Source organism: Arctopsyche grandis, chromosome 2, assembly GCF_051622035.1.
Source record: "Arctopsyche grandis isolate Sample6627 chromosome 2, ASM5162203v2, whole genome shotgun sequence".
In the NCBI taxonomy this organism is placed as follows: domain Eukaryota; kingdom Metazoa; phylum Arthropoda; class Insecta; order Trichoptera; family Hydropsychidae; genus Arctopsyche; species Arctopsyche grandis.
The window spans coordinates 35080322-35141781 of NC_135356.1; the positions used below are offsets into that span (position 1 = coordinate 35080322).

A 61460-nucleotide genomic window follows, 5' to 3' on the forward strand; every position below is an offset into this window, starting at 1 on the left:
TATAAGAGCCGTCTATTGTGTTAAAGTTTTATAACTTGGTTGAAAATATTACTAAATGTATACTTTACCAAATTCAATAGATGGCAGTAGTCAAAAAAAATAAATATAGGTTGTAAAATTCAAAAAAATATTACAACCTATATTTATAGTCGAAAACGCGATAGCAAAATCCGCAAAAAAACAGCCGCGTACAGGGCATGTGCGCTAAATTTGGTGACGCGGGCAAAGGGTTAAACTCGCCTGAAAGATCCAACTCAATTTTAATAATTACCATTTTAATCATTGCATCTGTGCACATCGAAAGGTTACCCGTCATCTGATGTGCAATCTATCATTCGAGAAGACGAGAATTGCATTTAAAGCAGCCGTCCGCTAATCTGTCGTTCAATTTGTCTGGCGATTTTAGAGCGGATGCACCGCATCCATTTTATATTCCTCTTTTATTAGTAGAAAAATAAGGTTCACACCCGAAAAGAACCCCCTTGGCTACCACTGCACTAAACCGTCCATTTAGAGGTTTCACTTCAACGTTTTCACATACATTTCATAGCATACTAAGCAGTAAGCACTGTATTTTTTGATCACACTTAACTCGCACATTATTTAAACGCGCTCGTATGTACATCTGTATGTATGTATGTTCATATTTGTATTCGTATGTGCGTACATATTTCGTCGCTTAGCCCGTTCTTTAACCATGACATTGACGAAAATAGAAGCCTCTCATTACAAATTATACACATGTATTATTCGTAGCGGTGGGGATAGAGAAGAATGAAGGGGAGACTCACAGTAGTAGAATAATGAACGTACTATGATCGAATGGTGTTGAAAAAATGGCGTGCACAATGGTCACAATGCCGACACTTTTTCAAACGTCGGCATTTAAAAGGTTGAAGTGTAATTATTGCCTTTTTTCTAGCTGTTTTTGTTCCTATACTTATTCTTACTCGAGAAATGGACATTCCTCTCACGTGTAATTTATGCATGTACATATGTACATTATGTGTGATCATTCCGATGAAATTTTGGCAAATCTTCGGTTGTTTTGGCAAATAAAAGTATTTATTTTCAAATATGAAAGCTTTTTAGCTTTTAGTTTCAAAACTAGCTAAACGCATATACGTATGATGAAGAAGAACACGGAAACGTATATATATATATATATATATATATATATATATATATATATATATATATATATATATATATATATATATATATATATATATATATATATATATGTATATATATATATATATATATATATATATATATATATATATATATATATATATATATATATATATGTACGTCTTTTCTGTTAAAAGCCCGCCACGCTGAAAATTTCCAACTGGAATTATTTAGAAATCCAATGGAAAGCAGGTATAAAAATTGTAGCTAATTCAAACAAACCCTAGATAACTACCAACGAGGATTTCCAGTTTTGTAAAGGTGTGTTTAGACTCTCTAATATATCTTGCAACAATATAAAATAAACTATAGAAGTCTATTAGTGAATGTATTTTTCCAAAACTAGTTCCATCTTCTTCATTGTTGTTAAAATGTAATGCTCACAATCTAAATGCTAAAATACTCAGCAGTTAGGGATTACCATCGAGAAATTATGCTATGATTAGAAAATCCTTTGCCCACGGCAACTTTCGCGTTATTTTTTATCGAATTTATAAATTGCATTTTCGGCCATAATATATTGTAAGATTAATATATTAAGTGACCAAATGTGTCAATTGAAACTGGAAGTCATGCCATTTTCACTGCTGGCACTTTACGCATGACGTCTATAGTGGTCATTCACGGTTTAAGAAATTGTTTCATTAACTTACTTGACATATCTAAGCAATATTGTATTGTTTTTCTGTAACTTGCAGATCACGGTAAAATCACAACACAGCAGTTCACGTAAACGGCAACTTCTATTCATACTATACAGCAGCGCACGTTTCGGCACGTTCAGGCTTGTTTTGGCCGAATGTAATGCAAAATCAGCTCACATATACATTGCAGAGCGCGACGATACAGCGCAATACTGCTTGCGTCGTATCGTCGATTCAATATTCTCACAATATAACGTTTCTGAAGATATTCACACTCTCGCTACTATGACGTTACATCGTTACGTTACGGCAAAGATAATTGGTTTAGCTTGATACGTTACGTTGACATGTACTGCTGTATAGTATGAATAGATTTTGTCGGCTTTTACTTGCTGTTACGTCTACGCCACGTAGGTTATGAATGCGTCCATATAAAATGTACCGAAGAATAATTTTCGTGCTGCTGGTTACGCCTAGTGCGAATAGAAGTAATATACCTTAAATTTTGTCTTCTTCAAGTACCTTCTACTTATCGCAATGTACACAGCTACATAGTTTAAAAATGAAATCTAAGAACTAAAGCTTTGATGTTCGAAACGAATATTTTCAATCAAGGATTAGGTCATGGCGATGATCGGTATCATTATCTTATATACGTGTGAATATTTGCTCGTAGATTGAATACCTCTGCTTTGTCGTAGTGTGTAACATATATAATATGTACACAGTGAAGTGAGGAAATTGAAGGAGTCGACGACTTGATCCATCAGCTGATGTTGTCTGTTTACAATTTGGACCACAGCCGCAGTTAGTTCAGTTCAATTAGGGTCGAATTGTTTTGACTGATCTTATGATTTGCACCAGTGCCGATCACGCAACCAATTGATCTTGCACGATCTCAATTGGACAACGCTCGGAATCCCAATTGCCAAAATACATACATACATACATACGCACATACACATACTCGAATTACGAATGCGAACTTATTAATGCGAGTGTGAATGGTTGGGTCGCATTGATGCTTATGTACATAAGTTGGTATGTACATAGTATGTAGGTATGTTGTCCACTCAACCGACAGATGGTGTTTGAATGCCCGGTGTGAAATACGTTTCTGTCAATGAAGAATGATTTCAACAAATACGAGTCTCACTCACCTTATCACGTGTCTCATATTTTGTATTTCATTTTTTCCACGTACTGAGAAAATTATTTTTAAAAGCTCTTACTTACTTTGACATGTGATACGCCGTGGGTTGGTCACTTCCGATCTTCAAATCGATGTGACATTTAATATACTTTAACATATATAAGATTTATTTTCTTAAAATATCTTTGGAAAGTGAGAACGATTATATATGATATATGTACATACAATATGTACATATGTAGATAACGCTCAACGAACATAAATTGATAAAAAAAACCTAAGCTTTGTATGATTCCATTCGCCAGTCCAGACTAGAGTCGAACTCGCGTCATCCAAATATCACTATATACATAATTATAATCGAATTCAACTAAGACGATTAATCTAACGTCAGATGCAATAATACGCTTTTATTTAAATTGACATTTATGTGCAAATATTCTATCGATTTGGCGATACTCGAGTCGATGTATCAAGAGCGTGTTTATTTAATGGTTTTACTAATTTCAAACAGAGTATTAGTCAAATTCAATTGGAAAATTCTGACAGACGATTTATCTTTCGTAAAGATCGCCATCTACCATATCTGGGTCGTATTTAGCCATTAGGACGAACAGTTTTTAGAAAAGATACGCAATGGACTAAATAATTATCGAAATAAGTTTTAATATAAAAATTCATGCACAAAGTTTAAGTATTCTCAATCGTTTGCTCCGTCTCCCATTATCTGTAGCTTCGGTTGAAATATTTTTAAAACAGCGAAAATGGGAATCATTGCATCGATGTAATGCGGCTTCCTCAGAATTTTCCATCTAACATACTTAATGTTTTAACAGCTTAAAATTTTTGAAAGCGAATAGTTTCATACGAATCTATTTGAAATAACTTTTAGCACTTACTAAACTAAAACCTACATATATGTAATTCGTATATAAACAAACTATGTAGTCTATTCATGAACAAATTAGTCAAATTAATTTGTTCATGAACAAACCAACTGAATATTTAGACTGTAGCATATACAAAACGGTGTGAAATAGAATCTACTAATTGTGTGTTGCCTCGTATGTAGGTTTATACAAACTCTGCGATGTGCGGAGAGAGCTTATAACAGATTAATTGTCCAATGTGTTAGAACTGTTGCATATTCGATCTCGAGTTGCTCTATGTATACATATTGTCCATACGTACATATGTAGTTGCTACATCATTTAAAATCCGCAAATACAGTGATTCTGAGAAGGAAATTTTTGAATGTTTGACACGTATTCACGTTGAGAATCTGTCTATATTTTCTCTCAATGCACGGAAATGAAAAAGTATATATTTAAACATAACATTAGGTTTCTTTGGAACCATCCGATAATATCGTCAAACCTGACAGGAGACCTTCGATTTGAGTTTAGTAATATCCGAACTTTACCAGCAGCTATAGGATTGATCAAAAATAAACCATTTTTGACATTCATCGCGATTTCCACGTATTTTTGTCGACTTTAAATTGATCTGAATAGTTCAATACATTTCAAAGATTTCCAGGAGACATCTCTCAATCAAATATAGCATTTATAATATTACTGTCATCGTACTGTGTGTATTTATTATATAAGTAAATGTAATGCGTATGTTATGTCTATGAAAACCATAAGCTGTTTGTTATTTATATAGATTTGTATCGATCAATAAATTATAGACAGTCAAACCATTTGACTATACGTATGTATATCAATTAAGGGCAAAAATTACATGTTTACCAGAATCAATTTTAAACGTTGAGCTTTTATTGTCTGTATAATAAAATTTTGATCGAGCACGACACGCAAATATATGTACATAAAATGTTCTTTATTAAAATTATGCAAATTATCGAGCAATCGGAGACAGTCACGATACAAAACGATTTGCAATAATTTCTGAAATACTAAATTAAAAAAAAAATGTCGTGCAAATATTAAATATTATTATACAGATACTAAAATCTATACAATTTTTTTATGATGAATTGTTCTTATAATCAATAGAACACATATGTATGTATAGTCGATCCGATGAAGCATGAGACGCTGTCGCATTCGTGTAAAATATTGTAACATTGAAAGGACGTAAAATATTTTCTTATTTAACTATATATTATTATTACAATGTAATTCAATGCAAGGTCTTTAATAATATTACTGTAAGTTTTGCTGACCATAACATGACGTTTTTAATTACTTTTACCGTTTAAGAAATATAAATTTCAATTAATTTAAAATATATAAATATTCCACAAATAAATTAATAATATCAACAGCTTGCTCATTTTGAATTAAAATTTTATTAATGTGAATATTTCAACATATAAAACACATACTCAAAACTAACAAAAAATAAATTAAAATTCTAGCGACCACTATACGCACGAACTATGTTATATTTCTTAACCAAAATTCGAAACTGAAACGAAATGTAAATGGCCATCGCGGGTCGAGTGTGGAATGAATGCGATAGCATATACATTTTAAATAAGTCTCATCGGTTCGACTATAATATCATCAATAACTGTGCGGGTGAGCCATTAGTAGCAAGTTAATTTATTTCAATTTTTATTTCTTAAATTAAAAATAAATATTTTGATTTTAATTTTCCTATTATATTATTATAAAACATGACACCAGAATAATTGAATAAATTTTCCACGTTACTTTTGGCACTCCCGATATATTTATTTTATTATTATATGTATGATATACGATATGCAGATACTATACGATAATAATGTACTGTTTTATAAGTCATGTATGTATGCACTTTATAAATATCGGGTGTGTAAAAAAGTTTAAAATTTTAATATTGTACGGACCCTTTTTACCCACTGTACATGTATGTTGTATGATAAAATTTGTGACATATCTTAAAATAGTATATATGTATGTATGTATATGTTACACATGTATTTATGAATTGGACTTTTTTTCAGATTACGAGTCAAATAAAAACTGGTCAGTCGACCAGTTCTACAACCCAGCAACGACAAGATGTACCAACAAAATCTTTTGAATCGGCACCATCGCTCGATGATGTCTGTGACGATATGTTCACAGATAACATCGGGCGGTTTTCAACGGCCGCCCTTACCGTTGAAGCCGATGTCAACCAAGTTGCCAAGAAGCAACTGGATATTCTTGAGTCAAACCGTAAGTAGTAGACTGCATACTATCGTAAACCGCGTACTACTCTTATTTAACCCCCTTAGAATCATGTCGCCAAACGATGTGAGCTGACTGATAAAGAATCCATACATAATTGATAAAGTTTAACTTAAATATTTTGTAGCCGTTCAATCACTTTTTATTCCAGTTTAAATAGTACCATGTACATATTAGTGCTTCCAATCCCCTTCCAAGGTTACTTCAGCACCGGGATTACGGTGCTGGGAATTGTCGATCCCGGGATCCCGGTGCAAGCACCGGGATTTCAAATGTATTAGACAAAAAGTTCAATTGCATGTTTTCATATTTCAAAAACGTTCAATGGGTTTTTGCAAACTTTCCCGATGTTTCACGCAAAAAATACTCCCATATTGGCGTACTAATTTTCAGAGTTTAGCTACATTCTTTAAATTTTCGGTTCGCATCCATAAATTTCTAAGATTAAATAAAATGGGTCTACGTGACAAGACATAATGTTAAATGACAGAAAACGCAAATATCGGAAGGCAAAGATCGAAAATCGAAAGATGCTTTTCCAAGATGCGCGAAAATCGAAAGATGCGCGAGCAGGATACAACAGGAACAAGAGGAACAGGCTTTTCCTCCCGTATTAATGTGCGCGCGCAGAATACGGGAGGAAAAGCATGTTCCTCTTGTTCCTGTTGTATCCTGCTCGCGCAAATTAAGTGAGTATGTACCGTTTACCATGCACCATTTTTTTTTGATCTTTCGACTTAAGATCTTTCGATTTTCGATCTTTGCCTTCCGATATTTGCGTTTTCTGTCATTTAACATTCTGTCTTGTCACGGAGACCGAAATAAAACACATCCGAAAATGTAATTAAATAAAGTAAAAAACATCGCTTTGATTCAATGATTCTTTTTTTTTTACAAATAGTTTGGACCGTCTAGTAATTATTCATCGAAACAATCCACCTAATATAAAAAAAAAACTCCATTTACATTTACTTTTGATTTGATGAGTGGTTTGGGATATAATTTAATTCAAAAATTTAAAAAAGAGGACACCTATAAAGGGAGGTACCATTTCCGGTCAACCTTAAAATTTGAAAAAAAATTACGGTGTGTCGATACAAATTTTAGTTCAAAAAATCCCCAAAATACACCGACACACAATAAACATACAAACACTCACACAGAAACACAGACACACACACATTTTTTCTAGATCACGAAAACGTGATCAATGATCGATTCTGAGTTCGAATCAATTAAAATATGCTTCTAATGTCATTGCGTTTGAACACAATATATGCGACACAATACAGACTGTTCATGCCATTTCGTGGAAACGGCAAGCCGGCGTCGAAACGGGTGGAAAATAAATGGACTATGACATTGCTCATCCCACCATTGTTCATTATATAATGTTGTTTTATGTTTTTTTCCATATTATTTTTGTAAAAATAATATTTTTAAAGAAATTTCTGCCAGCACCGTAATCCCGGTATTCAGACTAGTTTCAGCGCTGGGATTCACGGTACCAGAAAACACCGGGATCCCGGGATTGGAAGCCTTAGTATATATGTACATATATCCAGTGGTGTAGTCGGGCCTGGTCACCACCCTGGTACTTTGTTTGATATGTAAATTGTTTTATGAGTAAAATTAAAAAAATATTTTGGCTAATATTAATAACACTTGAGACGAGAAGAATAAGAACCGACTTAATCGAAGTCTTTAAAATATTAAATAATCATCATAATTGTCCAAACTCATTACGTTCAATGAAAACACTCATCTTAGAGGTCACACTCTCAGACTCAAAAAAAAACAACAACCGAATAAATTGATCAGAGATTCTTTTTTTTCAAACTTAAAAGACGTTTTTAAGAAATTTTTAGGCTTTTTATCTAAAAACACCCAACAATTCGAAAGAAAACATTAATTAAACTATTAAACATACGCACTTGATGATAGATAAAATAAGGGAACTCAGCTTAAATAAATAGTCATCTCTAAATTCACATGCTAAAAATTTCAAAAGTAAATTAATAATTCAAAAGTACTGAAATACATACGTACATTTCAATTACATTTTCCGGAAAACTTTTATCCATGGCGGGGGGTACTTGCACGGGGGATTAATGTCCAGGGGGTTTTAGGCCTGGGGTATGTGTCCGGGGGGCACTTTTCCAGGGGGTACATGTCCGGATACCTATTCATATATATCTACATAATGTATATATCGAGTTGATAAATAAAAACGCTTTACATAAGTGGTGTGTCGCCCTAATATAAAACGAATTTTCGTATTTTGCACGATTTCATTTGAGAGCTCTCTCCGAAATCCTTCTTCAGTTATTCAAATAGACTTTTTGCCTTTTGTTGGATAAACATTTAAACTGTATATTGGCATATTACGTCAACTTCTATACAATATCCACGTCAACAAGATCTTATCCGTGTTCTCGATATTTACATTTCTTTTAATATGGTGATATATGTATTCGATTTAAAAAGTTGTCCGCAAAGCGATATGCAACAAATCCACTCCCCAGTAAGCCTAATCTTGATTTTTTGACAATACATTTGACAATACATCTTATATCTATTTTAATAGCGACTGATCTACTGATCATTTTCTATTTGACAATTTTATTTAATTTGGTTAGTAATCATAGTATTATATTATTCTAATGTTAATCTACAACATAATAGGAAAAAGAGATCAAAAACCTATTTACAATCCTTATAAATGTTCATAATACATCTAATACATAATATTAATTAAAGACTCTCTAAAGTCGATGACCTAAAGCAGATTGTGTTTAGGTAATCTGTGTTTATACCTGAAGGGTATAGACATTTATGTAGTTGTAATCACCGAGACTCTTCACAAGTGTGTTAGTATGGTTATCAGTGATTCTGTCATAGAATCTACTGGTTAGTTTGTTAGTAATGTCTGTAACAAACGGAATATTATATATGGCATGCAGTTTTTTCAAGTTAGTATATATGGGTGTATTATAAATTATTTTTAGGGATTTATTTTGTATTACTTGGAGCTTGGAAAGATTAGTATTCGAGGCGTTATTCCATACAGGTGAAGCATAAGTTAATAATGGTAATATGAGCGCGCGATATAATTTTATTTTATTTTGAGTTGATAAAGAACTATGGCGATTAAATATTGGATATATTGAGGTTATACCCCGCATTTCGCTCCCTTGCATTTCGCTGCCTTGCATTTCCCTGCCTTAAGCCTAATCTTGAGAGACAGCTTAAGTATGCACTGCGAAGTATTATAAAAAATGGAGTTGAGTTCTTGGAAATGCGACCCATATTGATCAAACACAAAGTGGATTCCACGTACCTACATAAATATATGAATGGAAAATTGCTAGTAGCAAAATATCTTATAAATAAAGTCAAAGAAGAGCGAAGCGCATTTCTCGTTCCCATATATATTACATAGAAGGTGAAATAAAAGCTCCGCAGTGTTGACTCGGCGTATGTAATCTGCAAACGATGTTGGTTATGCTTTTAGATAAAGATGATTCTTTCAAATTAATAATGACTCGAAATATACATATATACATATGTGTCTCATTCCATCCCTACGGATCTCGCTTAGATCCTACATACATTACATTATGTGAAAGATATCGATCGATCTGAATAAAATGCAGTGACCTTTCTGAGGGTCGACTTATTCGAGTTGACGTGAAATCGGATTATGAATTTCAATTTGATCTTTGAAGTTGAAATCAGTTCTGGAATGGAAACTAAATTAGTGCTGCCTATATTAATTTGTTAATTAATGTTATATACATATACATATATATTCGGTCTCCGTGACGAGCCAGAATGTTAAATTACAGAAAACGCAAATATCGTAAGGCAAAGACCGAAAATCGAAAGATCTTAAGTCGAAAGATCAAAAAAAAAGGGTGCATGGTAAACGGTACATACTCACTTAATTTTAGCGAGCAGGATACAACAGGAACAAGAGGAACAGGCTTTTCCTCCCGTATTAATGTGCGCGCGCAGAATTTACGAAAAGAGCGTATATTATTAATTCAAATCCAATATTAGCTTAACGATAATGCTTTCAATTCCTTGATTCCTGTTTCAGTTCAGGATCCCAATTCATTTTACATTTCCTAATCTGGATCCCTTTTTCATTTCCGGTTCTGGATTCCTGTTTCAGTTCCGATTCCCAATTCACATTTCAGTTCCGTTTTTCTTTATACATATATAAAAAAAAACCATTTCTTTCATATGGCTTTCGTTAAATTTATTTTCGACTCAAATGAATTGAATAAAAAAACGAATGAATTTTTACTATTATATTAAATTAGCCATGTTCAAGCAATTTATATTAAAAATACCGAGTGAAGCCCCGTAAAACGAATGGTATAATCTAATATATGTATAATTGCGAAAGAGACTTTGTATGTATGTAACGTTTGTTGTGAGCTTCGAAAACAAATCTATAGATTACCTTTCATATAATAAACAATAAAATGTTTAAAAAGCAGACCGCTGTACGTAATTGTAGTATCCGGTTAAATGGGCAAATTTTAATTGGGTTATCAAGGGGGTTGCTTTTTTCAATGAATTCATCAAACGTTTGAATGTAAATAATTCAAAAGTACTGAAGCACATACGTACATTCCACTCACATTTTCCGGAAAATTCTCTATCGACCACCCCACCCCGTACGCAGTGACTTTGATCTTTGACGAGAATAATAATTATTAATAGGGCGCGTTTGGTTGGACAAAACGTAATACCAATATTTGTACTGCGATCAAGGGCAACACCTAATTTGAAATTTAACACCTGTAACAATCGTGAATAAGGTTTGTCCTTTCAGTTGGGTTATTTCCGTTGAGAATTCGGGACGGTCTCCAAGTGACGATAAATACACCCGAGTGTTTTCCCCAAATATATATATATTTTCAATATTAGGCTTAAACTATCTATGTATGTACATACATATATGTATACTACATACTAATCACGCACGGGTGTGAAAAAGAGAACTTTCTTTCGAAAACGCTGTTGCAAAGTGATATCACCGTGAAAGATTTTTCCGTGAGTTTTCCAACAAGTTTCCAATATACAAGTAATTGATTTCTCGTGCGACGCGTGAACGAAATATCACCTCACAACAATATTTAATATCGCACATATCGTTACTTTGACTTATATTGTCATGAATGCACTTTAGTTGAAGACGATATCTCTTTGGATCACGTCGACTTGTATCGCGCTGGATTAGTTCAGTTGAAAGAATTAAAAAAATATTTAAAAGAAATGAAAATGTGAGTGCATCTTGTATCATGGCTTCTTACAATTTAATTCATTTTCTTATTCCTTTCTACCTTTTATCTCCGTTTTTATGCGGAACAGATCCTAGATCGCTATAAGAGGATTATTTTTATCCCCGTTGATTACAACCGGTAGTCCAGGAAAGGAATACATGAATTAAAATAAAGTTATATCTATGTACATATATAAAATTGAATGTCTGTTTGTCTGTGTGTCTGTCTCGTATACACAGGCTCCTAAAGCACTCAACCGATTACGATAGAACTTTCAGGATTTGTTGTATGCATGTCCGGGAAGCTTACTGTGAAAAAAAAAAAGGGAAAAAACCTCTCAATAATAATATTCGTAATTACGATTTTACCGACGCAAAAGTTTGAAGCGCCATTGTGTAGTTAAGGAAACGTGTTCGTTGGTAACCACGTTACCAGTTGGTTTAGGATGACACGGCTTTGAAGAGACGTTAGTTAGACGAAGTTATTATGGCATTGCAACGCATGCCGGATTCAGCTAGTGTTATATATAAATATAATGTAATTAATAGTCAAAAGTTGAGTGCAGCCATTACACGCTCGCCGATCCAACCCGTTCACCCATTCGAAATGATGAATGAATGTGTGTGTGTGTGTCTTTGTGGATGTGCGTATGTGTGAAAATCTGACGCTGACGTCATCCGTTTCAACAAAAGTGCTCAATATCAAGAGCAAATGTCAAACCTTCAAGTCACCGCTTCCCCGCTTCCTTGCGTCTCCTCGACACGATCGGTCGTCATGCCACATCCCTATGCATAACGTATACTCCTGGCATTCTAAAATTTGCTATTTTGAAATCTCCATCATTGTTTATGCGTCGCTACATACCCACAAACATATGGACATACATATTATTGACTTTATTTTAAATCCACCACTAAATAAAGGTTCTTGATATAAATAAAAGTTGAAAAAACACGATATATATATAGTTGTATTGGACAATGAAATAGTTTAAATTCTCGGCTGAAAAATTATATTGGATTTACTAACGCCTTGAGTGCTGACGTCTTTTCTGTTGAAAGCCTGCCACGCTGAAAATTTCGCCAACATTTCCAAATATAATTATTTAGAAATCCATTAGAAAGCAGGTATAAAAATTGTAGCTAATCCAAACAAACCCTAGATAACTACCGCCGAGGATTTCGAGTTTTGTAAAGGTCTGTTTAGACTCTCTAATATATCATGCAACAATATAACATAAACAAAAACAGTCTATTAATGAATGTATCTCTCCAAAACTAGTTCCATCTTCTTCATTGTTGTTAAAATGTAATGCTCACAATCTAAATGCCAAGTCACAATCAAAAATAATCAGCAGTTAAGGATTTCCATCGGGAAATTCTGCTATGGTTATAAATTCAGAAACCAGTCTTTATAAAAATTGACACAGATTACATGACCCATGTTCAATGCATTTTTTTTTCAATGCTACCTTGAAAGGCTTAGCGGGTAGTATTCTTGTATACTTTGTATACATGGACTTGTTGGCAAAACGCCGATCGGCATTGGTCAGTACTCAAAGGGTTAACAGTTAGCTCCATTATAAGAGTTAAGTTTAAATTATTCATGATGTACTATATGTATGTATTTTAAAAGACTCCGACTCTATTTAAACGTACCAATCTGCTCATATGGAATATGAAAATACTGCATTAACCACTCAATTTAACATCGTGGAATTATCACCATTGTGTGGTTCATATATTTTATATAATACAATAAATATTATATATAACAATACAAAGTAGAATGCGTGTTAAAACTCAAGACGATTCTTTCCAGAGTGCCACTTTACAAGCACTTTACTTCGGGCCTTTGCCTTTTTATCACAAACACACACACATACATTACTCATAAATATTCTATTTATTTGCATATATTATTCATTTTCATATTTTTATTAATATTTCCACTCATCTCGGCTTTGAATCGTTGAATATAGACGATCGTTTAAAAAAAACCGGCTTTTCTTCTGTAAAACTTTCCGCCCGATCAGTCGATTTACACGTGTGCGTTTCGAAAAAAAATCCTACATACATAATCCGTATGAGGTATGATAAAAAAAAATACAGCGAATCTGCACATATTCAAAGATATAAACATTTTAACAAGTAATCTATAAATATAATATATGTACGTACGTAATATATACCCTTGACTAGACGAAGGCGTATATCGACGGTTCTTGCTCTTTTGGAAGCTGCTCTTAAAATATCTCGGGCAGTTCTGAGAACATACCCCAGGGATCTTGTTTGAAAGCTTTCAATGTAAAAGCTTTCAATATAAAAGCTTTCAATACATATACATTCAGTTATATGTATTATCTTTTATGTATGTAAGTCTCTTTTATTTACTAAAATAGAAAATTGCGTAACTAGACACAATTTGTTAGTCTGTACACTCTCCATAGGGGTCCTCCTACGCTTTTACTTCATCTACGTACATATGTATATACGAATAATGGATAACTGCCTGTTCGGTATGACGAGGAGAGATAGAAAGTGGAATATATAAGTGAGAAGTATGACATGATTGACATTGATATGAGATTGAAACGGCAATGGTAGCTGGAGTGCTAGAGTGGTTACCCAAGAGGATGTAAAGGAGATTAAGGTAGATGAAACTAGGAAAATGTGTGACAGTTGCTCAAAGCAGAGACGATTGGAAGCGTCTTCAAGAGATCTTCATCCAACAGTGGATGGTGAATGGCTGTAAATGGTGATGATGATGATTTACAAATAATCCTTGATCCATTCACAAAACTCCAGCAATACCAGTTAGCTGCCATTCGTGCGATATTTGACTCGCACGAATGCATATGCGTGACACGTCGTGATGCAGGATTAATTGAGTTGCATTTTTATAAAAAAAATCCCGAAAAACTTTCTTTATAAAAAAGTTATTCAATATATGGTGTTTGTAAAACCATTTTTAAACATTAAATATTGCAAGTTTTGGTAGAGAATCCGATATGACTCGCCCGTGAGACGCTGGCGTACAAACGGCTAAACCTGCCCTTTTACAGAGTCAAAAAATCACTGGATACGAAATTTTTCATACCGAACGATGCTATGTTGTATAATTAGGGTGACCATATGTCCCGTTTTGGCCGAGACAGTCACGTTTTTACGTGCTTTGCGTTCATCTCGCCGTTTTAATAAAATTGTTTGATTTATCCCATTTTGTCCTTGGTTTTCCAAATCAATTTTTTCCCAAAAACATATATTATTATATAAATAAACATTTGCATACTAAATTATATTCATTTTAAAGCAATATTTTAATACATACTTTGCAACATGATTCATTTTACATGTTTCAGGCAACAAATATTATTTTTATCATAATTATTTTCAAATAATTATAAAATACAATATTAGGTATGTCATAATTACTTTCAAATAATTGTAAAATACAATAATACAATTATCTTGTGTTATCTTCTTAAGTGGGCTGTACACCCGAAACCTTAATATTGTTGCCGTTCCTTTCTTCGATATACATATATATTGAGTGAATGTATATATTGAGTGAATGCGACAATATATATCAATATATACATTGAGTGAATGCGACAGTTGCGCTTCGACCAGATAAAACGTATCAAAATCGAGGTTTCGTATTCTCCTATTTTCTCCTCCAAAACTGGACCAATTTTTAAAAAAATTTCATCATCGGTATGAGAAAAATATTTTCTGTGCAACTATGTGCGTATTTTTTTTAAAATCAACCGTTAAATAAGCACGCTGGACTCTTTTCGTGGGTGTAAAAAAGAGGCGATTTTATTGATGTTTGGCGGCTCCTAGCTCCTATAAAAAATAACTAATCAAAAAAATAAAACAATAGATGCAACCCAATGGTAGATATCCATAGCATATTAAAAAATAATTTCTCTAGTACCATAATTGAGGAAGGGAGAAATCTAATACGTTTGTATGGACAAGGCACTGGTGTCCAGCCCTCTTAAATCTTAAATCTTTTAGGAAAATTCATTTTATTTGTTAATTTTACACGTTTCAGAAAAAGAATATAGTTCCTTGACAATATTATCATGGTTATTTGAGGGAAAATTATAAAATTTCTAGACGTCCAACACATTTTCTTATACAGGGGGGGGACAATTGTCACCCTATCAATAAGTCTTATGTACACTCGCCCTTACAGATCGCTCCAAAGCGACGAGTGTAGTAATACAGATACAATGCAATAATACAATTAATACAAGCATTTTTATACAATGCGAATTCATGTAAACATTCACAGTGACATCTATGGAGAAATTTTTGCAACATTTATTGGCGAACCTCAAGACGCTGAATAACTTGAGATTTTCAAGAGAGATTGGAAAGGAAATTCCAATATACAATGTAAATCAAAACATTAGCAAACTCTGAAAAGAAACGATCTACCTGGATCACAAACCAACGTCTTGCTACCAACAAGACTCAAATGGGAATCGATCCTGTGACCACTCTGCTCGAAAGCATTATATACTAACCACTAGTCTAACTAACCACTAATGTTGATATATACTTGAAACTTTCAACTTATTCAACTTATTAAAGACACGTTGTTTTTCGATGAAAACTTCACCCGATCGTTCGGAAAATTTTTAAGTTGATGTATATGAAGAGTTGCGTTTGTAGTATCCGATGCTTTTTTGGTGCATTCAGTGCATTCGTTTTACTTTTTAATGACTCCAAATGTCTATAAATAAATTAATAACACCACAAACGCGTCTTGCGTGAACTTTGCACCGACGATGTACATATGTATGTAGTAAAAATACTACATTCCACAAAAATCAAAAGTTGTTCTTTTTGCGTAATATTAAAATATACACATGTATACGAACGAACGCATTTGAACACTTTGAGTATTCATGAAGTAAATTTAACAGGATCGACGTGACCTTGCCGCGGTATAATTGGTCGAGAAAAAAAACCAATTTGGTTATTTTTTATTATTGGTTGTCAGGAAATTATCCATTGCTTCATCCTCTACTTCAGGTGCTCTCAAGTACCGGTCGAATGGGCGTAGCATCATTCATACACTCGTAGATGATTTCAAAATGTATGATTAAAGAGCATAGATTGAAGGTTTTAATGCGCGCTAAGTTCAAACTAATAGTCGCCGTGTGTATTCAAGCCATTGCATTTTTATTTGAAACTAGGAAAATTCATGTCGATCTTCTACGGAAAATTCTTCATATCGCATCCGTATTTTATTGGGTGTTGTGTCCGTTGAAATTTCAACGGGTGGTTTCGGAAACAAATTGATACATGATATAAAATAAAGATACAATACGAATAATAATAAGTAATCGGAATCGGAACTGACACAGAAATCAGGAATCAGGAAGCGGAACTGAAACAGGGATCGGAAAATCGGAATTTAAGCAGGAATCCGGAATCGGAACTGAAGCCGGGATCGCGAATCAGAATTGAAACAGGAATCGGAAGTGAAACAAGGATCGGTAATTGAAATTAATGCAAGAATTGGAATTCGGAACTAAAACAGGGATCGGGAATTGAAATTGGAACCGAAACCAGAATCGAAATTGAAATACATATCACACTCGCTCATACATACATATATAATTAATGCGCGATGTATTTATACGCATTTAATTTATGCACATAATAATAACAATAGGGGATGCTCAAACTGGTCAAAATGTATCGTCGTTGCTCTAATTGGTCAAAGGTTTTAGTCCACGTGGACAACTTCACGCTGATTGGCTGTCCGCCTTGTTCGCCTGTCTTTATTTTATTAAATATCTCTAGGTACAACATATGCTCCTGGAATTTTAAAATTTGCTTTTTTGAAATGTCCATACTTGTCCACGCATCCGCCACATACATAAATACATATTTTAATATAAATTTCCACTGCAAAACTTAATTGTATAATTCGGATTATACAAAACATTTTATTAACATTTGTTCAAGAATAGATTTAAAATGTAATCTATATTTATAAGTTTAATCAGTAAATAAATATCATAAACATATATTTAAAATTAAATATAAAATAAGCGCCTATCAATTAAAGTACTGCCGGTTTATTATAAAATCACGATGTAAAACTATTAATTATAATTACTGACCGTTTTACATATATATAATAGGAAGTTATACACATTTGTTGTCAAATTAACTTGTTTGTACATCATTTTAACCGGCAAAACTAATACAATTTAATTAATATTTATTCATGCTAGCACAGCGTGTACCGGCAACTGCATGAAAGCAGCAGTGCGAAAAGTATTATTTGATACATTTTGTATGGACACATTAATGTCTAACGTGGCGTAGATGTAACAGCAGTAGCCGACAAAATCTATTCATACTATACAACAGTACGTGTCACCGTATCGTATCGGCCAAAACCGGTTTTCTTTGGCCACTGTTGACATGACGTCATAGTGGTAAGTGCACGCGTACTAACGAATGTGTTCATGCGCATGAATCCTTTCGGAAACGTCATATTGTAAAAATATTGAAGAAATATTGCACCGTATCGTCGCGATCTGTGTAAGCCGATTTTTTCTTGGCCAAAACTTGTCCCAACGTGGCGAAACGTGTGCTGCTGTATAGCATGAATAGAATGTGATGTGCTGTAGCCGTAAACTGCTGGATAGTATGAATAGACCTTTATACATATGAAAAAATGCATTACTGGATAATAGAAGTTTTATTATAATACTTATTTCTACTTCTGAAATTAAATGCAAATAATAATGAAAAATAAACACCTCCTTTACGTTCCGATCATTATATTATAATAATATAAATAAAAAAAATCGCGATTGAACAAGACGAACGCAAAAAGTTTCAAGTGAAAACGATAATTATCGGTTGAACGGTTTTGATCGAATTTTTTACCGATTATGAAACATTTTAATTGAAAAATCCCCGGCTCTTTATTTTTATTTTGTACCTATTTATAAAAATCGATTTTTATACTACTTTGATGTTGCTCAGCTTCAAAATTATACAAATAAAATTAAAGCAGTACTTCATCGAAGGGATTATCATGTTTTCCGCTTCGTTATTGAGTGACGTAATTTTAAGAGAGTTAAGTCATTGGAAGATACATATTTATATATGAGTATATCTACTTGATGTGTAAATATATATTTAATATTTAAATTTGATTGAAATTAACGCTTTGTCACGAACAATCTTAAGAGAACTTACATACATATATTTTTTAATGATCGGCACATAATAAAAAAAAAACTATTTGATTTGTACTATATATATACATATATATGTATGTATGTTTGTGCGTGTAATTCGAAAATAATGATAATTTTTAAATAACGCGTAAACATAAAACCAGTTAGTTATAAATTCATTTTAATTTTCGTTAAGGTTGACCAGTTTCGCTCCTGTAAAATGACATGTTGTTATTGTGGTCATAATTATTGTATTAAATATGTATATGTATGTACATACGTATTCCGTAATGCAAAAACTTGTAAATATTTATCGCGCCAAATATCTGACGAAAGTCTTTCTGATCTTTTAACTTATTCATTTTCAGGAATTTTTAAAACTTGACATTTATTTACTATGAAAGTTTTTCCTTGTATTTGTAGTTTCGGAAAATGTACATAGATGTCTCCATACAAAAATATTTCACTATGAAAATTATTATTAAATTGAGACATCTGTATAAATGAATCAAAAGTTTTTTTTATATTAAATTATTATCAATAGACGTCTCTTTAATAAGATTATTCAAATAATTTACATACATACATAGTAGTGAAAATCATCAAGATGCTAATTTATTATTTTATGCAGTTTGAATTTATCTGTTTTCCTTTCCGTATTATTGCAATAATATGTATCGCATTAAATTAAAATCATCGAATTGATCACGTTCGTATAAACATGTCGGCTTTGATCTCGAAAAGCTCATCAAAAGCTCGTGTAAGCTCACATCAAAGTAGAGTTTCATCTAAAATTATATGAATTATATTCGTACTTCTGTCACTCTGAGTGATCTTGTAAACTTTCAAAATACTATGCATATGTATATTTTTTATCTTGTTTATGATGTTTTTTTATTTTTTTTGCAGCTCATTTAAATAGAGGTTATCACCAAACTTTCCCCACACTGGAAAGAGGACAAACATCAAGGAGGCGTTACCTTGAAAACACGCCAATAGAGGAACCATTCACCGGTTGGAAAACTATTCTAACCGAATCAATTCCAGAGGAAACTCTCTCTGTGATGGAAAAGGATGGATACAAAATATCAGACGATTCTGATGTGCAGGTAACTACACAATTACCAACCAACGATTTTTGAAAAGAAAATTAAAGTTTAATTCACTTGGAAAAGGTTTTTCCCGCCAGCCCAGTCAGTCATGTCTAGGGTTGCCAGATGGTATCCAAAAGGAGGACATGTCCTCCTTTTCCATGTTTTGTCCTCCCGTCCTCCCTTACCTACTGTACATAAGTCCTCCTTTTTGCTAAACATCGGGCGGGACTTATTTATGATGATTTAGTTTCATGCATTGAGTTCTTGAGCATCAGAGGTGTAGAGATTGACGATGTTAAGCTACACGATCAATTTTATAACTTGATTTCATTTCTTAAATCAAAATCAGATGAAGATGAAGCATATTATGATTTGAAGTTGCACGAGCAGTGGACAATCTACTTCAAAAGTGTTAAAAACATTGAATGTTTCTCAGAACTACTCAAGATCTGCGAGTTTTATTTTTGTATAAGCGCACATAACGCAAATGTGGAAAGAGTTTTTTCACTAATTAATACTCAGTGGAGCAAAGAGAGGAATAGACTAAGTGTGCAGTCAGTTAAATCTTTAATTCTTACTCAATACAACTTCAAAAACATGACATGTGAAGATTTTTAAAATTATTTGTTAAAAAACCAAGAACTTCTTTCCAAAATTGGCAGCTCAGCTAAATATGATTAAAATAGAGTAAAATAATATAAAAAGTTCGTTTAATTTCAGAATGCCCTCCTTTTTTACAGAAAATCCTCCTTTTCAGACCCATCTGCCCTCCTTTATCAAATTATCATCTGGCAACCCTAGTCATGTCGCATTCTGGTCCATCAACAACCATTTTTCATCTCCAAGTCTTACTCTTAAAGATAACAGTAGATTTTTAGATACAACTTTACATTTAACTAGCCTAACTAATCCTCGGTTGTATTTTAAACTGTTGTTGTGTGGTTTTCAGCTATCTACAGGTCCGTACATACCTGACATTCCTTCAAGCCCTGCAAGCAGGCGAGTTCAATTCGGAGAAGGCACGCCTTCTGGGTCTCCCAGGACGCCAAGACGATCTGCCCAAAAAGCGCCACCTTCTCCATCCAGACAAGCCAAGTTCGACGCCGAGGAAAAGTTCCCACCATCGCCCAAAGCCGTCAAATTCGGCAGAAAAACAATTAAAAAAACAGTTGAAAGTTTAAAAGTGCCTGACAGTGAACAAGAAGACGAGTCCGAACAGGACGATGACAAATTCGACGAAACGACCATGAAAGCACCTAAAACGTAAGTCAAAACTTTTTTTTCTTCAAATTATATACATATATATATACTACAGGGCCGTGCCTGCCAAATGCACAAATATGTGCAAAGCACACAGGCGGCCGAAAGAAATGAGAGTCGAAAAAATTATATTCCTTAAAAAATACGAAACAAGATATCGTACTTTTTAAAATGCATTTAGGTTGTCTTGTTGTATACTTGTGGATTGCTGTTGCAAGTTACAACTTGTAACACATCCGAACTACCTATAGGTGGTTCGGGAATTATATTATATAGTGAATAGCCCGATGAAACATCATCGCATGGGTATAAAATTATTATATACTCGTATAAACCTAAAAAAAAATCCGGAACCGGAACCGTTATTTTCGTAGACTCTCATAGATAGTTTTCAATTCTTTATTTGTAATAATTTTCAATTCTTATAGCTAACGTTAACAAAATGTTAATTAAAGTTAACAAAACTACACACAAACGGTCATTGACCTCGTAACGTTGAATATTATTATTACACATAACAAATTAAGTACATATTTATATGATGTGTATTTACAACACATATCCTGGGCGAGGATATGGCGTGTGGCGCGGGCCTGTGAGCACATCGCGTTTGGAATCAGAGGTCCGAGGCTCGATTCCCGGCGCCCGCCCGTAAATAAAATCATTTTTTTTCGAATATCGTCAAAATATAAATAATTTCAATTTAATTAAAAATATATATTTAATTGTTTTATATGAAAAGAAAAAAAATGGTTCAAAACCTCGCTAAATAAAATTATTATAATTACGTATTTTTATATGGCGAGAAGGAATATTTCAATTTATGTTTAAAAAAAGGCAAAATCAAGAAGCGGCTTTAGTGTCGTGGTTGAGGCCGTGAAACTCAATTAGACCTATATGAGGCTTTTTGAGATCGCAGGTTCGACTCGCAGCAAAGTCGTCTCCGACGAAAAATGAATTTATCGATTTTTATCGATTCATTCATTATGTTCGGCGAGCGTTAGGACACACACACACACCCACACACATTGATTACCGTCTTTATATATTTATATTATATTGTATATAATTCGGGGAAATAACAGTATAGCAGGTATAGCTTTGGTCCACATAGAGCTAGGTATTTTATATTCTATTATCTTTGCGACTACCAGATGTATTTCTTCAAGGATGTTGAGTGTTGGTTAGCCATCGAAAGAACAATGTCCTAGATGTGGGATTGGAGGTAAAAACACTATATTTTCATGAATCAACTTGAACACGTTCAGTTTCTCTTGTCGTCTGGTCCTGTTCAGAACTAAACTTTTTGGTTTTCTGTCTGTTTTTCTGTTTAATTTTTATTGTGATTAAAATTTTCAACACTACACACCAAACTTTCTCAGCAGTCGATTTTCATAAAATGTAGCCCTTATATTTATAAGAAACACATTTGTAGTTAACCCCCCCCCCCCTTCTAGCTACATTTATTATGTTCTTAAAAACATATTATATTGCATACAAATCATACATATCTTGCTGTTCGTGCCAAATTTATAATCGAATTTTGTATGAAAGACCAACAATTCTTAAACGAACTCTCATTCTCATTCATTTATACAGCCAAATATTTTGTTTATTTTTAATATTTTATTTTCACTTTAATATGTATGTATATATGTACATGTTCAAGGCAACAGTTTGTTAAAATACTCTTATTTTTTTTTCAAATCTTTCTCTAAGTGTCACGGTTCGTCCAGAGTTTTCAATTTCATTTAACTATTTCTATATTTGACATACGTAAATCGAATGGATAAAGAAGCAGTATAATGTAACGTTTTACAAAATAAAAATCGGCGTGACTACACATCAAAAAAGTAAAGCCGCAAATTCAGGTAAGAAACGGACTAAGAAAGAAAACACACAGCGGCGAACGGCACACCGAGTGCATGGCTCCTCGCTTTGGGTGGTCTCCTACATTTCTTCAAATATGGAATACACCGTTATCGATCACTGTCAAGCAAAAATAAATACAATCATACAATTTTTCCGAAAAAGGTCCGAAGGGTGATTTTGGGGCGGGCGTTCAATCAATCTGTGCATGGCACGGCTTATTTTTTTCACATGTTTCTAAAGTATCTAAAAAAAACCACGTGCCACATTCACCGATGTGTTTTTTCGCCCTTCGTTTTTTCCGATGTGTAAGTCGCAATCGCACTGAATCGTACGGCATGCACGTGCTCGTGGTTCCCAGCTGGGAAGGGCGTTTCTTCACGTCATTATTAATTCGTACGATCTCATTATTTCGACAAGTTTCTACATTTCTACATTTCTTTAAGTATGGAAATGTCAACTTTTGGAAAAGTCAACTTTTCTTCATTTCGAGAAATACTTCGCTTATTCAATATAATGTTTTGCGTTTTACAATATTGAAAAATACTGGTGGCCTATATCAAGGTTATTCTGTTTTTCCAAAATTTTGGACATATTTTATTTTATTTTATTTCATTGTTACAAATCAATATACACTCGCCATTACAGATTTGCTCCAATGCGACGGGTGTACGTTAACGAAATACAGAATACATAAACAATCAGAAATACAGTAATACATACATATACAATCAGAATATATAGCATATAACAATTAATCAGATATAATAATCATAGAGACATCTATGGATTATTTTTAGATTTTTTTTTTGTATACAATTTTTATACATATAATAAATACGAAATTATAGAGATGTCTATAGAGATATCTATAGATTTCAGATTACTATGTATAATTATTACAAATTATACACAGGCAGATTTTTGTGACAGCAGGATTAGATCTAATACCAATTTTCAGGAACCGTTTCAGCAATGATCAGATAAAATTGAAAAAAACTCTGATAGAGAAACGATCGATTTGGAGTCACAAAACCCCCAAATCTAACCAGCAGTGGCGAGGACTCGAACCTTTGACCTCAGTGGTGCTAAATATATACGCTACCACTAAGCCAAACTTCTGGATTAAACGAAGTGATGGCAATTTGTGAATTAAGTCAAACAGAAATAAAGTTTTTAGAACTGAAAATTGGACTGCCGCCGCTTTCAAATATAACGGCTCATATGTCAATATACAGATTTCTTATGCAAAATCGGGTAAGAAACGGGCTAATCGCACTGAATCGTACGGCATGCACGTGCTCGTGGTTTCCAGCTGGGAAGGGCGTTTTTTAGGCTCATCATTAATTCGTACGATTTAAGTTTCTCCTACATTTCTTCAAATATGCGAATCACCATTATCGGTCACTGTCAAACATACATATGTATATAGAATGAATTGAGAAGAAGTTTGAGAAGATCACGACGGCACGAAACTATTTAAAAAAAAAACACACATATCGCGTAGGATTCTGTGTGTCTGCACCTTTAGATTGGTGAGATAATTCTCGAAAAGGGGGAAAGGAAGAGGAGAACAACGAGCACCTTTCCAGCGTCCTACCCAAATTTCTTGAAATATTTCAGCGTCAAATAAAAAAAAATGTTTTTATATTCTATGAATGGAAATAGACATATAATGAACATATAAATAACTATACCGAAATTGTAGTCTGATTTTAAGAATATAATGAGGAATAAAAGTCCTTCGATAAAAATTGGAACCACTGAAAAAGTGTGTACGGAGCTTAATATAATACTACAGGCGGAGCTAAAAACAGATTCACAATATTATTTCATTTGTCGGAAAATGTATCATCACCAAAGTTTTCCCACGTTTATGTGAGCGCGTGCAAGTTCAAACTCCGACCGGTATTTTATTTTTACTTATGTCAAATTGGACTGACTGTCCTTGTGACGTGCATACAATTTTACATAATGGAATTTCGGACACGAACACGTGAACGAATATATGTGAACGAATTCTCATCTTCAACGTGGAACGAATTTAATATACATATGTATACACAGTCCAGAGATTCGAAAGATGTGTGTCGCACGACAATTTTCGTATGATTTGACCACTATATTTGAGATCAAAATAATAAAAAAAAATTTGATGATTTTATTTTTTATTTTTACTTAAAATCACTATCTTTAATATACTCAATAAATATCAAGAATATTAAAATAATTTAAAAGGTCAAAATAAAATAATGAAAAAACAATGAAATATTGTTTTAAAAAAAAATACTACTTCCGGTTTAGGAATTCTGACCAAAACGTTAGCAATTCTAAGTTAGTACATAAAGAATACAATTATAAATTTTCAGCTTAATACGTCTAGGGGTGTGGACAGTATCCAGGCGACAACATTTTTGACCTTTCTAAGAGATAAAAATCCCACTTCCGGTTTATTAAATTTTGTCATTTTTTTATTATCATCACATTGATAGAAGAATTATACTTGATTTTTTTCGTGAAGATCACACATGTATAAGGGGTCGAAAAAAATAGTGGAAGAAATATCGAACAAGAGTAAACTGCCACTTCCAGTTGAGGGATGCTTACCAAATTTTATAAATAACTTGGTATTACGTTTAAACTTCTAGATATGAAATTTCAGTTCAATAAATTTAAAGGTTTCTGAGAAAAACATAAAAAACCTCGATTCTCTAGAGTAAAAGTACTACCTCCGGTTCAGATAGAAATATTTAAAAAATATAAAGTTATAAAAATTATTATTTCTATTACATGTAAAAAAGATTTAATCCGATTAAGTTAGCGGCTTGGGAGATAATTGAATTCAAAAACTTAAAAAAAAGAGGACACCTATAAGGGGAGGTACCATTTCCGGTCAACTTAAAAATTTGAAAAAAATTTACCTCATGTCGATAAGAATTTCAGTAACCGATATTAAGTTTCGGTTCGATAGGACTAACGGTGTTCAAAAAATCCTCAAAATACACAGACACACACACACACATGTTTTCTAGATCATGGAAACGTGATCAGTAATCGATTCTGAAATCTCGAGTTCGAATTTTCGCATGATCACAAAACTTCATCCATTGTTACTACGTACATAGATAAGTAAAAATACACAAATGTCCTTTAGTGATACTGCGTACGTCACCTAAAGATCGTTCCATTTATGAAGCCCTACCCCCACTCCACGGGCAAGATGCGCAAAAGCAACTAACAGTATATTATTCTAGTGTGCGCATCTTTTACGAGGAGTAGGGGTGGGTCTTTCGTGTTCATTTAAAACCGCCCGTACAAAATTGAAAAATTGGCAAAGGCTGATAGGAAGCGATCGAACTGGAGTCACAAATATCCAAGTCTGACCAGCAATACCGATATACTCTTAATTACTTTCAATGGAAGTCAACTCATGGGATCGAACCCGGCGCCTCTCGGTGTTAGACAGAAGCTTAACGACCGAGCTATGCTATGTAGTTGCGCGCGCGGCTTTGTCGTGTCTCCGTAAAAGAGACACCAGACGAGGGAATTCATCGAGCGATAAGTCGCTGGACAAATTGCATGCTACGTACATAATTATCGTAGCAGGTAATTCTACGAGCGAACTATTAATTCACCGGCTTCTTTTTACAAATGTAATGCATATATAAAAAAAGGATGCTTCGTCGTTTCACATTTTTGTCCGAATGATAGCTATCCGGGACCTATACGTATTTTTATTTGTATAGAAGTAGACTACACGTGTAATATAGAGGCAAAGGGAAATTTACTAATGAAATATTCTAATAAATACGTATTTGAATACTGATCCTTATATGATCCATACATTATCAAGTGGTTAATTAATTCTGGTTTGATAGTGAAACACAGATCCATATGCATGCTGTGGGGGTTTCCAACTACACGTGAAGTTATGAACGCGCCATAACTTCGAGTTGAGAATTTAACTTTGGCTAATAATAATTAGTCGGAAAATTGTGTATGCTTTGAAACTTTGAACATATGTAGTTGCTATTAAAATTTATATGTGTATCGTTAATAGGCAATATACATTTACCAATTCATTAGTACATATCAAGAATTCATTAGCACATACAAAATTATCTAAGTAATTTCTTAATTGTTTATTTTTTATATATTGTTGTGTAGGGGTGGGTTCAGGATCCAAATGAAAGGCCAAAGTAGCTTCAACGATTCGGGAGGTCCACACGAAACCACTGCTCGTCCCAGAATTATCTGATCTACCGTGTGTACCTCCTTATAAAGAACAACTTGCACACCACAGCTTCGATCTATTAAGTATGTGAAATATGAGGATCACTTTACATGTACGAGTATATAAAGTTGACATCTCATAACGCTTTAAGCTCTGAAACGAGTGAGTCATTTTAATAAGGTTTTCCCAGTGCGTTGCGAATTTTAATTTTTTTACTATGTCACCACGACATATGACTTCAAGAGGGTTAGCAATGAAATGAAAATGAGCTAAAAAAATAATATTATCTCCGTTCGCGATACATATGTATAAGAATTTATTATAAATTTTCCCCTATTATGCCTCAAATACCAACATTAAAATGACAGACACATTTTAAATAAAATAACTTATGCTTTTAAAATTTAAAACATATGTATAAGTCGCGTAAGCTTTTCACTAATTGGTTTTGACGCCTCGCGGTTATGTCGGGGCGGTTACGTCGGGCGTTTTTGTCTCTCGCGGTTAAGTCGGGTCTTTATACGTAGATGAAACGATGAGGCAACGATACTATTCACAATCATGACAATCACAATCGTAAAATGCACATGCTATTGCATTCACCCCCCACTTGACCCGCATTGGCCAATTACATTTCGTTTCATTTTCTCATTGCATTTTGGTCAAGAAATACAACATTGTAGGTTCGTATAGCGGTCGGTAGAATTTGACTTATATTTTTTGTCAGCTTTGAGTTCGTGTTTCGTATTTTGAAATATTTACATTAATAAATTTTTTATATAAAATACGTAAGTTGTTGATATTATTAATTTATTTATGAAATACGTACATATTTTATATTGATGGAAATTCATATTTTTTAGATGATAAAAGTAATTGTCAACGTCATGTTATGGACAGCAAAACTTACAGTAATATTATTAAAGACCTTGCATTGAATTACATTGTAATACTATTATATTATATAGTTAAATAAGGGCGCACCGACATCTCAGCGCAAACCAACTTAGCGCCGACCTTTCAGCGCAGACAACTCAGCGCAACGACAACTCAGCGGATGACAATTCAGCGCATGGACTATTCAGCGCAAAATCAATTTTTTCGATAAGTTTTAAATGCGTTTTCGAAAATAATTACTCTATTGAAATTGTCGGCCATATCTTGTCGTTGCGCTAAGTTGTCTGCGCCGAAAGGTCGGCGCTAAGTTGGTTTGCGCTGATTTGTCGTGCCACCTTAAATAAGAAATAATTAAAATAATAATAAACGCATTGCATGAATGCGACAGTTTACTCGGTTCTCGTAAGTCGCACACTACATCAAATCGAATATACAATATAAATGCCAATTTATGGATATATGTATGTACGTTTTATGAAAAAATATTTGTGTAATTTTGAGAAATTTTCCACTTGTCAAAGAAATTATCTCACAAGCCACGTTCGACACTTGTCACAGTTTTACCATCGCCGCTTTATATTTTGATATTTATAATACACGAATACACAATTATTCTAATTTTCGAACGCCATTAAAATTAACCCGAACGTCACTTCGGGTGGAAGAATCGATTGTCTTTTTCGAGACGCCACATACGAAAATTTAATTTTAGCGACACTCTAGTGTCAAATTTGGCAACGATTACATTTATATTGCGAGAATAAGTGCAAATTTTAAATGGGATTTGGAAAATTTGTAATTTGGCAACGGCATGTTTGACAAACTGAATGTTCATTGTTCGTTCGAGGTTTATTGCCTGTGTGGATTTATTTTTAAATCCGTTTCACATTTTGACAGTTTCGGACAGGTTGAAAGCTCTGAACTCACATTCCCCGACCACGCATATTTACCGCGTCGCAATCGATCAACTAGACTCGTTTCGCTCCAATGGCTTTGTTACGCATTTTCCGGTGGCCACAAATTAATCTTGGCCGACGACGATAGGTCAAAGACATCTTCAATGTCAATGTTGAAGCGATTTGGGATGATTCAATGAACACGCCTAAATTATGAAAATTAAACTGACGTAGAGCTATTTTATTATTTTCAACATTCTATACCGATTTACATATTACTAGAAAACATTCGAAAAATATTAAGGCAGAAAGAAGCGCATATGAAAAATCTCATACACACGAGTTTTTTATTACATTTTATACCAGGAAGGCCTTACAGGTCCTTAAAGGCCCAATGCGCTTTCCTGGCCAATTGCAAACAAAACAGCATTTTTATTATACAAGTCGCTGAATTACGAGACACTGAAAACTCGCAAATTAACGAGACACCTATGAATTGTACATCAATTTTATTGTACATTAATCATACTCAAATAGTGGTGACATAGTAGGTAGGAAAGATTTTAGCCAACTTTTAATCGGCAACCGTTTCAACAATAAAATCAGAGAAAGTCACAAATTTCCAGATCTGACCAGCAGCACTACAAATGGATGCGGTGCATCCGCTCTAAAATCGTCAGACAAATTGAACGACAGATTAACGGACGGCTGTTTTAAATGCAATTCTCGTCTTCTCGAATGATAGATTGCACATCAGATGACGTTTAACCTTTCGATGTGCACAGATGCAATTATTAAAATGGTAAAAAGATCCAACTCAATTTTAATAATTACCATTTTAATAGTTGCATCTGTGCACATCGAAAGGTTACTCGTCATCTGATGTGCAATCTATCATTCGAGAAAACGAGAATTACGTTTAAAGCTGCCGTTCTGTTCATCTGTCGTTCGTTTGTCTGGCGATTTTAGAGCGGATGCACCAAACCCCTACAAATATACTCGAGGTCAGCTCATGGGATCGAACCCGGTGCCTCTCGGTGCTATGCTGCTGGCTAAATCTCAATTAGGGCGAAATCACATAGCGGTGAATGTGAGACGTGGGTTTTTTTTAGATAGTTTTAAACATATAGAAAAAATGTCGCGTTCATGGGATGCGTACAAGGAATAGTCCTTTCAAAACGTCCAAAAAAAAAGACACCCTGAGTTTGTTCGGTAAAATTTTATCCTTAAGTTTTTGCGGTTTTAAGAAATGTAACTTGTCGACGTTTCACATACCACATCCCGCGCTGTGTGATTTCACCCTTAGGGGGAGGGGAGTGTAACGTAACACGTTTAGCAGCCCTACGCCAATTCACTCTACCGTGTGTAAGGAAGTTTTATTTCAAAATTGTAATACTTCGACAATATTTTAAAAATAAAGAAATGGTGACACTTCCAATGTACATATGTACATACATTATTTTTATGTCACGACGGCGTATCTCAATTCGTATTACTATAGCCGATAGGATGTAGCGTAATAACCGAGCTTGCTGTCGCATTCGTGCATTGTGTTGTAACATTGAAAGGACGTACAATAATTTATTTATTTTTCTTATTTAACTATATAATATTATTACAATATAATTCAATGCAAGATCTTTAATAATGTTACTGTAAGCTTTGCTTGTCCATAACATGACGTTGACAATTACTTTTATCGTCTAAAAAATATAAATTTCCATTAATTTTAAACATATAGCGTATTTTGAATTAAAATTTTATTAATGTGAATATTCCAAAATACAAAACACGAAATCAAAACTAGTAAAAAATTAAAGTCAAATTAAACACACAAACAATGTTGTATTACCTAATCAAAATGCAACGCGAAACTGAATCGAAATGTAATTGGCCATCGCGGTTCGAGTGGCTGGTGAATGCGATAGAATGTACATTTAAAATAAGTCTCATGCTAGACAGATTCGACTGTAATAAGGGCGTATTGTTTTTTCCTGAAAAAAGCCTTCATCGATGTTCGTCCGCTCTAGAATGACGTAGTGTTATGACGAAATGCTATTGGTCCAGAGGTGGTGTAAGGGACAGCCTGTACGTGTCTTCCTACAGCGGACCAACTATAATGCGCAAGATTGCCAGAATTAAAAATATGAAACCAAACCCCAATTATGTATTTACACAGAATACAATATCCATACACAAAAGCGCCACAGCATGGGGAACTGGTAGAGCTATTGCATACCAGTAGAAGGGTCGTGGGTTCAAGTCCCGTCCAAATACGCTGCTGGTTATTAAAACACAGATCGACCGTCGCCTTTTAGAATTTCACGATTTTTCTAGCTTAATTGTTGTGGTGGATCCAATAAATATGCTACCTACATAATACATTTCTCGCAAATTTTCTTTGTATCAGAATATTTGTCGTTTGTCCATAGATGTCTCTATTTTATTCTATGTACTGTTATGTTTAAAAATTGTTAGTGCTTGGGGCTATTCCTGTCAGGGTACACATGATGTATGTATGTGTGTAATAAAAATAATAATAAGTATGCAGATAAATTTACGATAATTGAAATACGAAAGTCATGAGTTGTCAGCAATTCAAAAGCGTTGACAAATGATCATAAATAGTCTTTGCGTCGTGAATTTGTGGAAAAATGCCTGTTTTGAAACGTTAAAATCTTATTCAGTAATTAACAGTCTAATAATTTCATTAATCTAATATATAATTTCGAAAGAGATTTTGTATGTAAGTTTGTAAGTATTTTTGGTTGAGAATCGAAAACAAGTCAAAGTTTCTTTGACGACGATTCGATTGGTTGAATATTATTTTTTTTCGATTCTAATAAATTTAATAAAATAAAACAAATGAATATTTGTACTAATAGATTCGCCATGTTTACGCTGTTTATTTATTACAAATACTGAGCGAAGCCGGGTAAAACAACTAGTAGTCTATAATATCACATTAATAGTCAAATAATTTTATTAACGCCTAAAAACATGAGAAATCATCCCCTACGTAATTTTCTTTTTGTTAAAATACTATTATTTCAGAGATCAGTTTAAATTCGTCTCACGAAAATATGATATGTGAATAATTCATATCATTGATTTATCACTAAAAAGCGCAAACGTGATATTCAATCATTAAAGGCAAAGATTCTGGTAATTTGAATAATAGAAAAAATAGTATATATAACTTTTTTCATATTAAACTACATAATGTTGCTAAATTCATCGTATGCACATACATATGTACATCTAAAATTGGCTTATAAAGCTGTTTGATTGATGAATGACCACACTAATGAATGATGATGAATGTTTGGTTGATGAATGACCACATAATAGTACTGACCACACTCAACATTACACAACTTCGGTAATATGTAAAACGTGCTGATGACGCTCATCATTTTTGTCGAAAGATTAAAAATTTTGCTGACGAAAATAAATTAGATCAAGGGAAATGAAGCTCAGTGATATGTTTCAAAAATTTCTTCGAAATATAAATGTATGCATGTAACATATGTATGTATGTACATATATGTATGTACGTGTGATTTTACGTTGATTTAATTTTAAAAACGAGAAAAATCTTGAATTTTCCTTCAAGTTTTTGGATTCAAATATCTCCCAAGCCGCTCAACAGATTAGAGTGAATTTTTTTACACGTTATAAAAATTATAAATTTTTTAAATATTTTACCTTAACCAGAAGTAGTACTTTTACTTTAGAGAATCGAATTTTTTTAAAGTTGTTCTCATAAATCTATCGGTGTATTAGAATGAAAGTTCATATCAAGAAGCTTAATATCAAGTTGTATATAAAATTAGATGAACACCAGTCAACCGGAAGTGAAAATTTACTCTAGTTCGACTTTTCTTCCACTATTTTTTCGACCATTTAAACATTTGCGCTCTTCATGAAAAAAAATCAAATATAGTAGTCCTCGCATTAATTTGATGAAAATCATTATTTTTATTTATTTTATTTTATTTTTTATTTTACATACATACCAGGAAGGCCTTACAGGTAAATCCCAATGCGCCTTCCTGGCCAATTACAAATACAAATGCAGCATTTTTTTATTATAAGTCGTTGAATTGCGAGACAAAAAACTCGCAAATTAACGAGACATCTATGAATTGTACATAATTTTTTATTGTACATCCATCAAATTTCAAATAGTGGTGACATAGTAGGTAGGAAGGATTTTTAGCCAATTTTTTTTTCTGGGAACCGTTTCAACAATGAAATCAGAGAAAATTGGCAAACTCTGATAGGAAACGATCAACCTGGAGTCACAAATCCAGGTCTGACCAACAGCATACTCTGAAAAATTCATTTTCATTCAGGGATAGAACCCGGCACCTTCTTGACGGTAAGCAGAAGCTTAACGTCCGAGCTATGCTGCTGGCTAAATATTAATAAATTTAATAAACTGGAAGTGGGATCTTTTCATCTTCAAAAGTTAAAAATCAAATGTCAAAAATGTTGTGACCACACGTTTTTTTTCACACCCCTAAACGTGTCAGGCTGAAAATTTATATTTTAATTCTTTATGTATGTACTAACTAAGAGTTGATAAGGTTTTGGTCAGAATTCATAAGCCGGAAGTAGTAACTTTTTCTAAAACAATATTTCATTATTTTATTTTGAACTCTTAAATTATTTCTATCGTCTTGATATTTTAAGTTTATAATAAGTATAGTGATGTTAAGTAATAAAAAAAATTTAAACAAAATCCGACAACCGGAAGTAGAACTTTTGCCTTGTGTAAGTTTTCCTACATTTGCGCTCAATTTGCATCGGAAATGCTCTCATAATTTATTTTATTTTATTTTATTTTATTAATTGAAAAATCAACAGACAGGATGTACAGAGATAGGTATAAAAAAAACAAAAAGTAAATAAATAATATATGTAACATCCGAGTCCAATAATAGATTTTTACAAAAATGAAAAACATAAATATAAGGAAAACAAATTAAAAAGTAAAGAATAAAGGCATGACAAAATATGTTGTACATTGTATAATTAAACTATAGTATTAAAATATTTGGAAAAGGTTATAAGATAGAATATAAGAAGAAATTGAAATTTACAATTATAAAAAAAACAAATGAAAAAGGTAAATACAAAATAAACAAATGAAAAGGAAAAGAATGAAAGCTATAATATGATTAAATAGCACATTACATAACTAAACTAAAGTATAAAAATAATGGAAATATTGGAAAAATAGAATAGGAGAAAAAATGAATCAATCGGTCAAGATTCTCTTGATGTTAGACCTGAATTGATGTAGGGAAATACCAAACAGATCAACCTCATTCAGCTCTCCGTTAAACATACGATAAACGCGCTGCAGATAAAAATATTTTTGGGAATTATTATTGAAAGGATCAAGTGAAAAGAGTGCAACGCGTCTAGAGTATCGAACTGGGATTCTGAAATTAACCTTATTCAGTAAATCAGAACAATCAAGGAAACCATTTATGAGCTTAAAGAAGAAATAGCATCAGAATGTCGTCGCCTGACAGAAAGATTGTCCAAAGAAAGGATTTTTAAAATGTCGGAAACAGTAGAATGGGTATAGGTAGGAAAAAGGTAGCGTAAGGATTTAATAAATTTAAGTTGAACTTTCTCAATACAATTAATATGGGATAAATAAAAAGGTGACCAGATAATTGAGGCAAATTCAAGGTGAGACCTTACAAAGGAAAAATAAAGTAATTTTAGTACATAAGGATCATTAAAGGGATTTAAATGCTTTGTTGGTAATAAAAGATATATGTTCAGAGAAATCTAGTTTATTATTGAGTATTACACCAAGATCCTTAATAGAAGATGACGTGTTAAGGATTGAATGATAATCGGAAAGTCTTATCGAACTGAAACCTAGTATCGGTTTATGAAAATTCTTATCGACACAACGTAAATATTTTTAAAAGTTGACCGGAAATGGTACCTCCCCTTATAGGTGTCTTCTTTTTTTTTAAGTTTTTGACTGACTTCAAAAGAAAAGCCCCACACTCTGTACACCTGCTTCGATTGCATAGATCGTCCTCTCCCCCCCCTCCCCTCCCCTACCCCCTACCCCTCCACTTCCTAGGGACACGAGCGGAGACAAACAATGCGAATCAGTCGAATAGTCGCGTCGGCCAGGTCCAGATGGACGAGACGATCCAGAGCAGGATGTCCTTGACCTTCGGAGTGGTCGGGTGGCGACCTCACGCCGTGCTATTTCTGGGTCGTGGTGTTGCCGGCGACAATGACGCAGGGCCGGCCGTCGTCGCCATACCCCATCGATTGCCAATTCTCCACCGTCATATTGGGCCAATATTTGTTGGGGTACGTCCAAACTGAGAGTGTCCAACGGGACACTCGCGGACGACACTCCATGCTGCCGACATGGACACCAACATCGCCGAGGAAGACGAGGACCCAGCGTTGGAGCCTCCATCTCCGTCGCCACCATCATCCTCCATCCTGAGCACGGATCCTGGGTAAATGCGCTCGGTTCGACGGTTCATTTATAAATGATCGGGCGCCTGCGCAGCTCTGCTCGATCCCCCACATACCATCCTCATCCTCCTCAGTGTGTCCTGTTCGGAAGTGATCTTCCCATGTGGTAATTTACTATCGTTCTGGTGGCAGCGCGGCTCGGCCGCACCACAACTTACCATCCGTTCCAGCGGTATGTTGTATTTTTCACGTTCAAAGTCCGATTGACTCATGTGTGCAGTGGTGTAGTCGGGTCAGGTCGCCGCCCTGTTACTTCTTTTTGAGCCAGGTCGCCGCTCTGGCACTTTGATTGATATGAAATTTGTTTTATAAGTAAAGTTAAAAAATATTTTGGCTAATATCAATAGCACCAGAGACGAGAAGAATAAGAGGCGACTTAATCGTGTGCAAGTGTAAGAAATAATAAATTATAATAGGAAGTGTAATTAATCTTAATCGATGTGTAAGAAGTAAGAAATTATCATCATAATTGTCATATGTCCACACTCATTACGTTCAATGAAAACACTCTAAGACTGCAAAAAGAAAAATTACGTCTTAATGTGAAACGTAAAGGAGGAAAATCAGAGATTCCTTCTTTTCAAACAGAGTGGTTAAAGTTTGAAATAGTCTTCCCAACAATGTATGAAATTCCGAAAACCTTAATATTTTTAAAAACAAGCTAGAAGTTTTTCTTAAACTTGAAGATTTTTGTAATTGTTCTTTTCCAATGCCTTTTCTATATTTTTGTTTTCTTTTAGTTACGATATTACCGTCACAGATATTTTTAATCTCTTTTATATTTTGGTATTTTCTCTTATTTCGTATATTTTTTCATGTTTAATACTAAGGTAATAACTTATGATCTAACTTATAAACAAAAAACTAGTGTTTTCACCCGGCTTCGCTCGGTATTTGTAATATACACCACTTAAATATGGCCAATCTAATAGTAAATATTTTATTTAATTCATTTGAATTCATTTATTTTTTTATTAAATTGAACGTTACGGATTTTACGAATCAAACAAACATACAGACAAAGTCTCTTTCGAAATTATATATTAGATTATAGTTATAAAGCTCTCTATATCTTACCCGGCTTTTCCCGGGAACATTTTGGATTTGAAGCGTATCGTTTTACTGATTGAAAGATTTATAGTTAACAAACAAATTCAAAAGTTTATTTAATACAAGTGGTGCTACCCGGCTTCGCTCAGTAAATGGGAAGGATTCAAAAAAACCTTCATTTGTTTTTTTTATTAAATTTATTAATTAAATCAAAAAAAATATATATTACTTAATGACCGACCATTCACAAACGTCTTTGATCAATTTATCTAATCAGAAACGAATTACACACGTTGTTTCGGTTTTATATATGTATAAGATAATATATAATAATTGGATATACATATCTCATCCTAAGATCGTTATTATGACAAGTTCAAAATTTGTTTATGTTTCCATATTACATCACATTTTTAGACGATAAAAGTAATTGTCCACGTCATCTTATGGACCGCAAAACTTACGGTAATATTATTAAAGAACTTTCATTGAATTATTTTGTAATAATATTATATAGTTAAATAATAAATGATGCAACAACATGCTCGGTTCTCGGATCGACTTTTTATTAAAAATTCAATGTTGATCCTAGTTCACTGTTTTTAATAATAAAATTCAAGGTTAATACGTACCCTTGAAAATTGCATATCTATTAAATATTTGAATTGATGACGAATATCTGTGAAAGTTTTAGCTTTTAATCCTATATATGTACATATATTCAATGGACAAACTTATACTATAATATGATGTACATATACCAAATTAAAATTCTGGGTATTTATTAACTTAATAAATTTTGCACACTTACGGATACTATTCAAATTTAAACGATTAGTCCAAATATCATTTAGTCATTCGAACTTGTCATCCTAAAACGCTGTGAATGACAACGTCTTGAACAACGCCGGTTGGATTTGCCAATAGCTGAGGTCAGATAAATAAACAGAAACACAATTAGAACCCATCATTGAATAATTTGATTGATATAATAATAACGTACATACATATATTATACATATGTATGTCGAGTCCGTTAATGTACAATTTTTTTATTCAATATAAATTATTATAAATTTAATTATAAATTATTATGAATTTAATTATATGTATATATACATACATATATCTAGATTATATTGTGTGTGTGTGTGATTTTTTATTTTTCGAAATGTTTCTCGACAAGCCAAGAAACTTTATATTTATAGGTGTGGTGTTTGCTTTACTGTTGTTAAAATTTTGACGAATCGTCTTGCTACTGTGCATTTTTGTAATTTTTCACCATCTTGCCAATTATACCAGTACTTTTGCTAAAAATATACCATCATTAAACGATTTGTTAAATGATTAATTTGGCTTAAGAACAAAAGTTCCTCACAATAAATTTTTCACCTTTATTCATACACACATACATATATTACATATGTACAATGTAATTCGTCGTTGTAAATTGTGTTTCGACATTTTCCGACTTTCTTACGAATTTTCCGAAAGCTATCTATCCGAACTGAAAATAAATATCAATTATAAGTCGTCATTTTTGATTCTTATTATTATTAACAAGAGAATTCTAAGCCTAATAATTATGTATTACAGAAAAGTATATACATATGTATATAATTTACTTTTCACAAAAGAATTAGTTATCGCACCACAATTTAATATAATATAATACACGACCATGACCTGTCAAGCAATATTTCATCAGCGCACATACTGAATTTCTACAGCAGTGTTTCGCAAAATGTGGGTCGCCATTTAATTCCTCGTGATTTTACTACGGGTCTATCAATTTTTTTCCAATTTAAACATATATTATATTTTATGAGCTTCATTCACGCACATACTTCATGTATCCGAATGTGATATTTCTTTACCGAATTGGAATCCCGTCCCGGAAGAAAATTTTGAAATCCATAACCAAAAACAAACCAAAACCAAAAATTTGTTTTTGGTCAGCAATTTGTCTGTCGCAACGGAGATCCATAAATTGTCTGCCGACATATAGAGTTTTTGTTCAAAACGCAATGCAATCAAACTTTCACTGACTTAAAATACACTTGAGCCACAAAACAATCACATTTTTTACTGGAACCGAGACAACCCTTATAAAGTCAAAAATTATGAAAAGTCCATATATTTTTATCTTTGAAAATTCACTAGATATTTAATTAGTATTTTAAAGCAATTTGCAATCAACAGGAAAAATATCTGAGTATTGATTCCAAACTCACTTTTGGCACAGCAATTACAGATTTTGAATAAGAGACTGCAAAAGCAAAAAATCTGTAAAACTTATTGACGCAAGGATAAATACAAGGATAGGATATCACCGAAAATACTCCAGGGGGTCATTTTTGGGACTCTACATATACCATGAATATGGGATAGGGTTGCTGCGTTTTTTTCGCATGTTTAAAAGTATCCAAAAAAAAATACGTACGACGTGGTACTCAGTGTGTTTTCGCCCTCAAACTAAGAGGTCATCATAGTACTGGTTAAGAACCCAAGAATGCATCCATGGTCTTAGCAGACCTGATCTGTGAAAAACACCCCCAGCTGTCTTATTTTTTCTTACTCTACTTACAACTAGTTTGTCCTTTTTTCTAGTATAAAAACTATGTTTATCTCTATTCCTTATTATATAATCATCAAAGTACTTAGGCAATAACTTAGGATCTAACTTATAAACAAAAGACAATGTACTAATATTTAGACTGATTCTAATACTCATCCATCCTAATTCATTTAACATACTTCTAACACTCTTAAATCTACTCACATTCAAAATGCCTCTCATAGCTTTATTCTGTATTTTTTGCATTTTTTCTAAATATTGACCACTAAACAAATTAAGCACCGTGGCACAATAAACCACATGTGGCAAGACAATTGAATTAAACACTAAAATTTTAATTAATAATAACAACAACTTACGTGTTTTATATTAACACTTTGTATGCGGGCAATATTGCAATATTGCGGGTAATTCTAATCGAAAAAATCGTAAATTGAAAGAAAATTTCAAAAAAAATTTGGAAACTTTTATAAATGTTTTTAAATTGAACAAAACTTTGAAACCTATTGTTTTAAGACATCTAATAAGCCAATTAGTATTTTAAAATAGGGGTTACCAACCATTTTTATAACCACAACCAGAATCATATGAAATGGTTAACCGAGAAATTGAAGTAGTAATAGTAGTAGAAATTGTGTGTAGAAATGAAATAGTAGTAGTAGAAATTGAAGTGAAAGTAGAAGACCAATACATGAAAAGTGATCATGTAATGGACAAAATGGTTGACGACAATTCGCTGCATTTATTTTTTTTTTATAAGTTGTATTTATAAAATGCCATAAATCTAGAAAATAAAATTACTTTTGTTTCATTTTTGAGAAAAACTATATATGTATGCCTTGCTGTCAACCGGTAGTTTCCAATACTGAATCAATTTTTCTTTCTCGGCGAACGAACTCTATGTTGGGAATCTGACATAGAGTTCGCATCATAAGTGCGAGCAGTACTCGCGGCAAAATATATGCGTGCGAAAGAGACATCCATACGTTCGACGACGATACAAGTTCGAGTGAACATGCGGTCAAACAGTCACGAATTTCGTCGAAACGAAAAATACCGAAATCTAAATGAGCATGCAACGATTTGTAGTGGAGCGGTCTCGAACCCGTTTCCGTTGAGCTTATCACGGATTTGAAATTCGCACATATTTGTGAATAACATTTTTCAAATAAAGTTTTAAGAAGTTTCGTCTGAATATACATATATTAAAAATGGTATATTTTGAGAAAAGATCAGACATCGCCACGAAGCTGTGGTTGTTGTTCATATGTATGTAGTTTGTTTTGTAACCGATTGTGTTTGTTGCAGAATGAGTCGATTCGCATCCCAAGCCCGCAAGTACTCCTTGGCCGAAGGACCCCAATTCAGACGTGGAAGGCGTGTTTCCGTGCAACCGGAAGACGCGTCCTTGGCGGAAGCTGATCGCGAGGATCTGGACAGCAGACGTTCAGACGATCCTCGCGCCACCACAACCACGGCATCTCGACGAAGACCCGTAGCCAAACCAAGAAGGGTATTTTGACGTGTTTGCGCTTTGTACACAAGGAGGCAACCAGTGTCAGCATTTTCCCGAAACAATGTTGCCAGGAGTTATACCTCGATAATTACTTACATACATACTATGTATATATAAAGTATCGTAGGGAAATTTATATGGTCTAAAGTCTCCTGTCAGAATTTGATGATTTTATTTGACTTGGTTTTTGGAATAGTTCCACTCACAATATTGGGAATAATCCAAGTCCTTGCTCTTAGTTTTTAATCTCATTCATAATTGCGTTAATAATGCACTGGTTAATAAGTCCTTTCATACATATTATATATATAAACATATGCTTCATTACATGGCAACATGTTCAACGCGGTTATATCATATGAAGCAACTAAGCTCGTCATCGAATATGCAACTCAAACAATATAATTTTACACAAGATTTTTCATTGATAAATCATTTAATTTAAGAAAAGTGTGATGATTAATATAATACACGTATGTATTTATGTTAATGAAACGATAAAGTTGAGGAAAGTTATACATACGTATGAACATTTTTTTAGATTTTTATTTATCGATTTGAACATCTCAGAATCGATTAATATTTGTATGTATATGTGACAGCCGAAGTGTATTCTCAGTTGTAATATATTCAAACTGGCGTTTTAGGTCATTCATATTCGAATACAATTCAACTAGTAAATTATATCTCTACAAGCGCAAATACACTTTCAACATTGTGCGCCAGTTGTAATATAACAGTTCACTTTTGACAGCTCTGATTTTTTATAATGCAATAATGCCGTAATATTTAATACCGTATTACTTACTAACTCTAAGATCTAAGATCTTCAAAATAAATAAAAAATATGACTTTCTAACTCAATTTTCTAGTCGAGTGACGTTTTCACGAAAACCTAACCTCTCCATCTTACCTGATACCAACTTACAGTTGAACTGTATTTCAGTTGTAACATATTTTTTTACCACTTGGAATGTAATTCGCCATATGAATCGACTCACGTGAGTCAGACGGAATATATTCCAACTTATCGAGATATATTACAACTGAAAATACACTTCAACTATAACGGCAGTTGGTACCAGGTTAGATGGAATATATTCCAACTAGTTAAAATATACTACAACCGGTAGATACACTTCAACTGTAACATACACATCGCTAATGACGTCTACTTGTAATTAAAAATATATAAAACTACTTGACTGCGACTCATAATGTGAACTGACCAGTGGCGGCTCGTCCATATAGGCTGCGGGGCTGCAGCCTCCCAGTACAGTACAAATAGCTGCTGCTTCATAAATGCTGCATTGTTTGTAATTGGCCAGGAAGTCACATTGGAGTTTACCTGTAAGGCCTTCCTGGTATATATGTTAAAAAAAAATGCATGCTATTTTCGTCTTCCACATAGGCTGCGGGGCTGCAGACCTCCCAGTATAGTACATATGCATGCTATTTTTGTTTTCATTCGATCACCAGTTTGGTTAACGAGCTACTACAGCCTGATTAATCTCTGCAGCCCCCCCCCCCTTTATGAATTCTCACGAGCCGCTACTGTTCAACTGATTATAAGTCACCAGGGCAAATGATCATTGTTTTTTTAGAAAATGTCTTTCTCTGTCCATTTATGTATGTATTTAAATATGACTTATTTGCTAGGGTTGTCTAAGATCTGAAATGCGACATATTATCAAATAAGATTTTCCAACGTTGAAATTGGTGTCGATTTCAAGTCAAAGTGATCACATACATGCAGGTATCCATGCTTTGAATTCTCCAAAATGTTGTCACTTTTGCAGGACGAGAAGACTTGCGGCTGTGAGAGTCCCTGTCTGTGCCAGCAATGACCATATTTAACTAATCTCTTTGGGGCGAGCGTTTTAAGACAGCGTCGCCCAACCGGTGTTTCGCGGACCGATGACGGTCCGCGAATCGTCGACTTCGTCTTGAAACAGCCTGTGGCAAGTCTCCAATTTTGTCTTTGTTGTTGTCAAAAAAGGATGTTTATGTACAATCAGTCCCCTTCATTTCATACCATAATATCACACTGCATAGTAGCAAAACAGTCCCACCTTTCGAAACATGATTGTTTTCAAAATTCAACGATTCCCATCGTGACAAAATTAAAAGGGAGTGCATTTAAAAAAAAAAACAAAACTATCTTCAATCGTAACGATTTTTTTTTTGTTTCTTTTGAATGCATGCAAGTATTCATATATTTTTTTTTATCTGCGGCGCATCTTCTGTTACATATCAGAATGGTTCTCGCTTTGTGGGAGAATTTAAATTTTATTAGCATTCAATAGTACAGAGTATTCAGTTTTACGGTCTTTATTTTATTGTTTTTGATGGTATAGAATGTCACAATTGACAATTGAAAACCTTTTGCTTATACATAGCATTTAAAATTAGAATCTCTTTTGTTTATTATCCACCTAACTATGATAAAAAACGAAATCAAATTACACCCAATTAAGCAATACTTTATAATTTTTAAATAGATAGAACAAAAGGCTAACTCTTAACCCTTTGAATGCTAAACAACGATATATCGTTGTTAATAAAAAGAAAAAGCGAGAGGTGCTAACAACGATCTTTGTTGACGTCTTAATGGTAGTAGTATATAGTATGAAACATTTCATATACATTTTTTTCTCATTGGGCGCATTAGGCACTCCCGTAATGCCAAAATGGTCTAAACTTAAATTTAAATAAATAATGCAAAACTTTTTCTTTGCGCTCGGGTAGTTTTCTACTTCTACTATTTTGTATCTGTAATAATATAGAATATAGAATAATAACAAAACGAATAAAAAATCGTCATATTCTATTATAGAGGTCATGAGCCGTCGTGTAATTAAATGCAACCAAAATGCACACCAAATGGAATACGCGTTGAAAATAGATCACAAATTCAAAAACTGACACTCCCTAGTGCATCTCACTCGCACGCTCGTATTTTACAACTACGAAAGAAAAAGAGTACTACCAAACACGCGCTTTAAATTTATTGTTTCAAATATGGCCAATGAAGTATGTACATATGTTAGTAAATAATACTCTTTTTTTTTCTCTTCAAAGTGTATTATAAATGTTAGCATTTCTCGCTAGGATTTTGGAAAACATCGTAGCAGCCAAAGGGTTAAACAATATAATTTTAGCGAAAGTGGTCCTGCTAAGCAATGTTTATGTACATTATTGTATTTATTTCGTTATTATTTGACGATTTTTAGCCAAAAAAAAAAACATCATTTGAAGGTAAGTCTCTTACATTTATGTATATTATGAAACTAATACTCATTCGAAAGCAAATAAAACAAAAATTCTCCTAAGCAAAGTGGGTCATTCTATTGTATTCACTTTCATTTGGGTTACGATGGCCTGAAAATTGGCCCTAATTTTGGCGTGCCGCTAATTTGAATAGTTGGAGAAGCACTAAAATGTACATTTATACGTATCATACATAAATATATACGTATGTACATAGATGGGACTAGCACACACTATCAGTTCAACACACAAGAACACCAGCCAAACTGAAAAATCATTTTGCATGAGATGTCTACTCTATGTGTTTCGATGTTATGTAGTACATATATGTTGTCTCTTTCCGAGAAAAAAAAATATCTATCTTCAGAGTATTTCTTCAGTTGCAACTCTCCTATAATTTCGTACTTTCATAATTGTAGCTTCAGTGCAATGCTATGTAATGAAGTTTCCATGATAGGTACATACTTCTCCCAAGGTTTTCATTCCCCCGAGCTGGAGGGGGATACTACACTGCAATGATTTGGTAAGTACATACATATAGCATGATTGTTTTGATGTGATAGCCTTTCAACGACCAAGCCAAATAAATGTACAATGAAGATGGCCGATTTCAACTTCATATGTCGCAATCATAGGAAACTTCAGATCCACGGAGAACGCTTTCAATGTTTATTACACTCGCTGTCTCTATGTGTGCGCATGGCTTTACACGTTTCGCTCTTCGGTGCATGATAATGTGAAACCTGCTGAACTTTTCAGATGTCGGTCGCTCCACACATCGGCATGGAGCATATGGATCCCAAAGACTTCTTCTCACTGACTGGTCAGAAGAAGATGATCGATCGCACACCACATGCGGTATAGTAACGACTCAAAGTCAGTGCTGTCATCCAGTGAGTTTCCTGAAAGCCATTGTTCAAAAATCAAATCCAGAAATATCTTCTTATGGTGCGTACGCACCAAGCCAACGAACGGCCCACAGGCCAACTTTAAAAACCAGTAGCGTACAAAATATCGAAATAAAAATTAAATTTAAAAATTGAAATTAAATATCAAAATTAAAACTATTATTATTATATTAAAATTAAATTCAAGTATCAAAATAAAATTATAATCATTATATTAAAATTAAAATTAAATATTGAAAGTTAAAACAGAACATGCACAATTTAAATAAATTTTCGAGATTGACCTAAAATTAGATCATCAACAATCACATACAGGTAATCCTCGACTTAAAATGTTTTGACTTACAAAGATATGCACTAAGATCGAAAAAAAATCAAAGAATTATTATTTTTACTTCCCCGTAAAGCACAGTTACTGAGAATATATCATGTATTAGTATGGGTGATCCAACGACAGTTGCCGATCCGTTGCATTGTTTTTTTTCTACAATTATTTCTCTCGTCGAAATAAATCAAGTAATTAAATCATTTCAGAGGTAAAATTTATCGGATAATGTGTGATTATTAATTTTATTTCGACGAAAGAAAAAAAACCCTTTGACAAATCACCGACATCCGACACCGCGTTTTTTTATGAATTGTTTTTTTTTTATCGATCATCCAAGTGGAAATACAGTAACATCTCGTGACGACTTTAACAATATTTTTTTTCGCTCGTACGCAGAGAAATTATAATATTTCTCTGGTTTTAAATGCGGTATCGTCGTAATTCAAAACATTGTTGTAATTCAAAACATCAACGATGATCTAATTTTAGCTCAATCTCGCTCTTTAGCTTGATTTTGATATTTAATTTCAATTTTAAAATTTAATTTTTATTTCGATATTTTGTACGCTACTGCTGGTTAAAAAGTTGGCCCAAAATCGTCGTTGGTTTAGTCCGTAAGCACCATTAGAAGTCTTAAATAGAATTATCTATATACATATATGGTTGATAGAATCGTTTTTTTTATATCTACAAAAATAAATTATTAGAGAAATTTCCACGTGGAAACGCATCGATGACATCACTGAGTTCAATGCTCTACATATGTACATTGGAACTGTTGAGCTTTTATCGATCGGGTATGTTGTTCCAGCTATTCGTTCAATTGAACGAATTAGTGGAAACTGGGGAGGAGAAAGAGTGGAAGCAGACAGCTAGGTGGATCAAATATGAGGAAAATGTCGAAGAGGGATCTTCTCGTTGGGGAAAACCCCACGTGGCATCTCTATCCTTCCATTCCCTGTTGAATCTGAGACGATGCATCCAATCGGGTGTTTTGATGTTGGATCTATCCGAAAAAGACATGGCCGGCATTGCTTTCAGGTATGTACACACACGAACCTATTATTCTCAAGTGCAAATATAGAAAAGGTTGGACCTTTCAAGTGAATGTGGATAAACATACATAAACTAACCACTATCACCTGTCAAAGTTAGCCTGCAGTGTTGATATCGGTTGAATCAAGACGCAGACACACTGAATAGTACGGCACGGTAATACCCAGGTAGACTCCAGCTGGGATGGGCATATCCTCGTGTCATTGTTAATTCCTACGATCTTATTATTCAGGGTTGTGGAGTCAAATCAAAATTTACCAGCGCTGACTCTGACTTTTTGTTTTGATTCTACTCTGACTCCGACTCCAACTTAAATGATTTTAATCAAAATAATAGTGATATACAAAATATAAAAAAAATGAAGGAATTAAAAAATCACTAAAAATTGACATTTAACTCAATTCATCGAAAATTTGGTTAGCAAGGATAAAATATCACCGAAAACACTACAGGGAGTGATTTTTAGGACCGTATACATAGATGTATAATACATAGATCCGCCCTCACGCTTTATACTGGTCTCCCTTTTGGCGCATGCAAAATACATGGCGCATGCACACTTTCTCTCTGTAGGTAGTTAGCTTCTAAGTAGGAAAGGTCGATTGCGGAGATCTTGTCAATGGATATGCGGAGATCTTGTCGTCACTAACTGAGGGGTGTGGGGGGTTTAACTAGCGGGGAAGTGAAAAAAACGCCGACCGCTGCATCGTAGGGAAAAAACCTTTTTTTTTCCCAACTTCCCCGCTAGTTAAACCCCCCGCACCCCTCAGTTAGTGACGACAAGATCTCCGACCAAAATCACGCGTCAGGGCCCATCTATGTTTATTATATATCTATGACCGTGCACAATGAATATAATAATAATAATAACTTTTTTTATTTTATACGATAGGGAGAATAGTGTGCAATCCCCATCGTCCATATAAATAATATATAGATAATAAATACAATAGTTTTGAATAATAATAATAATAATAATTCATTAATCAATCAATTAATAGTCCATTAATTCCATCCATCGAACATACAGTGAAGAGTGCAAATGAGAAGACGCGGCAGCAAGAAGACAATTAAACAATAAAAATACAAGAAAACGTAGAGAGGCTGCTCTCGTCCTGAGAATGGCCTCATATGTGCTCGGGGTGCGGCATTTTTTTGCATGTTTAAAAGTATCTAAAAAAAAAACACGTACCACGTCCCACTCAGTGTACTTTCGCCCGAAATCTACTTACTACATATGTACTGAGTAGTAGTACTTTTGTACCTACTTATACCAATTATAACTTCAACGTTCAATTTAGTATAACCAACTTTCATATGTACTTGCATCTTATGTATGTACATAAGTTCATTTGCCGTGTTTGCAGAGCTTGACATGACTGTTCCTGATGCACTTTTTTCCTGCTTCAAATCAATTTTCCGATTTTTCAAAAATAATTTCGCCCTCAGAATTGCCGAACAAATGGCCATCGACGAGCTGATAGAAGAGAATGACAAGAGTGCCGTGATGAGGTGCTTACTTCTACGTCATCGGCACGTGAACGAATACCAGGATCGACCTTTCAAGATCAACATCCGACGAAACTCCACCTATGCCAGTTTACAGGTACTGTACCATAATATTGTATAAGAATAATATTGGATGGGATCGAATGATAAGAATGTTATTATTGAATAAGTCTTACGCTTACTTATCTACTACAATACATGAAATATTACAATATTTAATATTTATAACTAACACTGTGAATTTTTTTTATTCACATCGCAAACTCATGAAGGAGAATGAGGTTAGTTTGTGCATACAAACCAAAACACATAAATAATGACCATTATTTAATATGTAATGATTTTAAATTGACACATTTTATTAAGAGTATCATCAATCAATACACATCGAATATTTTTCTACGTCTAATTCAACTTTTTTTTGCATTTCTAAGCGTCGATTAAAAATTATTACATTATTGGGTGATACATACTATAAAGTTTAATCATAGCTATTTATAAGTAATTTTATACTATTCTAAATTTTCAAATTAAGCCCATATTTGTATATTTATATAATTATATAAAATATGTAATGTTTCAAAGTACTTTTTACATACAACTTAGAATTTAGACCTACATACATATAATATACTGTATGACGATTGTAAATACAGGGCTACTGAAAATTTATCAATACAAGTGTATTTTCTTTTAAAATACATCCATCTGGGACAAGTTCTTAAGCAACGGCCTATAGACAAAGCGATCTGTCGAACAATCAGTTCGGCAATTTATTGCCGAAAATTATGTATAAATATATGTACATATGTACATATGTACATCACTGGTCGCCACGCGCACTTTTTTTGGGTGTAGTTCATTTTTCCGGGATTAATAACAAAAATTCGTTTATTTTATCGAGGTAAGCCAGTTATCAATAGAATTTTTGAAGAATAGTCGAAATATGATTTTTATATGTGGAATTTTATTTAATTCTCATATAAAGACAATTTAATATATTATCCCTATTAGTTCAATTCAGATTCGTGTTAATACGAGTAAATAATAGTACGAGATATTAACTCGCAATTTTACCGATTTAAAATTCAGCACACTTCCAATTAACCCTTTTAAACGAAAACAAAAAATAATTTGGCTAGATCATTATCCCAATAAACATGTTTCAATAGAAAATACTCAATATAAAATAGTATTAACAGTGGGATAAAATCCCAAGTGAAAATACGTACTTTTGACTTTTGATTTGAACTGGACGACTACTTAGAGAGATTTGAAAGCTGAAAAGTACTACAAATGAAAGATAAAATACCTGACTATAGATTCCAATATTCATTTTGAACAGAAAATGTACAGATTTTGAGACATCGACCGAACAACACCAAAATATAGAAAAATCGCGCGATTTAAAAAACACATATGTATATCTCCGAATCTCGAGCCAATCAACATTTTTTATTACCAGATTCGTGTTTACTGGGCATAGATCTATAAGAAAAGTAATATCTCGTCTCTGAACCATTTTTCGTGTCGAACAGTGTAATCAGTGCTGGTTTTATGGCTGGCCCGAGGCGCCAAGAAATATAGGGCGCCACTCGATGCGCCAAAGGCGCTACAAAATTTAAAATTAGAGCGCCGCGATTATTTTTAACTCCAACAGTGGGGTTGGAAAACCTTGTTAACCACTTTTCTTGCGGTCCAAGCCCGGAAAAAGATGGATGGTAACCAATTTTTTAATATTTTTTTTAGGCACGCTTAGAAAAAAATTGTCCGAGGGCGCCATAGTAAGGCCAGCACTGTTAATAATATACCATAAGTATTCATTGCAGTTATTTCCTATCAAAAGATGCGAGAACTATATCTTTATTAGTCGAAAAGAAAAAGATTCACGCCCAAAATATAAACTACGCCCGAAAAGAGCCCACGTGACAACCACTGACATACATAATATAGGCCGTAGGAAAAAAGATTTTGAAATTTTGTTCATTTTTTTCCACAATTGCGTGTTACAAAAGAGTACGAATCACCCGACCAGACCAGGAATCTGTACGACAGACGAATCCAGACTCCGTTAGTCGAATATACCTACATATATCCCGTTGCCGGTTTCAATCTTTCGAGTAGTAGATTTTTGTAGTGGAATTACATACATAGAATAAGTTTTGCAAATATACATACATACATATATACGAATTTATGTAAAGTGGCCGTGGGCACCGGAACGAATGGCGGAACGTCGCAGCACAGTTGGAACATTTCCGGAACGGCTTAAACCAGTTCGAAAGCAAGAGCACCAAACTTCTGGATCTCACGAAATGAGCCGGAGGCATACCGAACACACCATTGTAATTTTCAACAGTTTCGAACTTACACACCATTTGTTTATTGTTTTTGATGTGAACGTTTTAGTTGAGACAACTCCACGTTTGACTTTATGTACTCAATAGTTTGATTTAATAATGATAACATCAATAGAGATCGACGTACTCACAAACACACGAGATGAAAACTGTCGGTGGGTGAAAAATTTTCATATCCGAATGAAAACGAAAGTCATTTGTAGGTTGTACTTTAAAGGGTTGAAGTGTCGATGTGTTTTTGAGTATGTGCGTCACAATTAGATGCATGATTTTCACGATTTTATATCTTTCCTTTGTCGCCATCATGATTAGATACAATTTTTAGATGTTTAATTACATTTCCGAGAAGCCTTTTGTTGGTGATTTTTTTTTGTGTTTTTGTTTATTGTGTTGATTCGTCGTATGTATGATGTGTGGTTTTATTCACACATGCATAGTACTTGTCAAAAAATATTTAAGCATGACGCTTGTGTGTGCATAAATGTTTTAAAAGTATAAGAATAATCTTGAATAGAAAGAGATACATAACTACATGCAAATCTGAATTATACTTTTGAAACATCTATGACCATGCACACGATTTTTAATTATTGCGTTTAATAAAATATTACATACATACATATTTTTCAGCTATATAATACATTTTACATAGTGTTCAATATACGAGTGTGTTTTTAATGCAAAAGTTTGTGTGATTTTTACTTTTTGTTCTCCTCTGTTTTGCTTCAAATCTTTCAACTTTAATCAGCGGCTCTCAACCTTTTTTCGATAATATTGTGCATATTATACTTTTATTTCAAAAAGAAGTAGACCGTTTTACGTCTCCTGCCTTTCCCCATAAGTGACTTAGCTTGTAATGTTTTGTACGAACATACATCATGTTTAAGACAGTCCGTAATTTTTCAATAATTTCAGAAAATAATATGCTCAATATTTTAAATGTTTCTGCTTGGTAAATTGCAAGGATCTAAGACCCTTCTGCCGCATGTTGAGTACCGCTGCTTTAGATTAAACCATACATATGTATAATATTTTTGTATTTGATTTTATTTTAGGTCATTTTATAACTATTATATTTTACTCGATTAGAACACAATATTTTTAAATAAATAGATCAATAACACATAGTTCACGCTCCTCTTTGGTTTGCACGTTAATTCAACGAAAACGAAGCAATGGTTTTGCCTCCTTTGTTTCAATTGAAGAATTACTATTTTTCGGAATTAAGTACCTACTCTTTTCCCTTATGAAACAAGATTGATTTCAATCAGTAAATACATAGATGTCGAGAGTTTGTCTGAAAACCCATTTTGTCGATTTTCGACGAATTTACGTGCTTCTTGACATCAATTAGATATTAGATACAATTAGTGTTTCTCAACTGGGTCCTGTCTCCCTGAAGATATTTAACTTAAAAAGGGGGCGACAGGTCACAAACGGCTGAGAGATTATGCTTATCTATAATATCTTAATATGAGGTTTCTGATTCTTAAGGGGTTGGCAAAATTACATAAGTGTTGATTTTAAAAACGCTGCCAATAGTTTATTTATGGAATGGGATAGATCACCCTTTGTTTCATCAGTGCATAGACCACAATTTGAATTCCTAATATACATAACACTTTATAATTTCAAAGCTTGCCATAGTCGAATAAACCATCACGATTGTTAATTACATCGATTTTTTTTTAACTGTTTTCCAGAGTTTATCAGACGCTGAAAAGGGCAAATTACAAATAATTCCTATGAAGTCCATGGACGGCGACGACTTATTCAAAACGGAGTTCGTCCGAAGAAAAAGTATGGCCGTTATGGACGATAGTATTAAGTTAGATTTAAAGGAGGAGACGTACACGTCTCAGGAGGACATTAAGAAAATTCCAGAGGATTCTATAATACGTAGGATCCCAGAGGGCTCCGAAGCCAGTTCTATACTAGTGGGGAACGTTTCCTTCTTGGACAGTCCGACGATTGCTTTCGTCCGACTGGCTCAAGGTGTCAATTTGCCCAATGTGACCGAGATAAACATTCCGGTTCGATTTGTGTTTGTTCTCTTGGGACCGGCGAACTCAGAACTGGACTACCACGAAGTGGGCAGGTCCATTTCGACGCTCATGTCCACCAAGTCCTTCTACGAAATAGCCTACAGGGCCGAAAACAGGAAGGAACTGCTTTCAGCAATCAACGAATTCTTGGACGATTCTCTGGTGTTGCCGCCGGGAAATTGGGACAGCGAAGCTGTGCTGTCGTACGACGAGCTCAAGTCCAAATCGGACATGATCAGGAAGCGTAAGAAAGGAGCCATGGATAAACGCATGCACACTGAAGAAAAGGACGAGGCCAGGGAAGCCCTCATCATAGACGATGGTGAAAAGAAGGTGTTTAAACTACCACCTATCGACCCATTGCAAAAAACCGGAAGACCTTTTGGGGGTACGTACGTAAAAAAAAAAGTCGAAAAAAGTATCCACTTCAGTGTTCCACTAAAAAACTCAAACTCTCCAGCCAATTGGTATATTCATTTTATGTTTTTCAGGGTTTTTCAACGATATCAAAAGAAGATATCCCTATTATTTGTCAGACATAACTGACGGCCTGAACGGCCAGTGTTTCGCAGCGGCCATTTTCATGTACTTTGCTGCCTTGTCTTCTGCGATCACTTTCGGTGGACTCATCGCAGACAAGACCAACAACCTGATGGGTATCTCAGAGACCCTCATATCCACAGCTTTCACCGGGATACTGTTCGCACTTTTGTCCGGACAGCCGATGATGGTCGTGGGTACCACTGGACCCCTGCTTCTCTTCGACGAGAGTCTCTACAATCTCTGCCGAAGCAACAACATCGACTATTTGACTCTGCGCGTTTACCTCGGATTTTGGCTGGCAATCATAAGCACGGTGGTAGCCATGTTCGAGGGCAGTGTCCTTGTCAAGAAGTTCACGAGGTACGTACAATTCTTCTGGATCCTCTTGCATTTTGCCCACTCCTCTAACTTCACATTTCTTGTTATTCAAATTTTAAACAAGCTTTAATCTTATACAATTGTATTCATATGTAGCCTCACGAATATACCTAAATCTACTTCAATGTTTGCCAACGTTTTTACAGCAACTCACAGTGGCGTAGCGTGAATTCCTGGTGCCCCCCCCGCAAAATATTTTAAGGCGCCCTACCCCCCCCCCCCCTCCCCATATATTAATATTAGCAAAATAACTTTCCAAATTAATGTCTATACTTTTTTACGTATCGATATATGTACCTATATATCAAAGTGCATTAATAGTTTAATCTGGACGACCAACAAGCAATGCACAATCTGTTTAAAGTAACTGATGGTGAATTTTCCTTAAAAACTTCCCACCTGTTAATGGTGGCAGCGAAAAATTTATAAACTTTATTGGTTTTAATCATATAATTTTGTTTTATTGTTTACACATTGAAAAAATATATACAAGAATAAGAGAATTCTCAGCTAATAGGTTGAAGTGGCACTGACGTTCAAAAGATGGCAAAAGACGGTAATCTTCTAGCCCTATTGGCATAGATCAATTACACAATGAGGATAAATTCAAAATATGTTAATGTATGTACATACACATATAATACAAATAGGTTGAAAAATAAGAGAAGTTTTTAAAAAAATTACGGAACAAATTAAAAAATATGTGAAAAAGGCGCGCTTCGTGGCGCCCCCCAGGTCTCGGCGCCCCCCCGCATTGCGGGGTCTGCGGGCGCGGTAGTTACGCCACTGGCAACTCACTATCCACTGCTGGGTGAAGTTTTTCAAAACACTTTCATACGACTCTGTTCTGAGCAGCACTTATCCATCTAACCCCACACACATTATCTTGGGTACCATTCGAGGACTTTCAATTTGCTATTTCAAATCTCTTCACTGTCTCCGCTATGTGAACCACCCCTATCATATACATACATACATATGTATACTCCTCGCCCATGTCTTTTCTTGTTATGCTGCTCATACAGTACTTCATACTTCTTTGAATTTGCTTATGCATATAGTTTTGCATTTCAGATTCACGGAAGACATATTCTCTTCGCTGATCTCGCTGATCTTCATCATGGAAGCTGTGTCAAAGCTTCTATTCGTGTACACGAAACATCCACTCCTCAGGAGTTACTGTTTCGGTGCAATAGCCGCGTTGACAGGCATGGAATATCCAATGGCTGAACTGTCCGCTACCGATTATCCTCCTGTCAACGGCACCGATGATTCCATCGACACCCAAGACGAGGAGATGCAGAACGACATGATGGCGATGATGATGGGCAACGACTCCTGGTCCGGAGGCAATTACACGGAACCAAATCCCGCCAATTTGATGGAAAACCACTTCACGGTCGAGTTCGAAAGCCAACCGAACACTGCACTCTTCTCGACTCTGCTCACCCTCGGAACATTCCTTATCGCTTACTATTTGAGGATTTTCAGGAATAGCAAATTCCTCGGGAGGGGCGTAAGTATAAATTTACATTTCAATACCAAACACCTACAAATAAACCAACCACCTGTCTACAACAGACTGCTCATTGATAGCATAAAACTTTCGTAATTCGACCATATGTATATAGTATCTGCAGCACGAATAGCTTCTTCAGAAACTAAAAGTAACGTAACTTTCTTTAATGTTCTCTCGACCGTCATTAAAACTATTAACCCATCTCAATATCAATAATATCAGATTTTTCCAAACCTTATCTGCCGTGGTCCCGTGGTCGCCAGCTTCAGTTAACCTGCCACTCTGGCACTTACGAGTGCTACTGTGTAAAGAATGTAGATAGTCAATGGAGGCAGAGAAAAAATATCTGTATTTCCGTATATATATGTACATACCTATAAATGTAACTTTTAATTGGCTGCGTAAAGGTCTCTTTGAGGCAGAATACGCCAGCCCCGGTCTATTACATACAAACATATACTGTATATACAATTCAAAATACACATATTACAGTGAAAGCATACTTCAACTGAAAAAATATATTTTCACTAGCTAAAATATATTTTCACGAATTCAAGTAGTGAAAATGTAAAAAAAACAATGAATTTACAACGTTAACCTTTAATTTAACCCTAACAACCCAATCTTAAATGAATAGGGCCAACCCTTACTTAACGTAACCTATCCAAACCCTTAAATAATACCAACCGCAACAATCTAATCTTAAATGAATAAAACCAACCCTGAAAATGTAACTAGTTATGATTTCACTGAAACGCCAGTGAAAATATTTCATTTCAGTGACGTTTACAAGACATGCTTACATTGTCAATCACAATATGTCAATTCTTTCATTCTTTAATCATTGAATATTTTTTATTAATCATATTTTTGCATACGATATCGATTTCGCATCCGATTCCCTTTTCAGTTCCGTGTCTAGATTTCCGTTTCAGTTTCGGTTCCGGATCAGGATTCCATTTATAGTTCCGGATCCCGATTCATTTTTCAGTTCCGGACCCGGATTCCTGTTTCAGTTCTGGATCCCGATTATTTTTTCAGTTCCGGCTCTCGATTCCTGTTTCAGTTCCAGATCCCCACTATTTTTTTAATTCCGGATCCCGATTCCTTTTCACTTCCGGACCCGGATACCTTTTTCAGTTCTGGATCCCGATTATTTTTTCAGTTCTGGCTCTCGATTCCTGTTTCAGTTCCAGATCCCCGTTATTTTTTTAATTCCGGATGCCGATTTGTTTTCAGTTCCGGATCCGGATTCTTGTTTCAGTTCCAGATTCAAATAAATTTAATAAAAAAACAAATTAATGTTTACTATTACAAATACGGAGCGAAGCTTGATAAAACCACTAGTTTTATACATACCTATATCAAGATGAATATTTGTTTATTTTTCCATCATTCAAAGTTACAGTTTTCAAATCAAAACCACCAATTTTGGTATGACATATCTCATAGTACTCTAACTTACATAGACTCTGAAATGTTTATGGAATTGGCCCGCAGCTCGGGGTCATTTCGTTATTTTTTTTTTCTTTTACTTTTTTTTTAAAGCTTTTACCCACCTGAGCAACGCTAAGCTATTCAATTAATTGAAAATGAGTTGTATATTTAATATCATTATATTTACAAGTTTGATTTATTCATAATAGGTTCGTCGAGCACTGGGTGATTTTGGTGTGCCCATAGCTATCGTAACAATGGTCCTGATGGCCTTTTTCGTTCCACAAACCTACACTGAGAAGCTGAACGTTCCTGAGGGTTTGACTCCTAGTGATCCTAGCACCAGAGGCTGGCTTATACCTCTGGGAGGTTCTGGATCTAACGGCTTTCCAATCTGGGCTGCCTTCGGCGCTTGCGTGCCGGCACTTATGGTTTTCATAATTACATTCATGGAGACACATATTGCCGAGTAAGAGTTTCAATATTTATATATTATTTATTCATAATAAAACTAACCAATTGTGATATGCCTGAATTTGCAAAAGTAATCATTAAACTTCGCGACATGTACAATTTGTGCTCATTCTACTATACATACATATATGATATGCGACTGCCATTGCTCAAATGCTATTTATTTGCTTACACAATTATTTGCAAATTGTGCGATTTTCATTGTTAAGAAAGTGTTTTTGATTAACTGCTCGCTGTGATGAAATTGATATTTTCAGTGATTTCGAAATATTTTTCAGCTTGTTAAATTTTGTGGAATTTTGACAGGTTGATCGTCGACAAGCCAGAAAGGCATCTCCACAAAGGATCAGGATTCCACATGGATATCGTCATCATAAGTTACCTGAACATTTTGTGCGGTTTGATCGGAGCTCCATTTGTCTGTGTGGCTACGGTTAGATCAGTTTCTCATGTGTCAGCTCTGACTATCATGTCCACTGATCATGCTCCGGGAGAAAAGCCATACATCAAGGAAGTCAAAGGTACTTGCTTTATCTACGACCACTTATTTTGATATACTATCTCATGATAGCCTAAATTAAACCAAAGTTCCGGCAACGCTGACTCTCTACTTTATACATAAACATGAAAATGTGTTTGTCGCCTTAACCGCTTAGACGCCCAGCCGACGCGCTGGGCGTACAATTGATACGGCTGTTTGCGCCTTAAGGCGCTTTGGGCAGCTAAGCGGTTAAAAATCTACTGTTTTCAATTAAGAAACGCCAAATTTGGTACACTGTCTATTTGGTACACTATCTTCATCTAACTTTTTAACCAAAATTTCTGATAAAGTTTGTTGTCACCTCCTTTTGTTCAAATTTCATCTGCCGAGTAATGGCGGGCTAATATAATATAAAACTATATTATATAATTGTTTTTCAATTATAGTCTAATAATCCTGGTGAAACAACGGCTGAAATAAGATTAAAGTAGAAGTTATAGATTAAAGTATTTAAAATTGCATACGATATACATACATAATATCCCTGTCAATTCGATGAATAAATTTATATACAGTCATTGAGGATATACAGAATATATTATTAGTAACATTTAGAAGCGGCTCGTGAAAATTCATAGTGAGAGATAAATCAGGCTGTAGTCGCTCGTTAACCAAACCGGTGATCGAATGAAAACAAAAATAGCATGCATATGTACTATACTGGGAGGGCTGCAGCCCGCAGCCTATGTAAACGACAAAAATAGCATGCATATGTACTATACTGGGAGGGCTGCAGCCCGCAGCCTATGTAAACGACAAAAATAGCATGCATTTGTACTGTACTAGGGGGGGGGGGGCTGCAGCCCGCAGCCCATATAGACGAGCCGCCACTGGTAACATTACAGATCCATTTAACACGATTGATAATACAAACCCAACATTTCAGAACAACGACTCAGCGCTCTATTGGTGTCTCTCCTCGTTGGTGGCTCTGTGCTGCTGGCTGCCATCCTCCGTCTCGTCCCACTTTCCGTGCTGTTTGGAGTGTTCCTATACATGGGAATTTCTTCCATGAATGGAATCCAACTCTTCGAGAGGGCCATCTTACTCTTCAGACCCGTGAAATATTTTCCAGCAGTTCCCTACGTCAAAAAGGTAAAATTCCTCAAGCTACTTGCCTATATTTAAGTTATTTTTGGTTCGCGAGAATATATTTTCTAATTGACTTGTGAATTTTGATTGGTGTACTTGTTTTTTCCTGTCTTTTCTTTACATATTCCTGTGTATAGGTCACTCCGATGAAAATGCACCTGTTCACCGTCATCCAAATACTATGTCTCACTCTGTTGTGGATCGTCAAATCGTCGAAAGCCTCGCTGGCTTTTCCCTTCCTTCTGATTATGATGGTTCCACTGCGTTCTCAACTGTCACGCATCTTCAATCCGAAAGAACTCAGAGCGGTAAGTCATACTTTATTTAAAAACTAATCATTTAACATATACATATACATATATTGATGTGGAAATATCAAGTAGAGCGAATACAATTAGACAGTTAGTATCTTGAAAAAGAATTAAATAAAAGCAAACTACATATAAACATACATTGCACATGTCACAATTAGGGTTGCCAACCATCCCGGATTGGCCGGGATTGTTCCGGAATTGGAATCACTGTCCCGTATCCCGGATGAATGCTAAATTGTCCCGGAAATTTTGAGGAAACTATTACATTTATTTTTATTGAAATTGACATCGTGTACATAAATCCGTTGAACGTCCTTCTAACGTATGTACATACAGTCCCAGGACAGAATATTACGCGTTCGCGCCCATTTGTAACGGTTTTAAATAATTCACAATAAGATCTTTTGGAAACTCATCCTTATTTACTACTCTATTCACCAACAAAAAATAATACAAAATTATCCTTCAAAATGTCTTCAAAAATAAAAGTGAAATGAGGGATAAGAGTTTGCTCCTGAATTACGTAAAGCATATACGAGCGTTTCTGCGAAGATTTTTTATTATTTCGTTAACAACACCGTGATTTTTTCTTTTGCTGCAGCTTTACTATATTTTTAGGGTAAGTTTGGTGATTAATTTGTAAAAAAAAATACTTTGATTTATGTTTTAAATTGCTTGTGAGTCTTAAATAGATTTTTTTTAGATTAGTCGAAAAGCAAGTATTATAGCATTAATAAAAACTAGAATTTTTTATAAACACAAAATCGCGACAATAGAGGGTGTAAGTTATACGGCTGTTTGCAAAATAAGGAAACATCTGGAACAAAGTGGCGATTCCACTTCCACTTCCAGATGTTAGACAAGCAAAATGATAACAAGATATGGGCCGAGTATTTCGAGGTGATGAAAATTGTGTCTTTCATTATGTCTATCCCTGCATTAATGCTTACCCAGAAAGAGTATTTAGTCACATGAAGTGTGTGGACGAAGGCCAGGAATAACATGAATATCGACTTAGTAAAGGCGGAATTGCAAATAAGACCTCTTTTACTCTTATGTATATATTTTTTTGTATTCGAATAAAGGAACCAAATTTAACGAGGCGTGAAAGCCAGTTAAATTTTGACAAAATTTTGACAACATGATGACAATTTTTTTTCTAAAGTAATATTTTCCGCATGTAAAAACTATAAAATATGTTCCGAACGAATAAAAAAAAATATATAAAAATTGAGTTTTGAGCTATTTGTCCACCAAAGTTGGCAACCCTAGTCACAATGTCATTTTTTTGAAGATAATATCATTCAAGTGAGCTCAGCAGTTTGTCAAACATTTTCCATCACTTTCTTGACTTTTCTCCAATTTCAATTTCGAAATATTGGAATTGATTTTTAAATGCTTTTTATCATTACGAAATTTTATCTATTTTAATAGTTACTGATCTACTGATCATTTTCTTTTTTACAATTTTAATTTAATTTTGTTAGTAATCATAGTATTACATATGTATATTATTATAATGTTAATGTATAGCATAATAGAAAAAGAGCTCAAAAACCTATTTACAATTCGTATAAAATATACGGCAGGACAAATAAGCGCTAACCAACTTAGCGCCGACTTTTCGGCGCAGACAACTCAGCGCAACGACAACTCAGCGGATGACAATTCAGCGCATGGACTATTCAGCGCAAAAACAATTTTTTCAATAAGTTTCAAATGCGTTTTCAAAAATAATTACTGTATTGAAATTTTTGGTCATATCTACATGATAATTTCATAAATGCGAATAAATTTATTTGATACTCTTTGTGCCTTGAAATATTACGCAAGCAGGGTTTCTCAACTAAGGCCGCAAAAATTTATATTTAAGCAGGGTTTCTAAACCGGGCACAAAGGCACAAAGAGTATCGAATAAATTTATTCGCATTTATGAAATTATCATGTAGATATGACCGACAATTTCAATACAGTAATTATTTTTGAAAACACATTTGAAACTTATTGAAAAAATTGATTTTGCGCTGAATAGTCCATGCGCTGAATTGTCATCCGCTGAGTTATCTGCGCCGAAAGGTCGGCGCTGATTTGTTTTGCGCTGATCTGTCGTGCTACCAAAATATACAATTGGAATAAGCTACATATGTAACACTAAAAATGAAACTTCATGGCATTCTTTGGTGAAATTTTTAATGTTTTAATAAGTCTTTAATGGTATGATTTCAGTTGGATGGAAAACAGCCCGAATTAGATCTAGAAGACGAACCTGACTTCTATGCCGAGTCTACCTTGCCCGCTTAAAATGCAGCAAATGTACACAATAGTTACTCAGATACACTCTGATATTATTGATGAATAAAATGTTATTATATATTTGATGAATCTAAATACCCATATTTTAAGATGTTATTATATTTTAAGAATATATATATATATATATATACATATACATAAACTACTTACACATTTTATATTATTCAGATAATGTTTTGCAAAGTTATTTTTTTAACTGTCTAACAGTTAGTTTAGTTGTTAAAGGTTTTGTTGATATATTTTTAGTACGTAATAAAATAAATACATACATACAATATTATATTTTTAAATCATGAGGTTCGATCATTGTGATTACCGATAAGCTCAAAGCAAAACGTCATGTTATAAATATAATATAAATTTTTATCTCAAATAAATACCATGTAATTCAATCATTTCTCTCACAAAATCGATCGAGCCTCTTTAATTTTATTTTCAACCGTACGTTGAATGTAGACAAAATGTTGCCATTACAAATCTTATTATAAGTAAATCTAGTTTGTAATTACATAATATCTATCGTATTTTTAGTACATATCTTATTTTCTATAAAAAAAAATATATACATATATACTATATTTTATCGAACAAATACTGACAATTAAGAGACTCAACATATTTTATCTGATCACTTTTATTCTATTGCCTAATTTAATGTTGAAATTTTAAATATTTATCGGAAGCAAAATACATATTATATTTGTATGTATGTAAATACATATATACACACATAAACAAAATTATTGTGAG

At 34.0% G+C, this 61460-nt stretch overlaps 1 protein-coding gene across 1 annotated transcript; it reads left to right on the forward strand.

The window, feature by feature from the left end:
• Positions 1-35365: 35365 nt before the first annotated feature.
• On the forward strand, positions 35366-60698 carry Ae2 (anion exchange protein Ae2). Its single transcript, XM_077445630.1, has 14 exons — positions 35366-35460; positions 40416-40620; positions 44653-44751; positions 45941-46170; positions 47635-47791; positions 51758-52487; positions 52591-53002; positions 54095-54275; positions 54324-54536; positions 56186-56445; positions 56757-56971; positions 57878-58086; positions 58221-58391; positions 60624-60698. The coding sequence occupies exons 1-14, from the start codon at positions 35366-35368 to the stop codon at positions 60696-60698; spliced, it is 3252 nt and encodes a 1083-aa protein (XP_077301756.1).
• Positions 60699-61460: the final 762 nt, after the last annotated feature.

Excerpts from the sequence above, each read along its gene's own strand:
- Ae2 (XM_077445630.1), top strand. The coding sequence starts at position 35,366 with ATGGACACCAACATCGCCGAGGAAGACGAGGACCCAGCGTTGGAGCCT. Across the intron at positions 46,171-47,634 it reads ATGGCCGGCATTGCTTTCAG|AATTGCCGAACAAATGGCCA; the intron begins GTATGTACACAC and ends TTTCGCCCTCAG. Across the intron at positions 56,972-57,877 it reads ATACATCAAGGAAGTCAAAG|AACAACGACTCAGCGCTCTA; the intron begins GTACTTGCTTTA and ends CCAACATTTCAG.